Raw genomic sequence first — 72,089 nt, forward strand, 5'->3', positions numbered from 1 at the left:
TAGAAAGAATGTGTAGGTAGGAATGTTTTTTCACTTATGACATAGAGACATATTTATTTTTAAATTTTTGTTCTTTGCAAGTATAGTTGTTTTATAATTCTATGTAAGTTTCAGTTATACAGTTAACGAGTCACACATTTTAGAAGTTATAGTCCACTTATAGTTATAATAAAATACTGGGTATATTACCTGTGCTGTAAAATATGTCCTTTAGCTTATTTATTTTGTCCATAGAAGTTTGTATCTCCTAATTCTCTTCCATATTTCCCCTCCTCTATTCCCTCTCCTCACTGGTAACCACTAGTTTGTTCTCTATGTTGGTTGGTCTATTGCCAGGGTCCAGCCCCAGCAGGATCCAGGGGGTTCCCTTAGGATGAACGGCGTCAGCGAGTGATAGAAGACACGTGAGACCAGCCTTGATAGGGCCAAGTCTGTCTTTATTTTTTGACAACAGTTTTTATACCCTCACTCAGAGTGTATCCAGGATATAAGATGCTCACTCATGTCTATACAGGGTTAGTTTACATTACGTCAGTTTGTCCTTAAGGAAGAACAAGATGCTTTCTGCATTTCGTTTCTATAATAAATCTTTACACATTATCTTTTGGCCTTAGGGATTATTAACATTTTATGTAAGTCAGGTGAATGTAGGCCTGTTTTCTGTTTCTGTGGTGACCTTAACAGAAAAGTTACAGTCTCATAGGGTAACAGGACAGCATGTCACAACATAATAAAAATATGACCCTGTTAATGCCAACATCAATTCTTCTGCAAAAGTTGTCAGTTAAATTTATCTAAAAGTTTTACCCCATACAGATTCTGTGGCTCTAATAAGACGGCCTCTGCCTAGCACTCCTGGCTAATAATTAACAACTATTTCATTGTTACAATACTAGGGCTAAGCTCTTATTTTTCTAGATCTATAACTATATTAACAATGGTTACCATAGCACAGCTTTAACACACTAAAAGCAAAAACACAGCAAGCAAACATTAACCCAATAACCACTTTTATAATAATTTTTCTTATTTTTTTAATAAAACTCCTTCATCCCTCAAAAATGCTCTATATCTATTAGGGCTTTTATATAATCAGGTTCTTTATGCTATTCTATGATTAAAATATCATAAGCAATCATGCATATTAGTACCAAGGGCATAAATGCATTTGACTAACAAACTACCAGCAAAGGAGCTCAAATTAAAACACTCCTTTCACCCTAAATAATCTCATAAAATACCACCACTCTAAAAACTTATAGATTAAAGTTCTAAATTAATTCTTATTTGGAAAGAGATCGGGGAAGGCCTTCCTGCCTGTGTCAGAGAAATTAGGGAGTAGTCCATTGAGGCAGGCATCAGAAAGACAGATATCATCTTTAAGGTGAGAGCCAGGGGCAGCTTTGGGGCAGCTTTTCGGAATCCCTGAAAGCCTGATCCGCCTTGCCCGTCAGACTTTCTCCCCATGACATTGTCATGGGTGGGATCTCGTGAGCTAGCCTTTTTGGAATCCTTGAAAACCTGATCCGCCTTGCCCGTCAGGTTTTCTCCCTCATGACCTTGTCATGGGTAGGATCTCGTGTGCTGGCTCCTGGCAGTCTGTTTCCTTTTTGTTATAATCACCAGTTCCTTTTAGTTTTTAGCTTTCATATATAAGTGATATTATACAGTGCTTTTCTTCTTTCTCTGACTTATTTCACCAAGCATAATAATACCCTCTAAGTCGATGTATGTTGCTGCAAATGATAAAATTTCATTCTTTTTTAATAGTGAATAATATTACATTTGTACATACATCTTTATTTAATTAAGGTATCATGATGTACAGTGCATTTCCCATGGGTGTACAATATAGTGACTTAGAATTTTTAATTTTTATACTTTATAGTTATTATAAAATAGTGACTATATTTTATGTGTTGTACAATGCATCCTTGTAGCTTATATATTTTATATATAGTAGATTGTACCTTTTAATCCCCTACTCCTATGTTGCTCCTCCCCACTGGCAACGAGTAGTTAGTTCTCTATATCAGCGAGTCTGTTTCTTTGTGATATTCAATAGTTTGCTATATTTTTTACATTCCATATAGAAGTGATATCATATAGCATTTTTCTTTCTCTAACTTATCTCACTAAACATAATATCGTCCAAATGCACTCATGTTGCTTCAAATTAGAAAATTTCACTCTTTTTTATAGCTGAGTAGTATGCCTAGGTACATATAGATATAGATATTGATATGGTGAAGGACAGGGTGGCCTGGTGTGCTGCAGTCCATGGGGTTGCAAAGAGTCAGACATGACTTAGTGAATGAACAACAACTATATATATGTATATCTATATATATAGATAGATAGATAGAGATAGAGAGATAGATATAGGGCTTCCTTGGCAGCCCAGCTGGTAAAGAATCTGCAATGCAGGAGACCACTGTTTGATTCCTGGGTTGGGAAGATCCCCCAGAGAAGGCATAGGCTACCCACTCCAGATACTCCAGTATTCTTGGGCAACACCTATATATATATATATGGCACACACACACTCACATATATGTATATCTTTCCAGGTTGTACGAGTAGTAAAGATTCTGCCTGCAATGCAGGAGCTGCAAAAAACCTTATCTTGATCCTTGGGTCAGGAAGATCCCCTGGTGGAGGACATGGCAGCGTACTCCAGTATTCTTCCAGGAGAATCCCATGGACAGAGGAGCCTAGTGGGCTACTGTCCATGGGGTCGCAAAGAGTTGGACATGACTAAAGTGACTTAGCATAGCACAGCACACACACACACACACACACACATCTTCTTTATGCATTTATCTGTTGAAGAACACTTGGGTGTGCAGCATCTTCTTTATTCATTTTCTGTTGATGGACCCTTGGATTGCTTCCATATCTTAGCTATTGTGAATAGTGCTGCTGTGAACATTGGGGTGCATGTAGCATCTTGAATTAGTGTTTTCCTTTTTTCCCCCAGACATACACCTGGGAGTGGAATTGCTTGATCATATAGTAGTTCTGTTCTTTTAGTGTTCCAGACACCTCCATTCTATTTTCCAATGTGACTTCACACATTTACATTCCCTCCAACAGGGTACATGGATTCCTTTTCTCCACATCTTTGCCAACATTTGTAATTTGTGTTCTTCTTGATGATAGTCATTTTGGGAGGTGTGAAGCAATATTTCCTCACTGTGGTTTATGATTTCCATTTCCCCTATGATAGCCATGTGAAGCATCTTTTCATGTTCTTGTTGACCATTTGCATTTCCTCTTTGGAAAATTGTCTACTCAGTTCTTCTGTCCATTTTTTAAAGTTCAGTTTTCTTTTCTTTTGATGTTGAGTTATATGAGTTGTTTATATATATCAGATATTAATTCCTTTTTTATCATACCATTTCAAATATTTTCTCCCATTCAGGGTGTTGACTTTTAATTTTATTGATGGTTTCTTTTGTTGTTCAAAAGTATATTTTGTTTATCTTTGATTTTATTTCTTTACTTTAGGAGACAAATCCAAAAAACTATTGCTGTGATTTATGTCAGAGTGGTCTGACTATGTTTTCCCCTGGGAATTCTATAGTATCCAGTCTTATATTTAGAAACTTTGTATTTCGAAAGTGCACATTTAGTGCTATGTATAGTGCTATGTATATCTCTCCAAGTATGACTTTAGTGGCATTTCAAAGATTTTGATATGTTGTATTTTAAATTTTTTGGTTAAAAATCATTTCATTTTACACTTTGATTTCTTCATCTCATGAAGTAAGAGTGTATTGTTTAGCTTTCATATATTTTGTTATTTGTTCAGATATCACTTTGTCATCAGTATTAATTTAATTTCATTGTGATCAGTGAACATACTTTGTATAGCCTGAATTCTTTTAATTATATGGGACTCATTTTATGGCCTAGAATATGGTTAACTGTCATAAATGTTCAGTGTACATTTGAAATGATGTGTATTCTGTTGTTGTTTTTGGCTTTGAAACTATATTTTTTGGGTATTAATATAACCATTCAATTTTTCTTTTGATTAGGGTTGATATAGAATATATTTCCATTTCTTTACTTTTTCCTATTTGTGATTACATTTGAAGTGTATTTAATGTAAGCAGCATTTAATTGGGTCTTCCTTTTTGTAATCCAATCTGATAAACTGAATTTTAATTGGGTGTTTGATCTACTTATTTATGATTAATGTCATTATGGCTATGGTTGGGCTTTTTTGTTTGGTTGGGCTTAACTCTATCATTTTGAAATTTTCTCTGCTCCTTCTTCCCAATTGAATATTCAAAAAAAAGTGTATTCTATCTTTTTTGTTTCCAAGTGAGTTATTGCAATTTCATTTTGGGGGTTAGTTTAGAGATTATCCTACCCATTTCTAACTAATGGAAGTCTGCCTTTGGGTGTTAGTATATCATTTTGAATATAACAGAAGAACCTTATAATACTATGCTTTCATTTCTCCTGTTTTTAAAAATTTTTTTCGTCTATTTTTATTAGTAGGAGGCTGATTACTTTACAGTATTGTAGTGTTTTTTTTGCCATACATTGACATGAATCAGCCATGGATTTACATGTGTTCCCCATCTCGATCCCCCTCCCGCCTCTCTCTCCATCCCATCCCTCTGGGTCTTCCCAGTGCACCAGGCCCGAGCACTTGTCTCATGCACCCAACCTGGGCTGGTGATCTGTTTCACCCTTGATAGTGTACTTGTTTCAATGTTATTCTCTCAGAGCATCCCACCCTTGCCTTCTCCCACAGAGTCTAAAATTCTGTTCTGTACATCTGTGTCTCTTTTTCTGTTTTGCATATAGGGTTATCGTTACCATCTTTCTAAATTCCATATATGTGCGTTAGGATACTGTGTTGGTCTTTATCTTTCTGGCTTACTTCACTCTGTATAATGGGCTCCAGTTTCATCCATCTCATTAGAACTGATTCAAGTGAATTCTTTTTAATGGCTGAGTAATATTCCATGGTGTATATGTACCACAGCTTCCTTATCCATTCATCTGCTGATGGGCATCTAGGTTGCTTCCATGTCCTGGCTATTATAAACAGTGCTGTGATGAACATTGAGGTACACGTGTCTCTTTCAATTCTGGTTTCCTCAGTGTGTATGCCCAGAAGTGGGATTGCTGGGTCATATGGCAGTTCTATTTCCAGTTTTTTAAGGAATCTCCACACTGTTCTCCATAGTGGCTGTACTAGTTTGCATTCCCACCAACAGTGTAAGAGGGTTCCCTTTTCTCCACACCCTCTCCAGCATTTATTGCTTGTAGACTTTTGGATAGCAGCCATTCTGACTGGCATGAGATGGTACCTGATTGTGGTTTTGATTTGCATTTCTCTGATAATGAGTGATGTTGAGCATCTTTCATGTGTTTGTTAGCCATCTGTATGTCTTCTTTGGAGAAATATCTGTTTAGTTCTTTGGCCCATTTTTTGATTGGGTCACTTATTTTTCTGGAATTGAGCTGCAGGAGTTGCTTGTATATTTTTGAGATTAATTAAGGAAAGTTCTTTTACAAAATAAACTTTGGTGAATGTAGACTCATAAAACAAATAAATTGGCAAAATTTGTGGTCACTAGATAGTGATAAACACTATGCAGAATAGAGATAAATGTTTAGTGATAAATGCTAAACAGAAAGGGATTAGAAAATTGTTTGTGTTTGGGGGGAATTTTGTTGGATACTGTTTCAAATATCGTGGTCAAGGAGACTGAATGGACCCGAGGGAAAGACCTATGTGGACAGAGCAACAAAAAGTAAGAAGTCCCAAAGGTAGGATGTAGTTTATGTTTTTGAGAAAGTGCTTGGGAGGCAATTTAGATGGTGTGGATTAAAAGAGGAGATCAGGGAGGTAAATGAATTCCACCTAGAGAAATATATGTCTCCCTCTTCTGGGCTACCAAAGTGCCTTATTCATGTGTTTCAGTCAAACTGTTGTGACGTTGCGATACAATTAATTTTATAATATTTTTATGCTTTTCAGTAGGTCATGTGCTTTCAAAAAACAGGACGAGATTTAGTTAGTTAGTTTTCCATTTTCTAATACTATCTTGAATATAAAATAACTTTTATTAATATTTTTGAATGCCTAAAGAAAAATGTTAAAACGTAAGAGCTATTTTAAACACTTTTAAGCAGTTGATTTTTAATCTTATATTTACTCTTCCAAAGTCAAAGCACAGTCTTTAAGAGCTATTTTGCCTTGGCCACACATTTTTAAGTGAGCATCAGTTCAGTTCAGTTCAGTTCAGTCGCTCAGTCGTTTCTGACTCTTTGCCACCCCATGAATCGCAGCACGCCAGGCCTCCCTGTCCATCACAAACTCCCGGAGTTTACCCAAACTCATGTTCTTTGAGTCGGTGATGCCATCCAACCATCTCAACTTCTGTCATCCCCTTTTCCTCCTGCCCCTAATCCTTCCCAGCATCAAGGTCTTTTCCAATGAGTCAACTCTTTCCATGAGGTGGCCAAAGTACTGGAGTTTCAGCTTCAGCATCAGTCCTTCCAATGAACACCCAGGACTGATCTCCTTTAGGGTGGACTGGTTGGATCTCCTTGCAGTCCAAGGGACTCTCAAGAGTCTTCTCCAACACCACAGTTCAAAAGCATCAATTTTTGGGTGCTCAGCTTTCTTCACAGTCCAACTCTCACATCCATACATGACCACTGGAGGAACCATAGCCTTGACTAGATGGACCTTTGTTGGCAAAGTAATGTCTCTGCATTTTAATATGCTATCTAGGTTGGTCATAACTTTCCTTCCAAGGAGTAAGCGTCTTTTAATTCATGGCTGCAATCACTATCTGCAGTGATCTTGGAGCCCCCAAAAATAAAGTCTGACACTGTTTCCACTGTCTCCCCATCTATTTCCCATGAGGTGATGAGACTGGATGCCATGTTCTTTGTTTTCTGAACGTTGAGCTTTAAGCCAACTTTTTCATTCTCCTCTTTCACTTTCATCAAGAGGCTCTTTAGTTCTTCTTCACTTTCTGCCATAAGGGTGATATCATCTGCATATCTGAGGTTATTGATATTTCTCCCGGCAATCTTGATTCCAGCTTGTGCTTCTTGAAGCCCAACGTTCTTTCATGATGTACTCTGCATATAAGTTAAATAAGCGGGGTGACAATATACAGCCTTGACATACTCCTTTTCCTATTTGGAACCAGTCTGTTGGTACATGTCCAGTTCTAACTGTTGCTTCCTGACCTGCATATAGGTTTCTCAAGAGGCATGTCAGGTGGTCTGGTATTCCCATCGCTTTCAGAATTTTCCACAGTTTATTGTGATCCACACAGTGAAAGGCATTGGAATAGTCAATAAAGCAGAAATAGATGTTCTTCTGGAACTCTCTTGCTTTTTCAATGATCCATAATTTTTTTTCATCTACACTAGTTCTACTTGGGTGAAAATTAGAAACAGAATATTAGGTCTGATGATTGACTCATCAAAATTCATGACCCCAGGTCTGGCTAGCACGATGAGAGATTATACATATTTATTCTTTGTCTCTGCCAGGATACAATGGAATGTTAATAACTAGGATGTGACTCTGAGTAAGAGGAAACCACACAGTTCATATCATTAGGCAAGAACAGGAAGAAGATTAGAACTGTATTTCTACATCCCAATCCTTGCTTTTCAGTTGTGATTTTGAGTGTTCTTCATGGAGAGCAGCAAGAACATAATTACTTTCTGCTATCACTACCCTTCCTCAATAATTTCTGAATCCCCTGCTTAATTTCCTGAGTTTGAACACCAGAGACAATGGGGTTGAGAGCTGGAATGACATGGTGGAGGACATTAAGTAAGACAGGAATATCAGGTGAAACCTTTTTCTTGGCCAAATGGGTAAAAACAAAAACCAGCAGGATGGTGCTGAAGAAGAGGATAGGATAAAGTGAGAGCCACAGGTGCTCAGAGCTTTAGTAGCTGCCCCTTTTGTATGGAGTCGAAGGACAGCTCGGAGGATGAAGATGTAGGAGAGGAAGATGAGGATGAGGTCAGAGCCCAGCAGGGTCCAGGCTAAACTTAATTGGTAGATTTTGTTAAGAGTGATGTTACCACAAGAGAGCTTGGACACAGAGAGGTTGGCACAGATACTGTTCTCAATTATGATTTTTCCACAATAATGGAGCTGTGCAGAGAGGATGGGAATAGGTGCGGTAAGAAATGTGTTTCAGGCCAAGATGAAGACAAGAGCTCTTGCCACAGATTGGTACATCATGACGGATGGGTAGTGCAGAGGCTTGCAGATGGCCATATAGCAGTCATAGGCCATAACTAAGAAGGTGCATGATTCCATGGGCAGGAAGCTATTCATGATGAACATTTGGAGGAAGCAGGCAGAGAAGCTGATGGGCCTGAGATCAAACCAGAAGATGGCCAGGACCTTGGGGATGACAGTGAGGCAGAGCGCCATGTCCAGCAGGGAGAGCAGGCTGAGCAGGTAGTACATGGGCTCATGCAGAGAGGCCTCCAGCCGGATGGTGAGCAGGAGGGTGGCGTTGGCCCCCATGGCCAGGAGGAAGAGGAGACTGAGGGGCAGGGACAGCCAGAGCTGCCAGGTGGGTGACCTGACAAAACAGTTCAGGAGGAACTCAGAGACTTCAGTAGAGAGGGAGCTGTTGTTATAAGGCAGCATTGGCAGTGACTTCAGGGAGGAAGATGTCTTTAGGGAGCTGAAGATGAGAGAAGGTGTCAATTCTACCACAGACTGTCATGAGTGTGGATTTAGCCTATAATATCCTTGAAGATATGGACACAAGCCACCTTTTCCACTCTCATTCTTTGTGTCTAGCACATTTTTGACACACAGAAGTGGCTAAGAATTTTTCATTGAATTTATAAATAAATGTTTCCTATGGTTCTTTCATCTATGTGTCATCTTCCATTGTCTCTTGTGTGAATGTTGGAGGGCACTCACACAAGTCTGTTTGCTCCGTTGATATTCAATGGTTCAGAAGTTAGTTAAGTATCAGAGAAAATCAAAGGCTGAGAAAACATTATAGTTTAAAGTTTAAATGTGTATAAATGCATTATAAAGTGTAGATGGCATCCACAACAAGCTTTTAAGGGAGTCAAAGATGAGAGTATGCAGAGTTATGATTGACTGGGTACATAGAGCGGCTCCCTGATACAAATTAATTAAAACATTTTTAATATTATGTCTAAGTCAAATCTCTATCTTTGCCATCATCCATACCCACATGATCTCCTGAAGGAGGGCATAGCAACCCACTCCAGTGTTCTTGCCTGGAGAATCCCCATGGACAGAGGAGTCTGGCAGGCTACAGTCCATGGGGTTGGACACGACTGTGTGACTGAGCACAGCGGAGCACAGGGGAGTGCTGACCGCCAGGCATGGGGAGTGGGCTGGAGAAGGAGGATTGTGAGTAAAGTGATGTGCTGCCTTCATGGCACTGATGATAAAGATCCCACCTGCCAATGGAGGAGATATAAGTAACATGGGTTTGATCCCTGGGTTGGGAAGACCTCCTGGAGGAGGGCACAGAAAGCCACTCCAGACAGAGGAGCATGGTGGACCACAGTCCATGGGGTCTCCAAGAACTGGATAAAACTGAAACAGTTCAGCACCCATCCTCATTTACATTACAGATGAAGAATTCTAAGGTTCTCCTCCACCTGAATTGTGACAGAGAATCAAAAGAAGTCTGTAACTTGGCAAAATGTATAGGTCAGGACTTTCTGGTGGCCTTCAAATCATGCAGTCCATTGTAGTCAAATCTGTCTTCATAAACAGAGTCTCATATAAAGAGTTATCACGTGGGTTTACAAACTTTTTGCCAGGAGTTTTAAAAGTTCTCTCTTGATTTCTCACTAGTCTTACGAACATAATATAAATTTTCATACTGTTTAACTGTTAAACTCTTGTCACTTGCTGAGAATGGAGCTCCAATATCTAGGACTTCATCTCATTTTATCTTTCACTCTCTTGTGAAATATGTTTTTTTTTTTTTTTAAACAGTACAATGCCTTTATTAAGTATATGCTTGATTTGGAACCAATAGTATCCACTTCCAAATTGCAAAAAATATTAAAGCATGTTTTTATTCCCATTTATTTTTATTATTTGGAGGCTAATTACTTTACAATATTGTAGTGGTTTTTGCCATACATTGACATGAGTCAGCCATGGATTTACATGTATTCCCCATCCCGATCCCCCCTCCCACCTCCCTCTCCACCCGATCCCCCTGGGTCTTCCCAGTGCATTTGCCCGGAGCACTTGTCTCATGCACCCAACCTGGGCTGGTGATCTGTTTCACCCTTGATAGTGTACTTGTTTCAATGTTATTCTCTCAGAGCATCCCACCCTTGCCTTCTCCCACAGAGTCTAAAATTCTGTTCTGTACATCTGTGTCTCTTTTTCTGTTTTGCATATAGGGTTATCGTTACCATCTTTCTAAATTCCATATATATGCGTTAGTATACTGTATTGGTCTTTATCTTTCTGGCTTACTTCACTCTGTATAATGGGCTCCAGTTTCATCCGTCTCATTAGAACTGATTCAAGTGAATTCTTTTTAATGGCTGAGTAATATTCCATGGTGTATATGTACCACAGCTTCCTTATCCATTCATCTGCTGATGGGCATCTAGGTTGCTTCCATGTCCTGGCTATTATAAACAGTGCTGCGATGAACATTGGGGTGCACGTGTCTTCTCTTTCAGATCTGGTTTCCTCAGTGTGTATGCCCAGAAGTGGGATTGCTGGGTCATATGGCAGTTCTATTTCCAGTTTTTTAAGGAATCTCCACACTGTTCTCCATAGTGGCTGTACTAGTTTGCATTCCCACCAACAGTGTAAGAGGGTTCCCTTTTCTCCACACCCTCTCCAGCATTTATTGCTTGTAGACTTTTGGATAGCAGCCATCCTGACTGGCGTGTAATGGTACCTCATTGTGGTTTTGATTTGCATTTCTCTGATAATGAGTGATGTTGAGCATCTTTTCATGTGTTTGTTAGCCGTCTGTATGTCTTCTTTGGAGAAATGTCTGTTTAGTTCTTTGGCCCATTTTTTGATTGGGTCACTTATTTTTCTGGAATTGAGCTGCAGGAGTTGCTTGTATATTTTTGATATTAATCCTTTGTCTGTTGCTTTGCTTGCTATTATTTTCTCCCAATCTGAGGGCTGTCTTTTTACCTTGCTTATAGTTTCCTTTGTTGTGCAAAAGCTTTGAAGTTTCATTAGGTCTCATTTGTTTATTCTTGCTTTCATTTCCAATATCCTGGGACGTGGGTCATAGAGGATCCTGCTGTGATTTATGTGAAAGAGTGTTTTGCCTATGTTCTCCTCTAGGAGTTTTATGGTTTCTGGTCTTACATTTAGATCTTTAATCCATTTTGAGTTTATTTTTGTGTATGGTGTTATGAAATATGTTTTATTATCATCACATTACAAAGAAAGGAAATGATTCTCAAAATCTTAACCATCTACCCAGTATTAGGCTAATCCTCTTCCTATCTAATCCTAGTCAAGTGTGTTACATTCAAACAACTTCCAGTTTCTCTCTGACCCTAAAATACAATTCTATGATAATGTACTTAGCTCATCAATACTATAAAAGAGTAATCAAAAACCACCAATGATACAATTAGTAGTTCTGAAAACAGAACTGATAGACGAGAAATAGCTTTGGGATTGGGGGCAAAGTAGCAAGGGAAAGGAAGCTTTAATGAAACTGTGAACCCAGAACGAAACAGCATTTTCATATCAATAGAAACCAACTTTTGATTCTCATTGGAGAAGGAAATGGCCACCCAGCCCAGTGTTCTTGCCTGGAGAATCCAAGGGATGGAGGAGCCTGGTGGGCTGCCGTCTATGAGGTCGTACAGAGCCGGACAGGACTGAAGCGACTTAGCAGCAGCAGCAGCAGCAGGTTGGTCATAGCTTTTCTCCAAGGAGTAAGCGTCTTTTAATTTCATGGGTGCAGGCACCATCTGCAGTGATTTTGGAGTCCCCCAAAATAAAGTCTCTCATGGTTTCCATTGCTTCTCATCTATTTGCCATGAAGTGATGGGACCAGATGCCATGATCTTAGTTTTGTGAATGTTGAGTTTTAAGCCAGCGTTTTCACTCTCCTCTTTCACTTTCATCAACAGGCTTTTTAGTTCCTCTTCACTTTCTGCCATAAGGGTGGTGTCATCTGCATATCTGAGGTATTGGTATTTCTCATAGCAATCTTGATTTCAGCTTGTGCTGCATCCAGCCTGGCATTTCACATGATGTACTCTGCACGTAAGTTAAACAAGCAGGGTGACAATATACAGCCTTGACGGACTCCTTTCCCAATTTGGAACCTGTCCGTTGTTCCCTGTTCAGTTCCAACTGTTGCTTCTTGACCTGCATACGGATTTCTCAGGAGGCAGGTAAGGTGGTCTGGTAATCCCACCTCTTGAAGAATTTTCCAGTTTGTTGATATCCACACAGTCATAGGATTTAGTGTTCTCCATGAATCAGAAGTAGATATTGTTCTGGAATCCCCTAGGTTTTTCTATGAACCAATGGATGTTGGCAATTTAATCTCTGGTTTTCTGCCTTTTCTAAACCCAGTTTGAACATCTGGAAGTTCTTGGTCATGTACTGTTGAAGACTAGCTAGGTGCATTCGAGCATTTCTTTTTAGCATGTGAAATGAGTGCAATTGTGTGGTAGTTTGAGCATTCTCTGGCATTGCCTTTCTTTGGGATTGGGTTGAAAACTGACCTTTTCCTGTCCTGTGGCCACTGTTGAGTTTTCCAAATTTGATGGCATATTGAGTGCAGCACTTTAGCTGCAACATCTTTTAGGATATATAATAGCTCAGCTGGAATTCCATCACCTCCACTGGCTTTGTTTGTAGTGATGCTTCCTAAGGCCCACATAACTTCACATTCCATGATGTCTGGCTCTAGGTGAACGATCATGGTTATCTGGGTCATGAAGATCTTTTTTGTCTAGTTCTTCTGTGTATTTTGGCTACCTCTTCCTAATATCTTCTGCTTCTGTTGGTCCACACAATTTCTGTCCTTTATTGGGCCCATGTGTGCATGAAATATTCTCTTGGTATCTCTAATTTTCTTGAAGAGATCTCCAGTCTTTCCCATTCTATTGTTTTCCTCTATTTCTTTGCATTGATCACTGAGGAAGGCTTTCTTATCTCTCCTTGCTATTCTTTGGAACTCTGTATTCAGATGGGTATATCTTTCCTTTCTTCCTTTGCCTTTAGCTTCTCTTCTTTTCTCGGTTATTTGTAAGGTCTCTTCAGGCAACCATTATCCTTTTGCATTTCTTTTTCTTGGGGATGGTCTTGAGTACTGCCTCCTGTAGAATGTCATGAACCTCCATCCATAGTTCTTCAGGCACTGTGTCTATCAGATATAATCCCTTGAATCTATTTGTCACTTCCACTGTATAATCATAAGGGATTTGATTCAGATCATACTTGAATGGTCTAATGGTTTTTCCTACTTTCTTCAAAATAAGTCTGAATTTTTCAATAAGAAGTTCATGATCTGTGCTACAGTCAGCTCCTGGTTTTGCTTTTGCTGACTATATAGAACTTCTCCATCTTTGGTTGCAATCAATATAAACAATCTGATATCGATATTGACTGTCTGTTGATGTCCCTGTGTAGAGTCTTCACTTGTGTTGTTGGAAGAAGGAGTTTGCTATGACTGGTGCATTCTCTTGGCAAAACTCTGTTAGCCTTTGCCCTGCTTCATTTTGTACTCAAAGGGCAAACTTGCCTGTTACTCCAGCTATCTCTTGACTTCCTATTTTGGCATTCTAGTCTCCTATAATGAAAAGGACATCTTTTTCTGGTGTTAGTTCTAGAAGTTGTTGTAGGTCTTCTTAGAATGGTTCCACTTCAGCTTCTTTGGCAATAATTGTACCAACTAGTAACATAATCTGCCTGCCAATGCAAGAGACTCAGATAGGAGATATGGGTTCGATCCCTTGTTCAGGAGATCTGCAGGAGGAGGATAGGTAAAACAGCTCTGATATTCTTGTCTGGAAAACCCCATGAATAGAGGATCCTGGTGGGCTACAGTCCATGGGCTTGCAAAGAGGTGGACACAAAATAGTGCCTGAACACTCACACACAAATACTACTACTGTTTATATCCTTGTACACATTTCTTTTCTTCAAGGCTTCCCTTGTGGCTCAGCAGGTAAAGAATCTGCCTGCAATATTGGAGACCTTGGTTTGATCCCTGGGTTGGGAAGATAACCTGGAGAAGGGAAAGGCTACTCATTCCAGAATTCTGGTGTAGAGAATTCCATGGACTGTGTAGTCCAGGGGGTTGCAAAGAGTTGGACACAACTGAGTGACTTCCACTTTCACACATTTCTTTGAGAGTCTGGAAAAATAGAGCAAGAATTTTTTTTTAGTTATGGCTTAAAAGCTTATTTTAAAAATTTTCATGGTTATGGTAGGTTTAGGTGATTCACATAGCATTTCTCAATTTTTAAAATAAAAATTTTACTCTATAGTTTGTTATCTATAAATATGAGTTTGTTAATTGCTTGTTATATTTACTAGCTTATTTTATTTTTGAGATTTCACATAGACTTGATAGCCACAATATTTATCTTGCTCGGTCTGACTCTTTTCTCCAAGCATAATGCCCTACAAGTCCATCCAATCTTGTTGCCATATATAAATATACACATATATATACATACAGACACATGCAGACACACACACTCACACACATATACATCACATGTTCTTTATACATTCGTCTGTTGTAGGTTAACTTAATTATAAAATATAAATTGACCTTGTTATTTATATCAACAATAAAAAGTGAAAAATATATAACTATCTCAATCAAGTCAGAAATATACTTACCAAAATTCAGTATCATTCATAGTAATACTAAAGAAAAAAGGATAAGAAGGAAATTTTTCTAATTGATGCTGAAGAGCTGAGATAGTCCTTGATGATATTTTTCTCAGTGTAAGAAAAAAGATAAGGATGTCCACTCTCACTCAGCATTTCCAGTTAACATTGCACTGTATTTCCTAAGCAGTGCAATAAATTAAAGGAATAAAAAAACATAGTTTGGGATGAATGAAGGAGAAAAATTGTCTTTATTTAAAGAAAACCATATCAAGTATGTGGAATGTCTTACAAATTTAATTTTTAAAACTGCACCAACTAATTTGTCAATATCTCAGAATAGAAGATCAACAGATAAAAATCAATATTTTTATATATTAGAAATAAGCCACTAAAAAATGAAGTTGAAAAATGTTGAAAATAGTATTAAAGTATGTAGGAATACTTTTTAAAAATATGTGAAGGATCTACACATGGGAATGAGAAGTATTGCTGAGATAAATTAAGAAAATGTAAAAAATGTAAATATGAGCTATTTGCACATGTCTGAAGGGGTAATATTATCAGGACGTTGGTGGTGATAGTTTAGCTGCTAAGTCATGTCTGACACTTGTAATCCCATGGACTGTAGCCTTCCAGGTTCCTGTATCCATGGGATTCTCCAGGCAAGAATACTAGAGTGGGTTGCCATTTCCTTCTCCAGGGGATCTTCCCAATCCAGGGATAGAGCCCATGTGTCTCGCATTAGCAGGCAGATCCACCAGGGAAGCCTTTCAGGACATTAATTCTCATCGAAATGATCTGTAGATTCAATCTGGAGAGACCCATTGTTTAATTCCTCAGCTTCTTCATATGAGAATATTATATTTTTGAAATTATCACTGAAAGGTTGTTCGTATGAGCCACAAACAACGACAGGATTCTTGGCCTCCGGAGGAGAGAAATTCGATCCAGGGCCATGACGAGGCTTGATTGTTTAGAGTTTTTGTGTAGTAAAGTTTTATTAAAGTATAAAAGAGAGAAAGCTTCTGACATAGACATCAGAAAGGGGCAGAAAGAGTGCCTCCTTATTAGTTTATAGCAAGAAGCTATACACCTATTAGCAAGCTGCTAATTAGAGAAAGGGAATGTCTCAAAATGGGAGAGTTGCACCAGGCCCCTCACCCACAACGTGCATTTTGAGATAGCATTTGCACAAGGTGAGTCATCCCAGACCATAAAACAATTGACATGAATCTTGAAGAAAGGCAGGTTTCCAAGCAAATACATAGTTTCTTTAACACAGCTTAAGAGAACATTTCCATGAGTAAAACATACTGATTTGTTGAGCCATTATCGGTCCTCAGTCTTAGGTGGAACCAATTTGAAGAAAGGCAGATTCTAAAGTAAATACACAGTTCATTAAAATAGCTTAAGAAAAACATTTCCATACAAAAACACATTGGTTACCTCGAGGGTTGAGGAAAGTTCAGTTCAGGCAGAATTAGATGTTGTCATGGTAACACAAAGTTTTAAAAGAAACCTCCTTTTTATTTTGTACAGAGAAGGAAAAAAATGTGACTTTTGCAGTTTGTTTCCTTCTGCCTCTTAAGAGAGAGAAAAAAAGTCTGACACTTGCAGTCTATTTCCTCCACTTGGGGACCCCAGCCTTCCTGCCTGTTACCGTCTCATTATTTATATTCTTCCTAATCCAACTTTTGGAAAAGAGAATGGCAACCCACTCCAGTATTCTTGCCTGGAGAATCCCATGGGCAGAGGAGCCTGGTGGCCTACAGTCCATGGGGTTGCAAAGACTTGGACATGACTGAATGACTAACACACACACTTTCTAAACCAACTTTGAGCTCCTGAAAGCAGTAGTGGCAGTATTTTAGTGGCTCAGTTGTGTCCAACTCTTGTAACCCCAAGGACTGCAGCCCGCCAGGCTCCTCTGTCCATGGATTTCCCAGGCAAGAATACTGGGGTGGGTTGCCATTTCCTTCTCGAGACAGTCTTCCTGACCCAGGGATTGAACCTACATCTCCTGCATTGCAGGCAGTTTCTTTACCGACTGAACCACCAGGGAAGCCTGAAAGCAATTCTAATGTCCTATTTATTTTTGTACCTTAATAACTAATGGAATCTGCAGAACCCAAGTGTGCTTAGAAACTAAAATTAATAACAAATAACGTTCATACAGTCTATTGTATCTTTGAGGATTATTACTGAATCGTATATTACATTGCTTAACTTCTTTAACTCATTAGCATACCATGTGTTTGCATATCATTCACCATGGAGCCCTGGATCCAAAAGATATGTGTCCAATGCACAGACGCTTTGGGTCATAAAGTCGATAATCCCTTAAATCTACTGAAACTTCATGATAATTGTTACACACGTGAGCATTCAGGGAAAAAACCTGCCCCTTTCTAATGCACATTGATAGAGAAGTGAAGAAAAGAGAGACGGAGAGACAGTGAGTTGAATAATGCCTGTGGTATCATTGAAAGTTGAGAGAAAAAGACAATTCCAGACTATTAGGAACTTTCCAGCATTCAGAATTAAAGTTTCAACTCCTATTATCTTTGGGCTTCCCTGGTGGGTCAAGCTAGTAAAGTATCTGCCTGCAATGCAGGAGAAGCAGTTTCAATCTGTGGGTGGGAAGATTCCCCTAAAGAAGGGAATGGCAACCCACTCCAAGAGATTCTTGCCTGGAGAATCCCATGGACAGAGGAGCCTGGTAGGCTAGAGTCCATAGGGTCACAAAGAGTCAGACACGACTCTGCGCCTGACACTACTACTACTATCTTAGTCTCCAATATACTCCCTTCAGTGGAAATAAGAATAAGAACACATTACAAATTACACAACACAGCCCACCAAATAGACACAGCTGTATCCCCAAGATAAGAAATGTATGGTATAATAACAGTTGTTTGTTCAGGAACATAAATCTCTCACTTTAGAACTTGCTTAAGGAATTTTAGTATTTTGGACAAAATAGGATAAGAAGAGTGGGAAAAGGGGACAAATGGATCAAGGAGATTCCCTTTTTTTAGGTTTAATATTTTTAAAGGAGATTCCTTTTGAAGTGTGAGAGAAAGAGGAACTCTAGATGAGACTGAAGCTTTATTAAAGGGAACACAAAAACGTTTACACAGTTTGAGATTAAAATTAATAAATATGAACTTCAGTCCACTCATTGACTCAATAATTGATTGAATAATCCATTCAAATGCCATCCAATTTTACGAAAGAGGAGATCCAGTTGTTCTAGCTACCATCCTTTCTTCAGTAGCCTCTGGATGCCTTGCTTGATCTCCTGAGTTCGCACCCCATAGACAATGGGGTTGAGGGCTGGAGGGATGACATGGTGGAGGATATTGAGCAAGACGGGCACGTCAGAGGACATTTTCTTTTCTACTACAAGTGTGAAGACAAAAACCAGAAGGACAGTGCTGAAGAAGAGGATCAGGATGAAGTGGGAGCCACATGTGCTTAGGGCCTTGGCCGCAGCTCCCTGTGCCTTGAGCCTCAGCACAGCCCTCAGTATGAAGGTGTAGGAGAGGAAGATGAGGAAGAGGTCAGATCCCAGCAGAGTCCAGCCTCCAGCAAATTGGTAGAGACGATTGATGGTAATATCACTACAGGAGAGGCTGGAGACTGACATATTGGCACAGATGCAGTTCTCAATGACGTTTCTCCCACAATAATGCAGACGTCCTGAGAGAATGGGGATGGGCAGTGTCAAAAAGACACTTCTGGCCAAAATGAAAATGGCTGCCTTGGCTATAAATTGGTTAGTGACGATGGATGGGTACCTCAATGGATGGCAGATGGCCACATAGCGGTCATAGGCCATGACCATGAACGTGCAGGACTCCATGGCAAAGAAACTATTCATGATGAACATCTGCAGGAAGCAGGCAAAGAAGCTGATGGACCTGAGGTCAAACCAAAAGATGGCCAGCACCTTGGGGATGACAGTGAGACAGATCACTGTGTCCAGTGAGGAGAGCAGGCTGAGCAGGTAGTACATGGGCTCGTGCAGAGAGGCCTCCAGCCAGATGGTGATCAGGAGGGTGATGTTGGCCGCAAGGGCCAGGAGCAAGAGGAAGCTAAGGGGCAGGGACAGCCAGTGCTGCCAGCTGGGGGACCTGACAAAACAGTTCAGAAGGAAGTCTGAAAGCTCAGTGGAGATGCTGCCGTTTTGGTGTGCTGTCATATTTTGTCATATAGTTCCACAGCTTCCTTGTGGTGATCTGTAATTTGAGGATAAAATTAGTTACTAATTCGAGATATATAGCGACAGAGGAAACTGCTTTACTTAAGGGACTTGTGGATCCTGGCAATTTATCCAAGCCTAACGAATTTACATGTGCATCTTTTGTGCCCTGCTGGGAATAGTCACATTACTTTAAACAATACAGAAGAGTGAGATGATATGATTTCTTTGTAAATGTTTGATTTGTTCAAAGCTTATTTTTAATTTTTTTGGGGGTACTGTTGTTTCACAATATTGTGTTAGTTTCTACTGTACAACAGAATTAATCATCCCTATGTAAACATATATACCATGGCTTTTGAGCCCTCCTTTGACTCTACCCACCCCACCCCCCCCATATCCCTCCTCCAAATCATTACAGAGCACTGTGCTGAGATCCCTGTGTGATATTGCAGGTTCCCACTAGCTATCTATTTCACACATGGTAGTGTATATATGTCAGTCCCAAACTACTATTTCCTCTCCCCCACACCACTCTTATTTCAAAGTCTGTTCTCTACATCTTGTCTCTATTCCTGTCCTGGAAATGGTTCATCTGTACCATTTCCCCATATTCCACAGGTATGAATTAATATATGATAATTGTTTTTCACTTTCTGACTTACTTCACTCGTTTTAAAACTATTTTCTTTTTTTTTTGGCTGTGCTGGTTCTTGTTGCTGCATGGGCTTATCTCTGGTTGCAGAAAGCAGGGACTACTCCAGTTGCGGGCCATGGGCTTCTTATCATGGTGGCTTCTCTTATTGTGGAGCACGGCTTTAGGGAACGTCAGCTTCACTAGTAGAGGCACGTGGTCTCATAGTTTTGGTTCCCGGGCTCTAGAGCACAAGCTTGGTAGGTGTGGCCCACAGGCTGAGTTGTTTCATGGCATGTAGGATCTTCCTGTATCAAGGATCAACTCCACGTCTCCTGCATTGGCAGGCAGATTTTTTTACCACTAAATCACCAGGGAAACCCCTTTGCTCTCTGTTTTCAATAGAACTGCTATATTTTTACAGAAACTAAAGAGAAGCGGAAAATTACTTAGAAAGCTACTTTATAACAAGCATCTAAATTCACATTCATATTACTTCTTCATTATTTAAAAATGATTACTTATACTCTGGGTTTCACTGGTGGCTCACACAGTAAAGAATCTGCTGCAATGAGGGAGAACCAGGTTTGAATCCTGGGTCCAGAAGACCCCTGATGAAGGGAATGGCTACACACTCCAGTATTCTTGCCTGGAGAATTCCATGGACAAGGAGCTTTGTGGGCTACAGACCAGGCATCTCAAAGAATCAGATACAACTGAGAAATTAGCATTCACTTTTTCACTTTTCACATAGACTATGATATCTGCAATTTAGCTGGAACAACACATGGAAATAAGTAGCAGAACACAAACTAGGGACTCAGATAAATGACTGTAGACCTCCAGCCACCAATATCTGACCTTTCAGATGTATTTATTTAAAAAAGTAAACTGAAAATAATGTTACTGAATTTACATTTTTCTAAAGTCATTTTAACTTGGTACCTAGGGATTATTCCCAAAAATTGCCGTTTGTTCACTCTGTTTCTTAGGTCTTCATATTAGTTGGAGTCCTAACTCCTTAATGAAACAACTTTAAAAGGAGAATGAGCAATTCTACCCAGTTCTGCAGGACTGATACTTAATAGTAAACAGGATGAAACTAGGTTTTTCTGATTGCATTAATGTGAGGGTGGTGAGATTCACCTTTATTCTTTCCATCTCTGTTTTCCCTTTCTTCGATACAATAATCCAGATATACATTCCCTCTTTCCTCCAGGCTAGTTCAGAGTTGCCATTGTCGTCTCATCATTTAAAGTTCCTCCTTGTCCTGGAAATACTAGGGTCACTAGTGTGATACTAGGATCACAGAATTGAATTAGAAACCATCCCTGCTCTGAAGCAGGGAAAACTAAAGCCATTCTGGGGACAACAGATAATAAGTGCTATAAGCAATGACAGAGTCTTGTGCAAACTATCAGAAGAGAGTAGGGGAGGGCTGACTAATGGGCATGGGGAATAGGCTGGAGAAAGAGAATTGTGAATAAAGTGATGTGATACCCTCATTTACATTACAGACAAATGATTTTAAGATTCTGCTCTCCTTGAATTGTGAAAGTGAAAGTCGCTCTGTCATATCCGACTCTTTGCGAGTCCGTGGACTATACAGTCCACGGAATTCTCCAGACCAGAATATGGAGTGAGTAGCCTTTCCTTTCTTCAGGGTATCTTCCCAACCCAGGCATTGAACCCAGGTGTCCTACACTGCAAGTGGATTCTTTACCAGCTGAGCCACAAGGGAAGCCCAAGAATCCTGGAGTGGGTAGCCTATCCCTTCTCCAGCAGATCTTCCCAACCCAGGAATAGAATCAGGGAGTAAAAAGAAGTCTGTAACTTGGAAAAATGTGTAGGTCAGGACTTTCTGGCGACCTTCAAAGCAGTGCATTTAAAGCTGTCTATACAGTCTCATATAGAGTGTTATCATGTGGGTTTAGAAAATTATCAGGAGTTTGAAATTTCCTCTGTATTTCTCATGAGGTTCATTAAGATAATATAAAATTACATATTGTTTAGCTGTTGAACTCTTACCACTTGCTGGGAACTGTTCTCAAATATTTAGGGATTCATCTCATTTAATTCTTCACCTCCTGTGAGATATGTTTTATTATCACCACATTACCAAGGAGTGGCTGATTCTCATAATCTTAACCATTCTCACAGTATTAGGCTAATCCTATTCCTGTCTAATCCTAATCCAGTGCTTTAGATTCAAATACTTTCTAGATTCCTCTGGCCCTAATAAATAATCCTATGATAATGTAGAGGCCTCATCAACATTGCGGAAATGTAAGCAAACTTCACTGATGATACAATGAATAGTTCTGAAAACAGAACTGATACAGCAGGACATTTGGAGTGGGGGCAGGGTAGCAAGGGAAAGAGCATTTTAATCAAACTGTGAAGTCAGAAGTGAAAAGTATTTTCATACTATTAGAAACCTACTTTTGCTTCTATAGTGGTTCAAATACTGTTTTTGTTTCCAGTTATGAATTCTAGTCTCCAAATGCAGTTCCAATCCTCCTCAGCTGGCTCCTCCCAGGTTCTCCTCACCAGGGAGTCCCTATTCGTGACCAGGGCTGGTTTCCAGAGGAGGGAGGAGGGGTGTCCCTTCCCATGACTCCTCTCTTGGCTCTTCCTTGTTCTCTGCTTCCCCTTACAAAAGGTCCTGTCCAGCCGGTGTTTGCCAGGCATGGCCTTCCCACCTGATACATAGAAGAAATTAAATGATCTTCCAATTCTTTTTCTCTTGCTAATAACAAAATACATTAGTAGTGACATTAACAATTTGGGGAAGAACTGTACACATATCATGTCATATAATAGTAACCATACTCTGAAGTAAGTGTGTCAAGTTGACTATCTTAGTAATTTACCTTTTCCAATGGACAAAGTTTTCAGCAGTATTATGTGTCTTTTCTGCAGCTTAACTGCTAGGGTTTAGATATAGATGAAACAAAAGTCAGATCCAAAGCTGTCGAATATATGCCTACAGCTGGGTCCTGTGTCATTACAGTGATGTAGAAATGAGGATCTCATTGGCTCTATCACTTTCATATTCTCATCTCTCTCCCTGATCTTAAGGGCACTTTTCCAGCTGTCTGGCATCTTCTTTTTCCTTTCAGTTGCAACTCTGATTCCCGCTTCCCACTGCTCATGGAGTCCTGTTTCGTTCTTAATTAGTATCATACTGTGACTCTTGTTATTGCTTTCCTGAGTCTGTCCTCTAAGTGGCAGATACCTAAGGACTCAATAAAGATTCTAAAACAATTTCCATAGCCATATTCTCTTTTTTGAAAAACTTTCATAACCACACACTCTTCACTTCTACTCAGTTCATCTTGTCTGGTACTCAAGGCTTTGCCTGATGGAGTTGCTCACAGGGAGAGAGAGATACTGAAAGTATAGGATGTCCTAAAGAGGAACGTCCTTATGAATGTTATGTTATCATCCAGTGTTGTTGTTGTTCAATAGCTCAGCTGTGTCTGACTCTTTGTGACCCCATGGACTGTTGCATGCTAGCCTGGCCTTCACTACCTCTGATTTGCTCAAACTTATGTTCATTGTCAATGATGCCATCAAACCATCTCATTCTCTGTTGCCCCCTCCTCCTCCTGCCCTCAACCCTTCCCTGCATCAGAGTCTTTTCCAATGAGTTGGCGCTTTGCTTCAAGTGGCCAAAGTATTGGAGCTTCAGTTTTAGCATCAGTTTTCTCAACGAATATTCAGGGTTGATTTCCTTTAGTATCGACTGGTATAATCACCTTGTTGTCTAAGGGACTCTCAAGAGTCTTCTCCAGCAACAGTTCAAAAGCATCAATTCTTTGGCACTCAGCCTTCTTTATGGTTCAAGTCTCACATTTGTACATGGTGAGTTGTAACCAAAGGACCTTCTACATATTCTGGGCACTACATTCAATCAACTCTACCTTTCTCTGCCTCTTTCTCTTAGAATACACTCACTCACTAATAAGTGTGAGGCAAAAAGGAAAATCTAACAAGCATACCACTGTCACAATGACTGAGCTCCTATTAACTCTGCTTGTACCACACAATCTAGAACTCCAGGCTGCCCAGTTCCAAATGTCCCCTCTAAATACCACCTCCATCCTTCAGATTTTGTCAACTGATCCTTTCTCCTTTCTTCCTCTGAAGCAGTTTTACAGTTAAGTTTTACAAGTCACAGCCCCAAATCTCACTATCTTCAGGATGATTTTGTTAGGTAGGAATTTCAAAATTCTTCCTTAAAGAATCAAGAAATCCATGCATGGAAGCAGAAAAAATGTTGAAATATCCTTAAGAGGGTACAGCTAACTGGAACAACTGGTGATTCAGACATGAGTGTCCATGGGTACCTGAAGAAAGATGCATGGTTTATATTTTTTCTCAAGAGATTTGGAGTTATTATTTCTAGAAGTAGGATGAAATTTCTAAGAAAAAAGCAAGATTAATTTGTCTCTTTACTCCACTCTCTGACCTTTATTTTCTCCGGAATATTTGTTCCTATGTGTTCTTCAATGCATATGTCACTCAAGAAACATTAAAAAACCCACTGAGCCTTAAGTATAAAGATGCATTAATTTCTGCTTTTGTTCTCTTTCAGACTTTGCCATTAGAACTTGCCAATAAGAGCACCAGGGCTGAGAACCAGGAGCTAATGGTTACTGGTTCCAGCGAGGGGTAGGAAGAAGCAGGGAAAGTAGAGTGTCCAAGTCTAAAGTGGATATGAAGCTACCCAGGCTTTTTCCCAAGCTGTAGGAGAGGCCACAGATAACACTATGGAAGCCCTGTTTCATGAAGTGTTAAGGTTGTTAGCATTCACATAACTCCACAGAACTCAGACAGACCTGTAAGACGTGTCTCTGAAATATAGTTACAGACATTATTGACGATATCCAGAGGCAGATACCTCTTTGATCTCTGAGCATCATTTTCTTGTTTTGGCAGCTGTAGTTTTAGATACTATTTAGATGGAACTGACATCTGAGGAGCTACTTTCTGACGCACCCCTGATGCCCAATTGTGATCTCTGTTTTCACCTTCCTAAGTTATATAGAATAAGTTTAATTCCTCCCCCATGATTCCAGTACTTTTGCATGAATACTTTGTGCCCAGTGTCCATACTCCCAATTTTCATAAGTGGGGTCCAGATGATGTACTGTCAAGCTCCCCACCACCCGTTAGTCTCCCATGGACAAACTTCACCTCCTCTGCATCTCTATAATCACCAAGAAAAAAAAGATCATAGAAGCGAAGGGCAAAGGAGAGAAGAAGGTCCCAGAGCAGAGCTTTCCCCTGCACCTACTCGCCTGACACAGGAAGCTGTGACTACTACCTGCTTCCAGATTGCTTCAGCAGTACCATCCCAGGGATGGACAGGAGCAGAGACCTCCAGTGAAGAGATAGGTCTTTCCTATCTTCTGGTTAATGCTAGTATATCTTTCTTCATGCAGACTCACTGAAGATGTAAGTACAGGGTCTGACTCCACTGATATTGGAGCCTGTATAGTTCCCAAGTGCCTGGGGTAGGTACACCTCTTGGGACTCAGAGATTCTGCCCTGTGGGAACCCCTCCATAGCTGCTCCCTTTGGGGCTTTTGGTCATTTTGAGACAGGAAGGCAGGGAGATGGCAGAAGAAATTATTTGCTTTCTCTGTTGAAGAAAAGACCTCTGGGAATCAAGCCGCACATTGACATGTGCTCCTTTGGCAGTTAGTCTGTCTCCTGCAAATATCCTTATCTGTTTATATGTATTTGCATATTCACATTTGACATATTCCATTGATCCTATAAACTCACTCAGAAGTTCTCATGGGAATCCTACACATGCTTAATAGATACGGACATCCAAAATTATGCTTCTAAACGGATAGGTGTTACCTTATGGTGATGTTTATCATGTTATTTATAAAATTGCAAGACAAATTTGAAGAACATGTTGCTGAGAAAATACCATGTGTTTTTCAGAGGGTTAATATGACAGTAACATTTCCTTCTGAGTTCTGTAATAAGCTAAATAGAAGGGAATTTGAAAAAGAATAGATCCATGTGTATGCATAACTGAATCACTTTGCTGTACACGTGAAACTAACAGGACATTGTCAATCAACTCTGCTCCAATGTAAAATTTTAAAAATCTGTTGCTCTGTGTGAGTTGACTTCATTATTTTTCACTGTGGCTCAATTTCCATTGTACTCATTATCCTTTTTGATGTAAATAAACAACACTCACATGACATGCAATTAATTTACCAAATATCTTGCTACTGTCTACATCCTTGTACACCTCTCTTTCTGGACCTAGAAAGAATGTGTAGGTAGGAATGTTTTTTCACTTATGACATAGAGAAATATTTATTTTTAAATTTTTGTTCTTTCCAGGTATAGTTGATTTATAATTCTATGTAAGTTTCAGTTATACAGTTAACGATTCACACATTTTAGAAGTTATAGTCCACTTATAATAAAATATTGGGTATATTACCTGTGCTGTAAAATGTATCCTTGTAGCTTATTTATTTTGTACATAGAAGTTTGTATCTCTTAATTCTCTTCCATATTTCCCCTCCTCTTTTCTCTCTCCTCACTGGTAACCACTAGTTTGTTCTCTAGTTGGTTGGTCTGTTTCCTTTTTGTTATAATCACCAGTTCCTTTTAGTTTTTAGTTTTCATATATAAGTGATATTATACAGTGCTTTTCTTCTTTCTCTGACTTATTTCACCAAGCATAATACCCTCTAAGTCGATGTATGTTGCTGCAAATGATAAAATTTCATTCTTTTTTAATAGTGAGTAATATTACATTTGTATACGCATCTTTATTTAATTAAGGTATCAATGATGTACAGTGCATTTCCCACAATATAGTGACTCAGAATTTTTAATTTTTATACTTTATAGTTATTATACAATAATGACTATATTTTATGTGTTGTACAATACATCCTTGTAGCTTATTTTCTTTATATTTAGTAGATTGTACCTTTTAATCCCCTACTCCTATCCTGCTCCTCCCCACTGGCAACGAGTAGTTAGTTCTCTACATCAGCGAGTCTGTTTCTTTGTGATATTCAATAGTTTGCTGTATTTTTTACATTCCGTATAGAAGTGATATCATATAGCATTTTTCTTTCTCTAACTTATCTCACTTAACATAATATCCTCCAAATGCACTCATGTTGCCTCAGATTAGAAATTTTCATTCTTTTTTACAGCTGAGTAGTATGCCAAGTTCGGAGAAGGCAATGGCACCCCACTCCAGTACTCTTGCCTGGAGAATCCCGTGAACGGAGGAGCCTGGTAGGTTGCAGACCATGGGGTCGCTAAGAGTTGGACACGACTGAGCGACTTCACTTTCACTTTTAACTTTCATGCATTGGAGAAGGAAATGGCAACCCACTCCAGTGTTCTTGCCTGGAGAATCCCAGGGGCGGCGGAGCCTGTTGGGCTGCCGTCTATGGGGTCGCACAGAGTTGGACACGACTAAAGTGACTTAGCATACCACAGCGCGCGCGCGCGCGCACACACACACACACACACACACACACATTTTCTTTATGCATTTATCTGTTGAAGCACACTTGGGTGTGCAGCATCTTCTTTATTCATTTTCTGTTGATGGACCCTTGGATTGCTTCCATATCTTAGCTATTGTGAATAATGCTGCTGTGAACACTGGGGTGCATGTATCTTCTTGAATTAGTGTCTTCCTTTTATTTCTCCCAGATGTATACCTGGGGGTGGAGTTGCTGGATCATATAGTAGTTCTGTTTTTTAGTGTTTCAGACACCTCCATAATGTTTTCCACTGTGACTTCATGCATTTACATTCCCTCCAACAGGGTACATGGATTCCTTTTCTCCACATCTTTGCCAACATTTGTAATTTGTGTTCTTTTTGATGATAGTCATTTTGGGAGGTGTGAAGCGATATTTCCTCACTGTGGTTTATGATTTGCATTTCCCCTATGATAGCCGTATGAAGCATCTTTTCACGTTCTTGTTGACCGTTTGCATTTCCTCTTTGGAAAATTGCCTACTCAGTTCTTCTGTCCATTTTTAAAATTCAGTTTTTTTTTGATGCTGTGTTGTATGAGTTGTTTATATATATTAGATATTAATTCCTTTTTTATCATATCATTTCAAATATTTTCTCCCATTCAGGGTGTTGTCTTTTAATTTTATTGGTGGTTTCTTTTGCTGTGCAAAAGTATATTTGTTTATCTTTGCTTTTATTTCTTTTACTTTCGGAGACAAATCCAAAAAACTATTGCTGTGATTTATATCAGAGTGTTCTAACTATGTTTTCCCCTGGGAATTCTATAGTATCCAGTCTTATTTTTATAAATTTTATATTTCTAAAGTACACATTTAATGCTATGTATAGTGAGAAGGCAATGGCACCCCATTCCAGTACTCTTGCCTGGAGAATCCCAGGGACGGGGGAGCCTGTTGGGCTGCTGTCTATGGGGTCGCACAGAGTCAGACATGACTGACGTGACTTAGCAGCAGCAGCAGCAGCATGGTGCTATGTATATATCTCCCACTATGACTTTAGTGGCATTTCAAAGATTTTGATATGTTGTATTTTAAATTTTTTGGTTAAAAATCAATTCTTTTTTCCACTTTGATTTCTTCTCCTCATGAATTAAGAGTGTATTGTTTAGTTTTCATATATTTTGTTATTTTTTCAGATATCACTTTGTTATTGGTATTAATTTAATTTCATTGTGATCAGAGAACATACTTTGTACAGTCTGAATTCTTTTAATCATATGGTACTCATTTTATGGCCTAGAATATGGTTAACTGTCATAAATGTTCAGTGTACACTTGAAATGATGTGTATTCTGTTGTTGTTTTTGGCTTTGAAACTATGTTTTCTGGGTATTAATATAACCATTCAATTTTTGTTTGGATTAGGGTTGATATAGAATATATTTCCATTTCTATACTTATAGCCTATTTGTGTTTACATTTCAAGTGTATTTCATGTAAGCAACATTTAATTGGGTCTTCCTTTTTTTAATCCAGTCTGATAAACTCTGAATTTTAATTGGATGTTTGGTCTGCTTATTTATAATTAATGTGACTATGGCTATGGTTGGGCTTTTTTGTTTGGTTGGGCTTAAATCTATCATTTTCAATTTGTTCTCTGCTCCTTCTTCCCAACTGAACATTCAAAAAGGTTTATTCTATCTTTTTTGTGTTCAAGTGAGTTAATGCAATTTCATTTTGGGGGTTAGTTTAGAGATTATCCTACCCATTTCTTTTTTTTTTTTTTTCATTTATTTTTATTAGTTGGAGGCTAATTACTTTACAATATTGTAGTGGGTTTTGTCATACATTGACATGAATCAGTCATGGAGGTACATCCTACCCATTTCTAACTAATGGCAGCTTGCCTTCAGGTGATAGTATATCATTTTGAATGTAACAGAAGAACATTACAATAATATGCTTTCATTTCTCCCTTTCTTATTTGCACTATTACTTGTATACATTTTACAAAACTCCATTGTTATTATTTCTGTTTAAAATCACAATTATTTAAAAATACATCTATATAATAAAAAATATATTTACACATGTAGGAACAAATTTTGATGCTCTTTGTTCACTTGTGTAGATCCATGTTTACATTTGACATCATTTTCTTCCGACTAAAGAAACTGTTTTTTTTAATTTATTTATTTTAATTGGAGGCTAATTACTTTACAATATTGTAGTGGGTTTTGCAATACATTGACATGAATCAGCCATGGGTGTGCATATGTTCCCCATCCTGAACCCCCCCTCACCTCCCTCCCCATCCCATCCCTCAGGTTCATCCCAGTGCACCAGACCTGAGCACCTTGTCTCATGCATTGAACCTGGACTGGTGATCTGTTTCACATATGATAATATACATGTTTCAGTGCTAGTCTCTCAAATCAACCCACCCATGCCTTCCTTCACAGAGTCTAAAAGACTGTTCTATATATCTGTGTCTCTCTTGCTGTCTTGCATATAGGCTCCTTGTTACCATCTTTCTAAATTCCATATAGATGCGTTAGTATACTATATTGGTGTTTTTTGTTCTGACTTACTTCACTCTGTATAATAGGCTACAGTCTGATTCAAATGCATTCTTTTTAATGGCTGAGTAATATTCCATGGTGTATAAGTACCACAGCTTCCTTATCCATTCGTCTGCTGATGGACATCTAGGTTGCTTCCATGTCCTGGCTATTATAAACAGTGCTGCGATGAACATTGAGGTACACGTGTCTCTTTCAATTCTGGTTTCCTCGGTGTGTATGCCCAGAAGTGGGATTACTGGGTCGTATGGCAGTTCTATTTCCAGTTTTTTAAGGAATCTCCACACTGTTCTCCATAGTGGCTGTACTAGTTTGCATTCCCACCAACAGTGTAAGAGGGTTCCCTTTTCTCCACACCCTCTCCAGCATTTATTGTTTGTAGACTTTTGGATAGCAGCCATTCTGACCGGCGTAAGATGGTACCTGATTGTGGTTTTGATTTGCATTTCTCTGATAATGAGTGATGTTGAGCATCTTTTCATGTGTTTGTTAGCCATCTGTATGTCTTCTTTGGAGAAATGTCTGTTTAGTTCTTTGGCCCATTTTTTGATTGGGTCATTTGTTTTTCTGGTATTGAACTGCAGGAGTTGCTTGTATATTTTTGAGATTAATTAAGGAAAGTTCTTTTACAAAATAAACTTTGGTGAATGTAGACTCATAAAACAAATAAACTGGCAAAATTTGTGGTCACTAGATAGTAATAAATGCTATGCAGAACAGTGATAACTTCTAAACAGAAAGGAATTAGAAAATTGTTTATGTTTGGGGGGAATTTTGTTGGATACTGTTTTAAATATCGTGGTCAAGGAGACTGAATGGACCAGAGGGAAAGACCTATGTGGACAGAGCAACAAAAAGTAAGAAATCCCAAAGGCAGGATGTAGTTTATGTTTTTAAGAAAGTGCTTGGGAGGCAATTTAGATGGTGTGGATTAAAAGAGGAGTTCAGGGAGGTGAATGAATTCCATCTAGAGGAATAAATGTCTCTCTCTTCTGGGCTACCAAAGTGTCTTAATCATGTATTTCAATCAAACTGTTGTGACAATTCAGTACAATTAACTTTACATATTTTTGTGTTTTTCAGTAGGTCATGTGCTTTCAAAAAAACAGGCTGATTTTTTTTAGTTAGTTTTCTAGTTTCTAATACTATGGTGAATATAAAATAACTTTTATAAATATTTTTGAATGCTTAAGAAAAGATGTTAAAATGTAACAGCTATTTTAAACACTTTTAAGCAGTTGCTTTTTAATCTTATATTTACTCTTCCAAAGTCAAAGCTCAGTCTTTAAAAGCTATTTTGCTTTGGCCACACATTTTTTTTTAATCTTATTTTATTTATTTATTTATTAGTTGGAGGCTAATTACTTTACAGTATTGTGTGGGTTTTGCCTTACATTGACATGAATGAGCCGTGGATTTACATGTGTTCCCCATCCTGAACCCCACTTCCACCTCCCTCCCCATCCCATCCCTCTGGGTCATCCCAGTGCACCAGCCCTGAGCACTTGTCTCATGCATCCAACCTGGACTGGTGATCTGTTTCACACTTGATAATATACATGTTTCGATGCTGTTCTCTCAGATCATCCCACCCTCGCCTTCTCCCATAGAGTCCAAAAGTCTGTTCTATACATCTGTGTCTCTTTTTCTGTCTTGCATATAGGGTTATCATTACCATCTTTCTAAATTCCATATATATGCGTTAGTATACTCTATTGGTGTTTATCTTTCTGGCTTACTTCACTCTGTATAATGTGGCCACACATTTTTAAGTGAGCATAGATTTTTTTCATCTCCACTAGTTCTACTTGGGTGAAAATTAGAAACAGAATATTAGGTCTGATGTTTGACTCATCAAAATTCATGACCCCTGGTCTGGCTAGCATGATGAGAGATGATACATCTTTATCCTTTGTGTCTGCCAGGATACCATGGAATGATAAGAACTAGGATGTGACTCTGTGTAAGAGGAAACCACACAGTTCATATCATTAGGCAAGAACAGGAAGAAGATTAGAACTGCATTTCTACATCCCAATCCTTGCTTTTCAGTTGTGATTTTGAGTGTTCTTCATGGAGAGCAGCAAGAACATAATTACTTTCTGCTGTCACTACCCTTTCTCAATAATTTCCAAATCCCCTGCTTAATTTCCTGAGTTCGAACACCATAGACAATTGGGTTGAGAGCTGCAGGAATGACATGGTGGAGGACATTAAGTAAGACAGGAATATCAGGTGAAACCTTTTTCTTGGCCAAATGGGTAAAAACAAAAACCAGCAGGATGGTGCTGAAGAAGAGGATAAGGATGAAGTGAGAGCCACAGGTGCTCAGAGCTTTAGCAGCTGCTCCTTTTGTATGGAGTCGAAGGACAGCTCGGAGGATGAAGATGTAGGAGAGGAAGATGAGGATGAGGTCAGAGCCCAGCAGGGTCCAGGCTAAAATTAATTGGTAGATTTTGTTAAGAGTGATGTTACCACAAGAGAGCTTGGACACGGAGAGGTTGGCACAGATACAGTTTTCAATTATATTTTTTCCACAATAATGGAGCTGTGCAGAGAGGATGGGAATAGGTGCAGTAAGAAATGTGTTTCGGGCCAAGATGAAGACAAGAGCTCTTGCCACAAATTGGTCCGTGATGATAGATGGGTAGTGCAGAGGCTTGCAGATGGCCACATAGCGGTCATAGGCCATAACTAAGAAGGTGCATGATTCCATGGGCAGGAAGCTATTCATGATGAACATTTGGAGGAAGCAGGCAGAGAAGCTGATGGGCCTGAGATCAAACCAGAAGATGGCCAGGACCTTGGGGATGACAGTGAGGCAGAGCGCCATGTCCAACAGGGGGAGCAGGCTGAGCAGGTAGTACATGGGCTCATGCAGAGAGGCCTCCAGCCGGATGGTGAGCAGGAGGGTGGCGTTGGCCCCCATGGCCAGGAGGAAGAGGAGACTGAGGGGCAGGGACAGCCAGTGCTGCCAGGTGGGTGACCTGACAAAACAGTTCAGGAGGAACTCAGAGACTTCAGTAGAGAGGGAGCTGTTGTTATAAGGCAGCATTGGCAGTGACTTCAGGGAGGAAGACGTCTTTTGGGAGCTGAAGATGAGAGAAGGTGTCAATTCTACCACAGACTGTCATGAGTGTGGATTTAGCCTATAATATCCTTGAAGATATGGACACAAGCCACCTTTTCCACTCTTATTCCTTGTGTCTAGCACATTTTTGACACACAGAAGTGGCTAATAAATTTTCATTGAATATATAAATAAATGTTTCCGATGGTTCTTTCATCTATGTGTCATCTTCCATTGTCTCTTGTGTGAATGTTGGAGGGCACTCACACAAGTCTGTTTGCTCCGTTGATGTTTAATGGTTCAGAAATTAGTTAAGTATCAAAGAAAATCAAAGGCTGAGAAAACATTATAGTTTAAAGTTTAAATGTGTATAAATGCATTATAAAGTGTAGATGGCATCCACAATCAAGTTTTTAAGGGTGTAAAAGATGAGAGTATGCAGAGGTATGATTGATTGTGTACATAGCGCAGCTCCCTGATAAAAATTAATAAAAGCATTTTTAATATTATGTCTAAGTCAAATCTCTATCAATGCCCATCATCCATCCCCACACCCATATCCTTACCAATACCTATGCCCATAAATACCTGTGTCCATATGTGTATTTAAATGCCTTGAATGGATTCTGGAACAGACAGAAAATAAAGATTTGTCAGATTAAGGACCAAGTGAAATTCAGACATTGAAATAAAACATCATTGTTGGCTTTCAACTGGGGGACACTGGTGGCATTTCATGAAGATCACAACCAGTTTTCTTACTTAATGGAGTTCAGGGACAGAAGATAAAATCCAGGTTCAAGCAGGGTGTGAATCTATTATGTGATCTCCCATATGGTAGGACTTTACAACACTACATCCTGAATGGTGTTGTGCACTAGAAATAAATCCCCACCTTCATCTCCACTCCTCATCTGCACTGGGAAATTCTAAGGAAATAAACTACTTCAAATCTTATTACTTGGGAAAAATTTTCCCTGTAAATTCTGATGTACAAGCTGGTCCTATGTGACTGTGCATCCTGAATTCACACCAGCTCTTTGGCTCAAAAGATATTTACAGTTATTCTGGATTATGAGCAGTGGCATCAGAAAACAACAGGATCAAATTCAAATCCTTTTTGAGGAACAAATTTTTATCTCAGGCCTCAAAGAATTTCAATATAGATGTCTGAAGAAATTCTTTGCAGTAAAAATATTAATTTGAAAAGAAAAAAGATTAGGATAAAAGCCCAGAAACAATAGATCATAGAATTTGACCTACAAAATCTTGAGATATTCATTATTTGATGTGAATATTGAAACATTTTTTCCAATGACTTTTTAAAAAAAGAAATGAGAGATAATCTTGAAAATATAAACAAAAATAATATTTAAAAGAAGAATCAGTTATACCTCCTAGAAATAAAAATATAATAATTAAAATAAAAAATTTAAGAGACAAGCTTAATAGCATACAAGCCATAATTTGAAGCATAATTAGTGAACTAGAAGATGGGGCTTCCTTTGTAGCTCAGTTAGTAAAGAATCTGCCTGCAATGCAGGAATCTGCCTGCAATGCAGGAGATCTGGGTTTGATTCCTGGGTCCGGAAGATCCACTGGAGAAGGAAATGGCAACCCACTTCAGGATTCTTGCCTAGAAAATCCCATGGACAGAGGAACCTGGTGGGCTACAGTCCATGGGGTTGCAAGAGTCAGACACGATTTAACAACCAAACCCCAGAAGATAGAGCTGGATAAACTTTTTAAAGTGAAGCTTCAGTGGTACATAGAGAATGTAAAAGTGTAGTTAAAAGTAAGGACATGGGATTCTGATAGATGTAGTCATTTTATGTTTATTGTCTTACTTTAATTAAGAAGATCAAATCTGGGAACTTCCCTGGCTGTCCAGTGGTTAAGAATTTGCCTTTCAATGCAAGGGATGCAGGTTCAATCCCTGGTTAGGGAACTAAAATCACACAAACTTGTGCGGCAACTAACTTTGTGCACTGCAACTCTGGGGTCCATGCTCCACAACAGGAGAAGTCCCCAAGAGCTGCAATGAAGACACAGTGCAGCCAAAATTAAAAAAGAAGAAGAAGAAGGTCAAATCCAGGGTTAATATTTTGTTCAGAGGTATAAAAAGTAACAAGGCTTATTTGAAAAATAATCAGACATATTTGAGAAAAACAATATCAAAAATAAGAACTCAATTAATGCCTTTAACACTAGATTAGAGACTGCTAAGGAGGGTCAGCAAATTGTCAGAAGGGAATCAGAAGAATCAACTTAGACTGAAGATGAAGAGAAAATAAAAACAGATGGAAAATGCTGAAGAAAGTGTAAGAGGAATTGAGGCTAGAGTAAGAAGGTCTAACAAATAAAATCCAAGTTCCAGATTGAAGAAAAGAGAGAAAGGTGTAGAGGCTTTGAGCCTTTCAGAAATGATGATATATATCAATAACCAGAGCCAAGAGGTCCACTAAATCAAATGGGATTAAAAAAAAAAAAAGTATACCCAGATACATCAAGATATAACTAAAGGTAGAAACCTAGATAACATGGTCTAACTTCTAACACCAGAGATGAAAGGATGATCATAATGGTATGACTATTTTAATCAGAAGAAGCCATGAGTGCCAGGCCCCTAGAACTAGAAGTCCATCTTCCGAGTTGCACATTAACTCGAAGCTTCTTAGCCTATATTTTGAAGAGTATCTCTTCTCTACAGTGCCCTCATGCCTCTCCTCCTTAACTCTCTGTATTCATATCATTTATCCCTGTTTTCCCCAATTGTTAGGTTACATTGCATAGGTTAATAAGACTTCACTGCTCATTTTGTTGTTCCAACAAGCCTGTAGACAGCTTCCTTGGAGCAACAACTGTGATCTCTTAGGCCATTACACCAGGGACACTTCTTAATGATTTGCCCTGTAAGATTATTGTTCTTGGTCTAGAGAGCCGCACCTGTGGCTCTGACCTGTGCAGAGACTTTTATCAATATTATTTTGGGGTGCTAAATTAAAGTATATATAGAAAGTATAGGAATTTTCATTAATATTAAAAAAGTATTGAATCTGTTGTCACATTTTTTTTTCAAAGGGACCTGAGTGAAGCAAGAAAGAGGGATAAGGAGTAATAAATAATAACGATGAGAGTGAGAAGAGCATTGAGTGGAAATGGTACTCTAAGCTTGCCTCCCCTGGGGATCTATGTGGGTCTGGAGAAAGCTGTGCATGGTGAAGTGACTCTAATGCAAATGAATGGAAGAGAGAGAGAGAGAGTAGAAGTGAGGGAGAACAGAAGCATTATGTGCCCAAAAATATGGACGGTGGAGAGAAGCTACAGAAAGAGAATTCTAAAATTACTACAAAATAGGTAGGATTGAGAAGAAAGAAGACAAAGGGAGTCAGAGAAATAAAGGAGAGAGCAGCAGTGGATCAGGTAATTTTATGAAATGAGAAAGGCAGTAAAAGGCAAACTAGTGAAGATTCCTAAGTAATGATAATCAAGGGAGTGTGATAGGAAATGCTTTTTCTCTTTCAAATCTGCATTCTCCCTCATGTTCTCAAAAGAGTTCAACCAAGGATTGTCAAGCTCTCTCCAACATGATACTCTGGTGCAAATTTATGAACTCCCACAAGGACCAAACCTCTCCCCAGCACACACAGACTCTGGGCTCAGCTTTGGCATCATCGTCTTCATCTGGCTCAATGCCACTTCTCTTTCTCAGGTCCCTTCAAGTCCTGTCCCCACACTCCTTTCCTAAAACTTACAGTTCTTCCAACTGCAAACCCAGTTTTATTCCCAGTGCAGTCCCTGCTTTAGCGAGGGGTCCGCTATCACAGTGGTGACTTGGTGCCTTCATTTTCTGCTGGAGCAGACTTACTGGATGGAGACAGTGATCTCTGCCAGGGAGGGAGAGTTCTGTCTCTGTCTGGCTCTTCTACACTCTGGCTTTAAGAAAGGAGAGTTTGTACTTGAGTTTCTACTTCCCCAGGGAAAGACTGCCTTGTTGGCCCTTCAGAAAATCAAGAGCCCAGAATCTTCTTATCCCACTGGGAGAAAGATTTACTCTCAGTTCTACAAGATCTGTTTTCCCTAAGCAGTCAATAATGCCCCAAAGACATAGCTGGAGTCTCAGAGTTAATTTTCCTGGACCAGTTAAATGGATAAAATGGGATACTTAGGAAATAAAGGCATGATTAATTTTAGAACACCAAACTCTAGGGTTAGAAGGGTCAAGACAAATAGCTTTGATATCAATGAGTATCAAGTTCTGATTTTTCAGAAATGTATTGATAAAAATATCTATTTTTTATCAGAAATATATATTTTTTAATCAAAAAAGTATTTTTCTTTTTCAGAAATGTATATTCCAATGATACAAGAGAAGACTCACACATGGACATAACCAGATGGTCAATATCAAAATCAGATTGATTACATTCCTTGCAGCCAAAGATGGAGATATCTTCTGTCTATACAGTCAGCAAAAACAAGACAGGGAGCTGTCTGTAGTGCAGATCATGAACTCCTTATTGAAAAACTCAGACTTATATTGAAGAAAGTAGGGAAAAACAAAGAACATTCAAGTGTGGCTTAAATCAGATCCCTTATGATTATGCAGTAGAAGTGAAAAATAGATTCAAGGGATTAGATCTGATAGACAGAGTGCCTGAAGAACTATGGATGGAGGTTCATGACACTGTACAGGAGTCAGTGATCAAGACCATCCCCAAGAAAAAGAAATGCAAAAAGGCAAAATGGTTGTCTGAGGAGACCTCACAAATAGCTGAGAAAAGAAGTGAAAAGCAAAGGAGAAAAGGAAAGATATACCCATTTGAATGCAGAGTTCCAAAGAATAGCAAGGAGAGAAAAGAAAGCCTTCCTAAGTGATCAATACTGTTCATACTGTTCATGGGGTTCTCAAGGCAAGAATACTGAAGTGGTTTGCCATTCCCTTCTCCAGTGGACCACATTCTGTCAGACCTCTCCACCATGACCCAGCCATCTTGGGTGGCCCCACACAGCATGGCATAGTTTCACTGAGTTAGAAAAGGCTGTGGTCCATGTGATCAGATTGGCTAGTTGTCTGTGATTGTAGCTTCAGTCTGTCTACCCTCTGATCCCCTCTCTCAGTGCCTACCATCTTACTTGGGTTTCTCTTACCCTGGACGTGGGGTCTCTCTTCATGGCTGCTCCAGCAATGCGCAGCCACTGCTCCTTACCTCTGATGCCCATGAACAGTATGAAAAGGCAAAAAGATAGGACACTGAAAGATGAAATCCCCAGGTCGGTAGGTGCCCAATATGCTACTGGAGATCATACGGAGAAATAACTCCAGAAAGAAAGAGGGGATGGAGCCAAAGCAAAAACAACACCCAGTTGTGAATGGGACTGGTGATGAATGGGACAGCAGGTTTCGATGCTGTAAAGAGCAATATTGCATAGGAACCTGGAATGTTATGTCCCTGAATCAAGGCTAATTGGAAGTGGTCAAACAGGAGATGACAAGAGTGAACATCGACATTCTAGGAATCAGCGAACTAAGATGGACTGGAATGGGTGAATTTAACTCAGATGATCATTATATCTACTACTGTGGCCAGGAATCCCTTAGAAGAAATGGAGTAGCCATCATGGTCAACAAAAGAGTCTGAAATGCAGTACTTGGATGCAATCTCAAAAACAACAGAATGATCTCTATTCATTTCCAAGGCAAACCACTCCATATCATGGTAATCCAAGTCTTTGCCCTGACCAGTAATGCTGAAGAAGCTGAACAGTTTATGAAGATCTACAAGACTTTCTAGAACTAATACCCCCAAAAGATGTCCTTTTCATCATAGGGGATGGGAATGCAAAAGTAAGAAGTCAAGAAACACTGGGAGTAATAGGCAAATTTGGCGGGGCAAAGGCTAATAGAGTTTTGCCAACAGAACGCACTGGTCATAGCAAACACCCTCTTCCAACAACACAAGAGAAGACTCTACACATGGACATCACCAGATTGTCAGCACCGAAATCAGATTGATTATAATATTTGCAGCCAAAGATGGAGGAGCTCTATACAGTCAGCAAAAACAAGACTGGGAGCTAACTGTGGCTCGGATCATGAACTCGATATTGCCAAATTCAGACTGAAATTGAAGAAAGTGGAGAAAACCACTAAACCATTCTGGTATGACCTAAATCAAATCCCTTATGACTATACAGTGGAAGTGACAAATAGATTTAAGGGACTAGATCTGATAGACAGAGTGCCTGGTGAACTATGGATGGAGGTTCGTGACATTGTACAGGAGACAGGAATCAAGATCATCCCCAAGAAAAAGAAAGGCAAGAAAGCAAAATGGCTGTCTGATGAGGCCTTACAAATAGCTGTGAAAGGAAGGGAAGTGAAAAGCAAAGGAGAAAAGGAAAGAAATACCTATTTGAATGCAGAATTCGAAAGAATAGCTAGGATAGATAAGAAAGCCTTCCTCAGCGATCAATGCAAAGAGATAGAGGAAAACAACAGAATGGGAAAGACTAGAGGTCTCTTCAAGAAAATTAGAGATACCAAGAGAACATTTCATGCAAAGATGGGTTCAATAAAGGACAGAAATTGTAGGGACCTAACAGAAGCAGAAGATATTAAGAAGAGGTGGCAAGAATACACAGAAAAACTATACAAAAAAGATCTTCATGACACAGATAACCATGATAGTGTGATCACTCACTTAGGGCCAGACATCCTGGAATGTGAAGTCAAGTGGGCCTTAGGAAGCATCACTATGAACAAAGCTAGTGGAGGTGATGGAATTCCAATTTCTCTATTTCAAATCCTAAAAGATGATACTGTGAAAGTGCTACACTCAATATGCCAGCAAATATGGAAAACTCAGTAGTGGCCACAGGACTGGAAAAGGTCAGTTTTCATCCCAATCCCAAATAAGGGCAATTCCAAAGAATATTCAAACTACCGCACAATTGCACTCATCTCACATGTTAGCAAAGTAATGCTTAAAATTTTCCAAGCCAGGCTTCAGGAGTAAGTGAACTGTGAATTTCCATATGTTCAAGCTGGTTTTAGAAAAGACAGAGGAACCAGAGATCAAGTTGCCAACATCCGCTGGATCATCAAAAATGCAAGAGAATTCCAGAAAAACATCTATTTCTGCTTTATTGACTACACCAAAGCCTTTGTGTTTATTACAACAAACTGTGGAAAATTCTTAAAGAGATGAGAATTCCAGGCCACCTTACTTGTCTCCTGGGAAATCTGTATGCAGGTCAAGAAACAACAGCTAGAACCAAACATGGAAAAATGAACTGGTTCCAAATCGGGAAAGGAGTACATTAAGGCTGTATATTATCACCCTGCTTATTTAGCTCATATGCAGGGTACATCATGTGAAATGCCAGGCTGGATGAAGCTCAAGCTGGAATCAAGATTGCCAAGAGAAATATCAATAACCTCATAAATGTAGATGACATTACCCTTATGACAGAAAGTGAAGAAGAACTAAAGAGCCTCTTGATGAAAGTGAAAGAGGAAAGTGAGAAGTTGGCTTAACTAAGATCACGGCATCTGGTCCTGTCACTTCATGGCAAATAGATGGGGAAACATTGGAAACAGTGAGAAATTTTATTTTGGGGGGCTCCAAAATTATTACAGATGGTGATTGCAGCCCTGAAATTAAAAGATGCTTGCTCCTTGGAAGAAAAGCTATGACCAACCTAGACAACATATTACAAAACAGAGAGATTACTTTGCCAACAAAGGTACGTCTAGTCAAAGCTATGGTTTTTCCAGTAGTCATGTATGGATGTGAGAGTTGGACTATAAAGAAAGGTGAGCACTGAAGAATTGATGTTTTTGAACTGTGGTGTTGGAGAAGACTCTTGAGAGTCCCTTGGACTGCAAGGAGATCCAATCAGTTAATTCTAAAGGAAATCAGTCCTGAATATTCATTGGAAGGACTGATGCTGAAGCTGAAACTCCAATACTTTGGCTACCTGATGCGAAGAACTGACTCATTGGAAAAGACCCTGATGCTGGGAAAGATTGAAGGTGGGAGGAGAAGGGGATGACAGAAGACGAGATGTTTGAATGGCATCACCGACTCAATGGACATAAGTTTGAGTAGGCTCTGGGAGTGAGTGATGAACAGGGAAGCCTGGCGTGTTGCAGTCCATGGGGTCACAAAGAGTCAGACACAACTTAGTGACTGAACTGACTTTCAATAAAAATATGCCTTGTGCTTAAATTTAATCCTGTGCACTTCTATGTTGACAGTTTCTAGTGACTGTAAAACACTCAAATCCATTCTTTAATCTTTTCATGTGTGTGACCAATAGTTCTACTTGAGTGAAGTTTTCAAGAAGCCCTACTCTTGTGACACTTTTAATGTAAAAAAGATAATTTCTTTATCTAATTGCTTATTTAGCAATACACTACAATTAGTGTGTGACTGTTCAAAAGGGTGGTTCATCTTCTCTTACTGAATTTTTCTAACTATCCCCTGTTCCTGTGACCAAGTGTCCTGGCTCAAGGTTAGATAGAAGAAAATTCAGCTTCCAGCTCTTTCATGTGACAAGTTCCTTAAATCATCTGCCTCATATTCCTAATTTGCATACTTGTTGTGAGGAATAAATGTGAGCATGTTAGAAGCACCTGACTGTTATTACATTGTCATTGTTATCTATAAAATTTGGCTCTCTAGTATCTTTTGTATTGGAAAGCTATTAGTCAACATAAAACTTGAAAGAACTACTGCTTCTCACCTTGGAGCCTCTTTCACAGAATTGCCTATATCAGATGCAGTTTGATCTCAGATTTGTGCCTACCATTTGAAGCACTTTCACTTACACTTGTTGCTTTGTGCTTATTTTCTTTTTTGTAGTTGTATTTGCTCATAGCATCTTAATAAACAGTGGTCTCACCAGAAGTTACATGTGCTTCTGACTGTAAGGCAGGGTCATCACTTTTGAATTACCACCTATCTCTTGGACTTTACCCTTTCATGCACCACCTCTTCCAGTCAATTTTTACAAGCCATACAGGTAGCTTTTAAAGTTGGACATTCCCAAATCTGTCCAGATCTTTTCATTTGATTGATAACCAAGATATAATTAATTTAATAATATTTAAGTGACATAGGGCTCCTTTTTATCCTGTTGGATTGTTAGAAGTGAGAGGACTTTTCATGCCAATAACTCTCTATCAAAGTCAGTTCCGGGAAAACAAATGACCACTTGCATTTCCAAAACTGTTTTGTAATCATCATGTCTTTCACTTAAGACTCTTTCTTACATAAATTGCAGTTTATGTGATTTTAAAACATTTATCACTGACACTCATAAAAGCAAGGTTAATTTAGTATTTTTTGAGAGTTTTTGGATATCATTACCTGACATCTGGAAATTGCAAGATGTCAAGCCAGTCTTGCTAAGGACCAGTGAGTGAAAAAGCTAACAGAGGGTGTCCCTTTAAAGAAATGCCTTGTATAATTGGCAAGCTGTTCCTTTTTAGACCCTTTCCACTGGAGATTCTTACTTGCTATATAACATCAGAAAAACACTAAGAGGCTCAGTTTTATTATTTAAAATTTTCCAAGCCAGGCTTCAGGAGTAAGTGAACTGTGAATTTCCATATGTTCAAGCTGGTTTTAGAAAAGACAGAGGAACCAGAGATCAAGTTGCCAACATCCGCTGGATCATCAAAAATGCAAGAGGGGTAAGGAGGGGGCATAAATAATGGCTCCTTCTACCAACATTGTTGTTCAGTTGCTAAATCGTGTCCAACCATGGGACAGCATGAATTGCAGCACACCAGGCTTCTCTGTCCTTCACTGTCTCTTGGAGTTTGCTACCAACATTACTTGAATACTTTTAAAACTTAACTAGCATGCTCTTCTCTCTTTTTTTTTATCTTCATACCAACACTATGAAATAGGTTATATGACCTGACCTATTAAATACTAATAGTCAAAAAGGCTAAGTAAATTGTTAAACATTGAAAAACTAATAGTCAAAGAGGCTAAGTAAATTGTTCAACATTGAAAAACTCTTCATTTGAGAAGAATATATTCCTTGAATTAATATTTATATTCCTGCAAATCAAACTTTGAGATCCTGAAAGCAATAATAAAATTCTATTTACTTTTGTAGCTTAATAGTTAACAGAATTCCCAGACACAGGAGATGTGTGCTCAGAAGATATCCAAATCATAGGAAATAATAATCATATAATCTGTTTTATATTTCATCATTATTGAATAATGCTTATAAATCTTTAACTTATTAGCAAAGCTATATTTGCATACCTTACACTGTGACACTCTGAATCACAAAGATAAGTGGTCAAGTGTAGATTCATGGGGATAAAAAATTAGGCATCTCTTAATATAAGAAAGTGGTTAAGTCACTTAGTTGTGTCTGACTCTTTGCAATCCCATGGACTGTAGTCTGCCAGACTCCTCTGTCCGTGGGATTCTCCAGGCAAAAATACTGGAGTGGATTGCCATTCCCTTCTCCAGAGGATCTTACTGACTTAGGGACTGAACCTTGGTCTCCTGCATTGCAGGCAGATTTTTTACCATTTGAACTACAGGGAAGTTCTATGAGAAATATAAGAAAACTCTGATAATTGTCATGCACATGAACAATAGAGGCATAAATCTTGTCCTTTTGTAATGTGATTTGGTTTAGTCTCTTTGCAATCCCATGGACTGTAGTCTGCCGGGTGTCTCTGTCCATGGAATTCTCCAGGCAAGAATACTGGAGTGGATTGCCATTCCCTTCTCCAGAGAATCTTCCTGATTCAGGGACTGAACTCTGCTCTCCTGCATTGCAGGCAGATTCTTTATCATTTGAGCTACAGGGAAGTCCTTTTTGCAATACACTTTGCAAAGAAAACCTTATCGACTAAAAGAGAAGAGACAGAATGACAAAGGAAGCCAACAATGTGCTTGCAGGTTGAGAGAGAACACTCAATTACAGAAAAGCCAATAATGAGGTTGAACATTCAGAGAAAATACTCAATCGCAGACTAGCAATAACCTTCTAACATTAAGGCCTGAAATTCATGTCTTTGTCTCCAATATGCTTACTTCTGTGGATAAGAATAAGAACACATTACACATTATACGTCACAGCTCACAAAGTACCCACAGTTTTATTCTCAAGAATATAAAATTTATGTCATGTTAACAGTTATATGCTTATGAACATAAATTTCTCACTTTAGAACCTGCCTAAGAAAACTCAATATTTTGGGCAAAATAAGATAAGTGTGGGACAAAAGGAGAAGGGCTAAGGAGATTTCTGATGAGGAGTGAGAGAAAGAGAAACTCTAAATGCAACTTCAGCTTTATTAAAGGGGACACAGTCAGTTCATCCAGTTTGAGATTAAAATTTAAAGATATGAACTTCAGTCCACTCATTTATTACTGATTTGAAAACCATCCTACCTAGTTGTCTTAATTACCATCCTTTCTTCAGTAACCTCTGGATTCCTTGCTTAATCTCCTGGGTTCGCACCCCATAGACAATGGGGTTGAGGGCTGCAGGAATGACATGGTGGAGGACATTGAGCAAGACTGGCACGTCAGGGGACACCTTCTTCTTTGCCACGTGAGTGAGGACAAAGACCAGGAGGATGGTGCTGAAGAAGAGGATCAGGATGAAGTGGGAGCCACACGTGCTTAGGGCCTTGGCCACAGCTCCTTCTGACTTGAGTTTTAGCACAGCCCTTAGTATGAGGGTGTAGGAGAGGAAGATGAGGATTAGGTCAGATCCCAGCAGTGCCCAGCCAAATGCAAACTGATAGAGACGATTGATGGTAATATCATCACAGGAGAGCCTGGAGACTGACATATTGGCACAGATGCAGTTCTCAATGACATTTCTCCCACAATAATGGAGTCGTCCTGAGAGAATAGGAATGGGCAGAATAGTAAGGGAATTTCTTGCCAAAATAAAAATGGCTGCCTTGACAACAAATTGGTCAGTGATGATGGATGGGTACCTCAGAGGATGGCAGATGGCCACATAGCGGTCATAGGCCATGACCATGAATGTGCAGGACTCCATGGCAAGGAAGCAATTCATGATGAACATCTGAAGGAAGCAGGCAAAGAAGCTGATTGACCTGAGGTCAAACCAGAAAATGGCCAGGACCTTGGGGATGACAGTGAGGCAGAGTACCATGTCCAGCAGAGATAGGAGGCTAAGCAGGTAGTACATGGGCTCATGTAGAGAGGCCTCCAGCCGGATGGTGGTCAAGAGGGTGGTGTTGGCCCCCATGGCCAGGAGGAAGAGGAGGCTAAGGGGCAGGGACAACCAGAGTTGCCAGCTTGGGGACCTAGCAAAACAATTGAGGAGGAAATCTGAAGCCTCAGTGGAGATATTGCCATTTTGGTGTACTGTCATATTTTGTCATTTATTTCTATAGCTTTCTTTTAGTGATCTGTAAAATTAAGATAAAAAATCAGCTATTTATTTGAGGTATATGAAAATAGAACTTGCTTTATCTAGTGATTTGTGGATCCTAGCAGGCTATCTTGAATTATTATCCTTTTTGATGTTCTACTTGATTATTCCTATTACTTTAGAGAATGTAAGGGGATGAAGTTATATGATTTGTTTATGCATGTTTGATTTGTTCAAGGTTATTTTTTAATTAATTAAGTCGTTACAGAAACTAAAAGACATAGAAAATTATTTAGAAAACTATTAAATTTTGTGACAAATTATTGTCCAAGTTTGTACCTGCAAGTTTCTTCCTGTTTTTTAAAAGACCATACAGAATGTGTCACACCCACAGTTTAACTATAACAATGCATGCAAAAAAATAGCAGAGACTGTCACAAACTAGGGACTCACATAAATAGCTGAAAACTTCCATCCACCCCCATCTGACCTTTCAGCCACTTTTATTTTGAGTTATATATTTAAAAATATTATACTGCAAAAATAGAGTTTGGATTCTCCCTTAAAAATCATCTTAATTTGTTTCCTATGGATTCTTCCTAAAATTGCTTTTTTTCTATTTCTTAACCTTCCTATCGGTAGAATTCCTAACTTATTGAAGAAACAACCTTAACATGAGATTGAGTAATTCCTCCAAGCTATGCTGGACTGATTGTTGCTGTTGTTGTTTAATCTCCAAGCCATCTTCAAGTCTTTCCAAACCCAGTGACTGTAGCCTGTCAGGACCCTCTGCCCATGGGATTTACCAGGCAGGAATACTGGAGTGGGTTGCCATTCCTTTCTCCAGGAGATCTTCCAAACCCAGATATTGAATCCAAGTCTTTACTCGGATTCTTTACTGCTGAGTCACCATGGAAACCCCAATGCTGGACTGATGAAAAATGATTCTTCTGACTGCAATAATGTGAGGGTGATGATGTCCACCTTTAAAGCTCTTCCATCTCCTTCGGATTTCCTCTTTCCATCTTCAATATAGTAATCCACATACAAGTCCCCATCCTCCCTGCCCCATCCCCATACACTTCTAGGCACTTGTTCAATGTTGATATTGTTTTCTTGTTATTTAAACATTCCCTCATCATGCTGTTAAGGACTAGTGTCACAAAACTTAATTAGGAAATGTCCTTAAGTTTGAAAGAGGGAAAACAAAAGCCATTCTAAGGACAATGGATAATACAAGAAAACAGTGCTATAAGCAATGACAGAGTCTTGCATAAACTATTATGGTTGTATAGGGGAGGGCTGACTAACGTACATGGGGAATAGGCTGGAGAAAAAAATCATGAAAAAAGATATCCTCTTTTACATTAGTGATAAAGATTCTAAGATTCTCCTTCTCCTGAATTGTGACTGAGAGTGCAGAGAAGACTGTAGCTGGGCTAAATGTACAGGTCTGTTCTTTCTAGGATCCTTCAAATAATGTAGTCCATTGTATTTATTTTTTTTTTATTTTTAAAAATTTAATTTGCTTTCTTCCAGCCTTTTTTTAACACCAAAAAAGAGTTCAGCATGTAGAAAAGCAATATGTATGAATATATTTCTTAAAACAATGTTTATAAGGAAACATTGGGAAAGAATTTAAATGTCTCATAGGTGAATAGTTAAAAAAATTATGAGATTCAACTCAATGGCCATTTGAAATAGTTTAGCTCATTGCATTTAAATCTGTCAACACAGATAGATGTCTCTGTTAAAGTGTTATCTTGTGGGTTCAGAAACTTTATAACAGGAATTCAAGAACGCCCCTCTTCATTTCTCACTAGGCTCACTAACATAAAACCACATATTGTTTAGTTTTTGAGCTCATACCACTACTGGGAACTGTGATCAAATATCTAGGGTTTTGTCTCATTGAATCATTCACCCTCCTGTGAGATATACTTTACTATCACCACATTACAAACAAGGAAACTGATTCTCAAAATCTTAATCATTCTCACAGTATTAAGCTAATCCTACTCCTGTCTAATCCTAGTCCAATGTGTTAGATTTTAATAATTTCTAGGTTACCCTTGGTCCTAATGAATAATTATGTGATAATGTACTTATCTCCTCAATATTGTTTAAAAAAATTCACCTGTGATAAAATTAATAGTTTTGAAACTAGAAATGATAGAGGAGAAATAGCTTTGGAGTAGGGGCAGGGTGGCAAGGGAAAGAAACATTTAACCAAACTGTGAACCTGTAACAGAACAATATTTTCATGAAGATAGAAACATACTTTGTTTTTTAGTGGTTCACATAGTGGTTTTGCTTCCAGCTATGAATTCTAGTCTTCAAATGCAGTTCCAGTCCTCCTCAGCTGTCTCCTCCCAGATTCTCCTCATCAGAGAGTCCTTGTTAGTGACCAGGGCTGGCTCTCAGAAGAAGAAGGAGGAGCTTCGTCTTTCAGAGTTCCTGTCTTCACTCCTCCTGGTCCTCTGCTTCCCCAGACAAAAGGTCCTGTCCAGCTAGTGTCTGCCAGGCATGGCCTTCCCACTTGATATGTAGATGAGATTAAGTGATCTTCCAATTCTTCTTCTCTTGCTGATAACAGAATACACTAGTAGCGACTCAGACAATTTTGGAATTAATTTTAAGCATATTATATCATTTACTAAATTAAAGTACATACATGATGACTAGGAATTAGTATTAATCTTGGAAAAGTATTGGTCTGTTGTCAATATTGTTCAACAAGATCTGGAGACAAGAAAGGGAGATAAGGAGAGACAAATAATAATGATAGGAGTGAGAAAAGCATTGAGTGGAAATGGTATTCTAAGCTTGCTTTCCCTGGGGGTCTCTGTTGGTCTGGAGGAAGTTGCACATGGTGGAGTGACTTGGCCAAATGAATGGAAGAGGAAGAGCAGAAGTGGGGAGGACACAAGCATATGTGCCCAGAAAATAGATGGTGGAGAGAAGATGCAAAAAGAGAATCCTGAAATTACAACAGAATAGATTGGATTGAGAAGAGAGAAGACAAAGGGAGTCAGAGAAATAAAGGAGAGAGCAGAAAGTGGATCAGATACTTTTATGAAATGGGAATGGCAATAAAGCACAAACTAGGGAAGATTTCTAAGTAATGATAACCAAAAGAGTGTGATAGGGAATCTTCTTTCTCTTCTAAATCTGTGTTGTTCCTCATGTTCCCAGAAGGGTTCAATGAAAGATGTTTAAGATCTCTTCAACATGATATTCTGCTGCAGATTCATGAACTCCCACATAGACCAAACCTTTCCCCAGCACACACAGAATCTGGACCCAACTTTGGCATGCTCATCTTCATCTGGCCCTATGCCATTTTTTGCTCTCACATCCCTTCAACTCCTATTCTCAAACTTCAACCCTGCAGGTCTTCCATCTGCAAGCCCAGTTTTATTCCCAGTGCAGTCCCTGCTCTAGCAAGGAGTCCACTATCACAGTGGTGACTTGGTGCCTTGATTTTCTGCTGGAGCAGACTTACTGGATGGAGACAGTGATCTCTGCCAGGGAGGGAGAGTTCTGCCTCTGTCTGGCTCTTCTACACTCTGGCTTTCAAGACGGAGAGTTTATGCTTGAGTTTCTACTTCCCCAGAGAAAGACTGCCTTGCTGGCCCCTCAGGGACCAGAGACTCAAGAGCCCAATATCTTTTTATCCCACTGGGAGAAAGACCTCCCATCAGTTCTTCAAAATCTGTTTTCCCTAAAGAGAGTCGATATTGCCCCAAAGGAGTCTCACAATCAATTGTTGGACCAGTTAAATGGGTAAAATGCAATGTGTACTGTGCTTAGTCATGTTTGACTCTTTGTGACCCCATGGACTGCAGCCTGCCAGGCTCCTCTGTCCATGGGGATTCTCCAGAATACTGGAGTGGGTTGCCATGCCCTCCTTCAGGATATCTTCCCAACCCAGGGATTGAACCCAAGGCTCCTGCATTGCGTGCAGATTCTTTACCAGCTGAGCTTCTAGGGTGTCAGGGAATGTTTAACAGTAGGATTCCTGTGTGCTGTTTGCTGTCTCTCTTGAACCCTCTGTTCCTTAACAGTTCCTGACAGGAGTGAGCAGAGCGGCAAGCCGCTCCCTGGACTGAGATCAAAAAGATGGGATGCTTGAGTAGGATTTCCTTCATTAGCTTTTCCATTTGGTGAAAGGGATTATTTACGGCCCTCTTTTGATATGGATTGCCTTTTGGCTTTATGACCTCTATTGCTCCTTGTTTCCTCGGTAACTTGTAAATTCTGGTCTCCTGATCTTTATCTGAAGAAGCTACCTTCTAATATGGTATGTATATATACTCACACAGAGTTCAATAAAGCATCCTGTTCCACCAGAGACTTGGATCCCCGTGTCCTTCTTTCTCTCTCTCTCTCTTTCTGGCTGATTCCCTGGAGCGCGGAAGCCTGCCAAGCTTTTTTCCTGCCCGGGCTTTCGAGACCTCTCAAGACTTCTTGAGAGGGTGCCCTGCGCCTATGTGAGCAGTACAAGCCCTGTCCAAGGGTTTTATTGGCTTTCTGCGTAATCCAGGGAATGTTAGCCTCTTTCCTTCTTTCACTTTCTTATTGTTGACTCAGGACCACCAGGTTCCGGTCCATTAAAGGACCCCAGCACTAGGGAAAATGTAATACTTAAGAAATAAAAACATGATTAAATCTAGGCTTCCCTTTCACTTTCACTTTCATGCATTGGAGAAGGAAATGGCAACCCACTCCAGTGTTCTTGCCTGGAGAATCCAAGACAGGGGAGCCTGGTGGGCTGCCGTCTATGGGGTTGCACAGAGTCGGACACGGCTGAAGTGACTTAGTAGCAGCAGAAGAGCAAGAAGGTTGAAGGCTAAAAGCTTTGATACCATTGAGTATCAAGTTCTGATTTTCCTTGATAAGACCTATGCCTTGTGCATAAATTCAATCTTGTTCGCTTCTGTGCTGACAGCTTATAGTAACTGTAAAACACACAGATCCACTCCCTAATCTTTTCAGGTAGAACCAGTAGTTCTACTTGAGTGAAGTTTTCAAGAAGCCCTATTCTTGTGATACTTTTGATGTAAAATTTCAAGATAACAGCTTATAGCCAATTGCTTACTTTGTAATATACAGCATTACTGCCTGGAAGGTCAAAAGTATGGTCGATCCTCTGTGATTCAATTTTTCTAACTATTCCCCATTCCTGTGACCAAGTGTCCTAAGCTAAAGTTTAGATACTAATAGAACAAAATTCACCTCTTGGCTCTGCCACTTGACAAGATGCTTAAATTATCTGCCTCTTATTCCTAATTTGTATATTTGCTATGAGGAGTAAGTGTGAGCATGTTAGGAACATTTGACTGTTATTACATGGTTATTATTATTACTATTATTAATATTATAAAGTTTGGCTTCCTAGTTTTTGGTTTTTTTTTTTAAACCATTCACTAACACAAACATTGAAATAAGTGCTGGTTCTCACCCAGCATCTTAATAAACATGGTTGTCTCACTGGAAGTCATGCACGCCTGGACTGTTACTCAGGGCCCTCTCTGGTAGATTACTACCTATCTCCTGGAAATTACCCTCTCACTCACCACTTTTCCCAGTCAATTTTTACATGCCGTATACCTAGATTTTAAAGCCAGACATTCCAAAATTTGTTCAGATCTTTTCATTTGGTTCATAACCATAGCTTAATTTAACAATATTTAAGCCACATAGGCCTCCTTTTATCCTGTTGTATTGATTGATGTTGGTTGTTATGAGATAGAGTGCTTTTAGGCCAATAACCCCCAGTAAAGGCCAGACTCAGGTAAACAATGACTACCTGCACTTAAATCATTTTATAATCAGCATGTTCTTCATTTAATACTCTTTCTTACATATTTAGTTTCAAAGTTTATGTGATTTTAAAATATTTATCATTGATACTCACTTTAAAGCAAGGTCAATTGAGTATCTTTTGAGAGTTTTTGAATGGAGAAAGGCATTACCTGGCATCTGGAAATTGCAAGATGTCAAGCCAATCTTGTTACAAACCAGTGAGTTATAAAGGTAGCAGAGGATTTCTTCTTATGGAAATACCTCTTATAATCTGTAAACTGTTCCTTTTAGACCCTTTCCACTGTAGATTCTCATTTGCTTATAACATCAGAAAAACATTCAGAAGCTCAGTTTTACTATTTGTTAAGGAGGGGTAAAAGAGAGTTAGCAAAAAGAATGTTTCTTTATGCCAACATTTATTGAATAATTTTAATGTGACTTGCATTTTTTCTCTTTTAATTTTCATAAAACACTATGAAATAGGTTATATTGCATGACCCATTTTATAGATTTGGATACTAATGCTCAAAGGAGTTAAGCAAATTTTTAACATCAGAAAGCTACAGTTGGAAAAGACAGGGTTAGAAAGCAGATCAATGAGATTCCAGAGCAGAGCTCTTTGCAGTAACATTATATCATCTTAGTATTAGTTTTTTTTTGCTGTTGTTGAGTCACTAAGTTGTATCCGACTCTTGCAACCCCATGGACTGCAGACGGTCAGGGTCCTCTGTCATGGGATTTCCCAGGCAAGAATACTGGAGTGGGTTGCCGATTTCCTCACCAGGGAATCTTCCGAACTCAGGGATCAAACCTATGTCTCCTGACCATCTCCTGCATTACAGGCAGGTTCTTCATGGCTTCATAGAGTTACCGGTGAAGCACAAATTGCCTTATATATGGTCCTTTGTAAACACTATTATCTGTCACTATTATTAAGGAGTCCTATTGTGTAAAGGAAATCATAGGCACTATATTCAGGTGTGGTTATTCTCGAAGAAAGGTACTTTGAGGGTTATAAAAGCCAGTAAAAGTGGAGCTCAACTATTAGTTAGTCTAATAGTTTTGAAGGTCAGGTAAAGGCAACTTAAGTAAACCTAGAGATTGAACAAGAAAGAGAAGTAGGAACCAGCTCAGCAAAGAGGATGAAAGAGTATCTCAGAAAGTGACAGCTGCACATAGAGAGGCTGTGTGTCAGGTCCTAGACATCCAGGAAAGGAAAATAAAGCTCAGTAAAAACTGAGATATATTGCATTATTTAATTGAAATCTCAATTGGAACCCTCATCCATCAGAATAGAGGTTTATTAAAATGTATTGTTCTTGATTAGAATATTGATATATGCTTTTACTTATTGTTTTTATGTGAGTGCATACTTACTTTTCATATAGTAGCTCACAGTGCTATGCAGGAGCAGAGAAATCAATGATCAATTTATTGTTCTTTAGTGTGAGAGGAAGAAGAAAAAGAAGTGCAGGACAGAAGGACAGAACTTTGCAGGGTGAAAGCTTAAGTAGATCATGGGATGTATCCTTGGTACTTTCAGTGAAGACTGAAAGAACCAGACTTTGGGGGAAGTGGTGAACTTTTGGAAGATTTTCTGTCCATGGTCAAAACAACATAGATACATCTGTAACTTGTCATTGAGGCACACAAGCTTACATCTAGAAAGGATCTTCTAAAAGAAATTGTTCGCTCATCTCAAGTAATGGAGTAACATGAAACACAGTGAGAATACCTCATTTGTTCCCAGAATTTTTTTTTTTTTTGATGGTTGCGCAAGGCTTACAGCTCAGAACTTTTTTTTTATTTTTTAAATTTTTTATTTTATTTATTTATTTATTTTTATTAGTTGGAGGCTAATTACTTCACAACATTTCAGTGGGTTTTGTCATACATTGATATGAATCAGCCATAGATTTACACGTATTCCCCATCCTGATCCCCCCTCCCAGCTCAGAACTTCTGACTCTACGCAGTGCTTTCTTATGTTGCTAAGTACTTTAATGCCATTACATGTACATTATTCCATCCCTAACCCTCTTCATTTAAGAAGAATATATTCCTGGAATTAATACTTGTATTGTTTCTAATCAAACTTTAAGCTCCTGAAAGCAATAGTAATGTTCTGTTTCTTTTGTACCTTAATATCCAACAGAAGAGTCCCAGGACACCAAATGTGTTTACAAATTGTCCAATCAATTGGAAGCCATGTCCAAATAGTCTATTTTGTATTTCACTCTTATTGTGGTGTTGTTTAGTCACTAAGTCTTGTCCAACTCCTTTGCGACCCCATGGATTGTAGCCCAGCAGTCTCCACTGTCCATAGTATTTCCCAGGGAAGAATTCTGGAGTGGGTTGTCATTTCCTTATCCAGGGGATCTTCCCGACCCAGGGACTGAACCCACGTCTACTGCTTGGCAGGTGGATTCTTTACCACTGGGCCACCAGGGAAGCCCAGTGGAATACTATTTACCCATGAAATGTGAACTACTGGAGAACACAGCCCTGTAGATGAAACTGCAAAACATTATATTAACAAAAGGAGCTGCTGACCTTAAAAATAAAAGAGTCAGAAACAAATTAACAAGCAGAATAAAATAGAGACAGACATAAATACAGAGAACAACTTTTGATTCCTGAACAGGAGCGGGGTTAGGGCTTTGGATGAAAGAGGTGAAGATTAAGGGGGATAGCCTTCTAGTTATAAAATAAATATCAGTGGGATGTAATGCACAGCATAGGGAATAGAATCAATAATATTGTGATAACTTTGTATAATGACAGATGATTACTAGACTTATTGTGATGATCAATTCCTAAAGTATATAAATGTCAGATAGCTCTATTGTTTAGCTGAACCAATATAATATTGCATATAAACTATACTTCAATAAAAACAAACAGAAAGGAAATGCATATAAAGGCCAGTCAGTATAATTCATCAGCAAAATATGGGTTTATTTAGATATAGCTGAGAAACTGCAATTCATGACAAGCAAGCTATATATAGGAAAAGCTGCAGGCAAGACCAACAAACCAAAGTTAATTTGGAGAAAGAGAAGAAAATTAGGAGGGATTTGTGTTGAATGAAAGTCAGTTGGAGAAAAGTGAAAGTTCAGGGCCATGATGGTTTCTCACTGATTGAGTAGCTGGGGGTAGTGGATTTCTTGTAGGAGATGAAATGTACATCTTTTACTGTTGAGCCTATGTTGTTGTTCAGTCACTTCAGTTGTGTCCGGCTCTTTGCAACCCCATGGACTGCTGCAGGCCAGGCTTCCCTGTCCTTTATCATCTCCTGGAGTTTGCTCAAACTCATGTCCACTGAGTCAGTGTTGCCATCCATTCTGTCATCCCCTTCTCCTCCTGCCTTCAATCTTTCCCAACATCAGGGTCTTTTCCAATGAGTTGGCTATTTGCATCAGGTGGCCAGAGTATTGGAGCTTCAGCTTCAGCATCAGTCCTTCCAATGAATATTCAGGGTTGATTTCCTTTAGGATTGACTGGTTTGATCTCCTTGCAGTCCAAGGGACTCTCAAGAGCCTTCTCTAGTACCACAGTGTGAAGGTATCAGTTCCTTGGCACTCAGTCTTTTTTATTGTACGGATCTCACATCTGTACATGATGGTTTTCCAGTAGTCGTGTTTCTGCCCATAGTTGATGGATATTTCCTATTGACGACTCTTCTGTTGAGGTCTATAATGTATGATTCTTCCTGTAAATTGACTTCCAGTGGTACTGTATGAGAGTTCCTCCTTCTGGCATCTTGACTCCATTTCAGTGAGGTCTCCCTTTGATAATTGTCACAAAATCAAGCCCAGAATACATCTTGCCTGATTCTATTATATGAAATTGCAAAATATGGAAAGTTAACACAGAGATGCATTAAATAACCACTGCTTGACTAAGGCCAGGGGTAGAGGAAAAGTTCAACTGCAAGAAAACTGAGGCAACTTTTCTTCAGTGATGGAAATAGTCTTTTTCTTGATTTTGGTGGTTGTTAAAATGGTGCACACTGTATAAAAACTATTTCAGATGCATCTTATTATGTATAAACACTATCTTAATAAAAAAGATAGAAAAAATACAAACTCAAAAAACCAATGAGGAAATAAGGATGTCAATTTATATTTAACCAAGTTTAAACATTAAAATATTATAATTTGCTATAATTAGTTGTGCCTGTGGGAGGAGATGAGCTCAAGGCCCTCCTACTCTGCCATCTTGGCCACTTCTCTAGCACTGTTCACTGACGGCCTCTCTGGTTTTGTAGTTAAAATAAACTTATTGTAGATAGTGTATGAGATGAGACTCATTTTGTGCTTTTCCAATCTCATATGCCTGTTTTTGCCTTTTATTTTGATTATTTAGACTAGAGTTTCTCAAATAGCATTGGCATTTTTGTCAGACAGCTCTTGTTGTATGTGTGGATCCATTGTGTGCACTGCATTCTTGGCCTCCTCTCACTATTTGTTGTTAGCACCACTCCTTTCTTCACTTCTGGTCTCCACAATTGTAACATACAAAAATATTTCTGGACAACAAATGTTGTCAAATTTGTTCTGGGTGTCAAAATGGACATCTTTTCCTTCATCAATAAGACTTATTTAAACAACACACAGTTACACTATGGATATGATCAGTCTACCTACACCCAGACTTGGTTTCTTTTATTATACATGGAAGAGTATTTGGATCAGAGACCACATGCCTTTAAAACCTCAATCTTAAAAATCTGGGCTGTTTAAAGACCATGTTGGCTATGTTCTGCTCTATGGTTTTAAATATGCATCTTTTGGTTTTCACAGTTAATGTTCAAATAATAGTATGCTACTTCACATATAAAATAAAAAATCATAAACATCTATTTCTAGTTTACCTCTCCATATATTTCTTCTATTTTACCATGCAGTTTATTTCAAAATATTTTATAAATCCCTGTATATTGTCACTATACTTTTCTTCCCTACTTCCTTTTTTTTTCTATTTTCATAACATTTTATATAACTCATAAAACAGTGCTTGTATAAAAAATTCACACAAAATTGCTGGAGAGCATACAATTATCTCCAACTGACAGGAAGAGCCTCTCCATTTCACACCTTCCTGATTCCCACTCCTTTTTTGGGAAGGTGCACAGCATGTGGGATCTTGGTTCCCTGACCAAGGAACAAACCCGTGCACCTGCAGTGGAAGCAGAGTCTTAGCCACTGGACCACCAGGGAATTGCCTCTACTACATATCATCTATCTACTCAGCACAAGCTGGAATCAAGATCACTGGGAGAAATATCAAGAACCTCAGATATGCAGATGATACCACCCTTATGGCAGAATGTGAAGAGGAAGTGCCTCTTGATGAATGTGAAAGAGGAGAGTGAAAAAGCTGGCTTAAAACTCAACATTCAAAACACAAAGATCATGGCACCTGATCCCATCACTTCATGGCAAATAGATGGGAAAAAACGGACAATGGAAACAGTGAAGACTTTATTTTCTTCGGCTCCAAAATCACTGCAGATGGTGACTACAGCCGTGAAATTAAAAGACGCTTGCTCCTTGTAAGAAAAGCTGTGACAAACCTAGACAACATATTAAAAGACAGAGACATTACTTTGCTGACAAAGGTCCTATAGTCAAAACTATGGTTTTTCCAGTAGTCGTGTATGGATGTGAGATTTGGACCATAAAGAAAGCTGAGTGCCGAAGAATTGATGCTTTTGAACTGTGGTGTTGGAGAAGATTCTTGAGAGTCCCTTGGATTGCAAGGAGATCTGAAGATCTGCTGCTGAAGCTCCAATACTTTGGCCACCTGATGTGAAGAACAGGACTCATTGGAAAAGACCCTGATGATGGGAAAGATTGAGGACAGAAGGAGAAGGGGACGACAGAGGATGAGATGCTTGGATGACATCACCGACTCAATGGACATGAGTTTGAGCAAGCTCCAGGAGTTGGTGATGGACAGGGAAACCTGGAGTGCTGTAGTCCATGGGTTTGCAAAGAGTCAGATACGACTGAGTGACTGAACTGAAATGAGCTGATCTACAAAGTGAGGCAGAATAAGAGCTCAGTGATCTCCAATTCAGGGTCTTAAAATCCTCCTCTTCAATCAGGCAAGAAATAACCATGTGGGGGCAAAGGTGGAAACTGAGGCCATCTCTGCAGGAACCTGAGTGGCCATGTTGTGGTGTGGTCAAGACAGTGATTCAGCATTTAAACAGCTAATCCATTTACCTCTAAGTAGATCCCATTGGTGGGGCTTCCCTAGTGGCTCAGCAGGTAAAGAATTGGCCTGCAATGCAGGAAACTCAGGTCCAGTCCCTGGGTTGGGAAGATCCTTTGAAGAAGGGAATGCCTCCCACACAGTATTCTTGCCTGAAGAATTCCATGGACAGAAAAGCCTGGTGGACCTCAGTCCATGGGGTCACAAAGAGTTGGACACGACTAACACTTTCACTTTTTTCAGATCCCATTGGTTGGTAGATGATTGCTGTTGATGTGGTGCTTCCTCCCCTTAAACGTAAAAAGGAAAGGAAGCTTTGGGGCCAACACTGAAAAGGGAGAGGCAAAATAACATTCATGACACTGGACACAACTTTGTTCCCTGTCAACCATGTATTGTCATGTAGACATAGCCAAAGTGGACTGAAGCAGGTGTTGAACACAGTACATTCATGACTATCTTCATACATTCCTTTAAAACTTTGCTGTTGTTATTTAGTCACTCAGTCATGTCTGACTCTTTTGCCACTTCATGGACTGTAGCCCATCAGGCTCCTCTGTCCGTGAGATTTCCCAGGCAAGAATACTGGAGTGGGTTGTCATTTCCTTCTCCAAGGAATCTTCTCAATCCAGAGATCAAATCCATGTTTCCTGCATTGTCAGGTGGATTCTTTACCCCTGAGCCAGCAGGAAAGCCCTCTTTTAAAACTCACTAACAGAGAAAAATGAGGAACACTACCACCTATTGTGACTTGCTATTTTACTCAACATCAGAATGTGTCTGTGCTGCTTCTTTAGTCCTCTGGATATGAGAGGGGAAATAATTCCAAAAAACCCACAAACAAGTAAAAATTAAAAAATTAGATGGGGAGGGAGAAGAGGTTTTGCCATCAGATTTTATGGAAAATATTAAATTTTGAAAAAAAAATGTGTTTTGTATTTCTATTACTTCATGTAAAAAAACAAAAAAAAAAACCCAAAAGCCAAAACTTACCCTGGAGCCCACCTTTATGGCAGGAGCTCTGAGGACACCACCCAGACAGATACAGGACTTGCAGGTGGTTCTGCTAAGTCAGTCCAGAGAGACAAGAAACAGCTCACAGAGTGCATCCACCTCTCTTCACTGGACCCTTTGTCCATTTTTTTGTCTATAGCTTCTGTTACCAAGTTTAGAACATGAATACCAGACTGGTTAATATTGTCTCATATTTTTTCTTTGTACATTTTGTCTCTATTATCTCTTCTGCATTATTTCTCTCATTCTTTAATTTAAATAAGCTGCATTTCTATATCATTATCTACATAAGTTTTTTTTTTTTCCCCTGCAGTGGCAAATCTGCTATAAACCCATTCAGTGACTTTTAATTTTTATTCAGATATTATTTATTTTTGCTCTAGAAATCCACTAATTTCTTTTTTTAACCTTCCTTTTCTTTGTTTTTTCTCTCTCCTTTAACATATTTATAATATTGTTTCAATATTTTTAGCTTTATAATTACATCATCTCTGTAAATTTCTGAGTCTGCTTGTGCTAACTAGCTTTTCTCCTGGTTGTGGGTCACATTTTCCAGCATCTAAGTATGGGTATTGGTTTTTTGTTAGATGTTGAGAATCTTACAATGTTGGAAATCTAGGTTTTTTGATAGTTGTTTTGGTTTAAAGAGTGTTTTTGTTCATTTGGGCTGCTGAAACAAAATATTACAGGCTGAGTAGCTTATAAACAATGGAAATTTCTTTCTCACAATTCTGGAGACTGAAATTCCAAGATCAAGGCACTAGCAGAGTTGCTTTCTGGAGAGGCCCTTCCTCCAGGTTCATTACTAGTGACTTCTAGCTCTGTCCTGACATAATGGAAAGGTGAGAGGTTTTGTGGGGTCTCTTTTATAAGAACCGTAAACCCGTTCACGAGGGCTCTGCTCTCATTTGACCTTCAGTTCCGTTCAGTTCAGTCACTCAGTCGTGTCCGACTCTTTGCGACCCCATCAATCACAGCGCGCCAGGCCTCCCTGTCCATCACCAACTCCCGGAGTTTACTCAAACTCATGTCCATCGAGTCGGTGATGCCATCCAGCCATCTTATCCTCTGTCGTCCCCTTCTCCTCCTGCCCCCAGTCCCTCCCAGCATCAGGGTCTTTTCCAATGAGTCAGTTCTTCACATCAGGTGGCCAAAGTATTGGAGTTTCAGCTTCAGCATCAGTCCTTCCAATGAACACACAGGACTGATCTCCTTTAGCATTTGACCTTAGCACCTCCCAAAGGTCCTACTTCCTAATAGCATCATCAGTGAGGGTTGGGATTTCAACAGATCAGTGAGGGAGGGGCACAAAAGTTCACACCAAAGAGAGGAGTATGTGAGTTTGTTTTGGCAAGCCAGTAAGGTATGTTTTGATCAGGCTGTCCCTCTCAAGATTTGTTTTCAGTTTCTTAAGGTAGATCTCAAGTAACCTTATCTCCAGGGCTAGTTTGGTATCACTAATTATATATGGCTATCCTGGAGATCCTCCTGAATACCAGATACTGAATATAGTCTCTCCATTCTGGCTGGCTATGAAACTGTTAGTCACCCAATTGTGTTCTACTCTGTGTGATCTCATGGACTGTAGCCTGCCGGGCTCCTATGTCCATGGGATTTTTCAGGCAAGTATAATGGAGTGAGTTGCCATTTCCTCCTCCAGAGGATCTTCCCAATCCAGGAATTGAACACATCTCCTGAATTGGCAGTTGGGTTTTTTACCACTGAGCTACCTGGGAAACCCCTGTTTCAACTACATGAGCTTTCAAACCCACATTTACCTGTCTTCACCTGTCTCTCTTACTGTACTGTGAGCTCATTTTGACCAGGGACAGTGTATAATTCATCTGTTTTCTTGGAATCATGGTACAGGGCCTGGCACATAGGAAAGAAAAACAAAAATTATTGAGCTTTTTTTTGTTTTTTTAATTTCCAGTAACCAACATCTAGGTTATGGAGTTCTAATATAAAAGTAAATACAAATTTAACAACAATAAAAACATCCACTAAAGTAAAACATCACAAGTAATCTTATCTTCATATACACAAAATAGGGCATACAACCATACATAAGATTTACAATTATGCAAAAAGAAAATTATAAATAAATACTTCATTAGTCACTAGCATTAGAAAGTCCTCATTGACAAAAGACAAAGTGTCCCTGGTCTTGGAATTAGATTCTCACTCTTATCTTAGATTCTATTGTAAGCAGCTAGATCTGAGGATTTTCTGCTAGTTTTCTTAGCTTTTACCCACAAAACACTTCATCTAGAAGGGCTGGAGTAAAAATATAAATATTTAATTACTGTTTTGGAGAACAGAGGTCTTGCTGTTGAGCTATTATCTCTGCAAGACTAGACTGTGGTGTGTTTTCTCTGGTTTGTGCCTGATTCTGATAATGGGTCTCCTTTTTCAGTCTTAATTTCATCTGTATGTTTACAGTTTAGAGGATTATGTTTCCGTTTTGGCTCAAACTCAAGTTTCTGTTATAATAGTCTGCTTAGACCTTCAAATCCTGTCTTAGATTTAGGTCTGGACTTTCTGCCAAGTGGCCATGGCCTTGGATCCCTACTTTAGGTTCTTCTTGGCTATATCCTTCCTATCTATTGATGTTTCACACCGCGTCTTGAACTACTGCTTCTTCCAGGTTCAGAGACTGCACTTATACACATGGACCTTGCCTGTTTACTCATTTTTGCAACCTTAGCACCATATCAAGGATTTGTTTCCATTAGGGATAATGGATAGATGGATAATGGATAGATTTGCTTCCATTAGGGATAAATAGATAGGCATATTTGATAGATGATTGTTGTTAAATGTTGACCCTGAAGGGCCATCACCATTTTCTGTATGTGCTCTGCATTGTTCTCTCAGCTCAATAGCCTATGTCTGCTGGGTCTGCTCTCAGATATGTCTCAGTCTTTCTGGATAGAGGAGGAAGGATGTAACCATGGGTAAAGTGTGACCAAACTGCAAGGTCTCACCAACAAAATCTGAGCTTTAACATTTTGTTAATAATGGCTATGAGGTTTGAAGAGACAGGTTTCCTGCTAATATGGTTGAATGGATAGTAAATTATAATAATCTCACTATTAAATGTCTCATAGAAAATGTATTATATTAAAATAATTCAGTTAATTTAAAATACATACACCTGTGTGTACATAGTGTAAAAAGAAATGTGAAGAATTATAAATTATGGTTATTATCATCTACCTTCTGGTAAACCTTTGATAATAACATTTATTTACTCTAGCACTAAGCACTAATATTCCCTACTTGTGAAGAGTAAAATCTTTATTTACATTTTTCCTTAGGCTCTATAACTTCGAAGATTTGTACAGGGCTCGTTTCCAACTTCGTCATTGCAGGATTTGAAGACTATATGTTGTAAAAAGCCAGTATATAAGCCATTTCTTATTTTAATCTTTACACATGCTAGGAATTAGCATTCATAATATGCACCTTTTAATACAAGAAATCATCATTTAACGTCTAAAACCTTGGCTTCCTTTTCTCCATGTGGCAAAGCAAAGAAAAAGAAAAATTACAACAAAGAAGAAAGAAGATAGCTGTACCTCTTTTCCAAAAAAGATTCATTTATCCCCAATTCATTTGGTCTCCTTCCCATTTGGAGTCTAGTGCTGCATTAATTAATATAGTAGCCACAAGGCACATGTGACTATTGAGCACTTGAAATGTACATAGTTCCAACTGAAAAATGCTGTAAATATAAAATACACACTGGATTTCAAAGCTGTTATTGTTGCTTAGTCACTCAGTTGTATTCAAGTGTTCTGTGCCCCACGGACTGTAGCCTGCTAGACTCCTCTGTGCAGGTGATTTCCCAGGCAAGCATATTGGAGCAGGTTGCCATTTCCTCCTCCAGGGAATCTTTCTGACCCAGAGATTGAACTTGGGTTTCCTGTGTCTCTTGTGTTGCAGGCAGATTCTTTACTGTTGAGACACCAGGGATTTCAAAGATGTAGCACATAAAAAGAATGTACACTATTTCACTATTAAATTATTTTATATTCATTATGTACTGTAATGATAATGTTTAGATTATATTGGAGTAAATAAAATACACTATTATAATTAACTTTTTAATTTTTGATTTGGCTACCAAAACCCCAAAATTAAATATGTGGTTCAAATGGAGAGAAATATTCTAGAAGACATCTCCCTTTGTATCACCCATTTTAGAGAAATAAAGCCATTGCTAAATCTGTTTACCTTGTTTATCAAATGAGTCTGTCAATACTGCTTTGATATGGGCCACAAACGTATAAATGTATATAAACAAAACAACATAAAGCTTTCAGACATATATTTTAAAAATGTGAACATTGTACTGATCTATTTTGGGAGACAAAGTTATGTAAAATTTCCTTAGTCCTGGAAAAGTATGTGCTCTAAATCTCGCAATGTAACTCAATTAAAAATTTTTTTTACATTCATGTTTTTTCTACTGGAGAGATTTGGGCTTGATATGCAAACACTATTACCCTAATACAGATCTGTCCACAAAGTTTTAAGTTAGTACATTAATACAATATTGTTAAAACTTGAAGACTTTAATATTTTCTAAGATTTAGTGGCTTAAATTTAATTTAGAGGAATATTATATCTGTATTTGTAAGACCTTCCCACTGGCATCCAGTTATGCACATTTTAGACTAGATAGGATTTTTGTCATGCTAAAATCTTTGGGAAAATGAAATTTGGGGGAGATCTTTCATTTGAGCCTTGTGTATTCCTGGAATTAATGTTTGTATTCCTCCAAATGAAACTTTGAGCCACTGAAAACAGCAATAATGTTTTAATATCTTTGTACTTTAATAGCTAACAGAATTCCCAGAGATACAAGAAACTCTGGGAATGAAACTGTCCAATGAAAAGAAAACAATGTCCATCTAGTCTGTTTTATATTTCAGAATTATTACTAGATCATATTTAAAATGCTTGCAGTTCTTTAACTCATTAGCAAAGCTCTATTTGCATACCAGAAATGGTGACACTCTGGATTCAAATGATAGGTGGTAATGAAAATTCAGAAGTCTCTTAAATCTAATAAAATTCATTGATAACACATGAGCAATTCAGGCGAACACCCTGCCTTTTTGCAATGTACATTGCCAGAAATCACCTTGCTTTCTAGAAGAGAAGATAGAGACAAAGGCCCAGACAAGAACAGAGCAGGGACCAGAAACAGAAGCAGTGACAAAGAGAGACAATCATGTGGTTGAAGGATAACAGAAAAAGACCCAGTTAAAGACCGGTAGCAACTCTTCACCATTCAGAACTGAAATGTCAACTCTTATTTTTATTTTCCAGTATGTTCCTTACTGTGGAAATAATAAGACGTTACACATTATACAACACAATCCACCAAATATCCACAGTTGTATACTTCACATTATAAATTTTATGTCATATTAACAGTTGGCTATTCAGGAAAGTAAATCTCTCACTTTAGAGCCTGCCCTCAGGAAGCATAGTATTTTATACAAAATAGGATAATAGGTGTGAGAAAAAAGGAGAAAGGGCCAAGAAAATTCCTGATTGAGGAGTGAGAGAAAGAGAAACTCTAAATGAAACTTCAGCATTATTAAAGGGAGACACATAGACAGTTTATCCAGTTTGAGAGTAAAACTTATGAACTTCAGTCCACTCATCCATTATTGATTAAAAAATCATCCTACTTTACGAATGCAGAGATTCAGTTGTCTTAATTACCATCCTTTCTTCAGTAACCTCTGGATTCCTTGCTTAATCTCCTGGGTTCGCACCCCATAGACAATGGGGTTGAGGGCTGCAGGAATGACATGGTGGAGGACATTGAGCAAGACTGGCACGTCAGGGGACACCTTCTTCTTTGCCACATGAGTGAGGACAAAGACCAGGAGGATGGTGCTGAAGAAGAGGATCAGGATGAAGTGGGAGCCACATGTGCTTAGGGCCTTGGCCACAGCTCCTTCTGACTTGAGTCTCAGCACAGCCCTTAGTATGAGGGTATAGGAGAGGAAGATGAGGATTAGGTCAGATTCCAGCAGGGTCCAGCCTCCAGCAAACTGGTAGACACGATTGATGGTGACATCATCACAGGATAGCCTGGACACAGACATATTGGCACAGATGCAGTTCTCAATGACATTTCTCCCACAATAATGGAGTCGTATAGAGAGGATGGGGATGGGCACTGTGAAAAGGACATTTCTGGCTAAAATAAAGATGGTTGCCTTTGCAACAAATTGGTCTGTGATGATGGATGGGTACCTCAGTGGTTGGCAGACAGCCACATAGCAGTCATAGGCCATGACCATGAATGTGCAGGACTCCATGGCAAGGAAGCAATTCATGATGTACATCTGAAGGAAACAGGTAAAGAAGCTGATGGATCTGAGATCAAACCAAAAGATGGCCAGGACCTTGGGGATGACGGTGAGGCAGAGCACCATGTCCAACAGGGAGAGCAGGCTGAGCAGGTAGTACATGGGCTCGTGCAGAGAGGCCTCCAGCCGGATGGTGATGAGGAGGGTGGCGTTGGCCCCCATGGCCAGGAGGAAGAGGAGACTGAGGGGCAGGGACAGCCAGTGCTGCCAGGTGGGTGACCTGACGAAACAGTTCAGGAGGAAGTCTGAAATCTCAGCGGAGATGCTGCCATTTTGGTGTGCTGTCATATTTTGTCATATATTTCTACAGCTTTCTTTTAGTGATCTGTAAAATTAGGATAAAATTTAGCTACTGATTCAAAGTGCATGAAGATACTGTAGAATAAGTTGCTTTAGTTAAGTGAAACTGTTGCATCCTAGCAGATTTTCCAGAGCCAAGAAAATTTATTTGTATAACCTTTGTGCCATACTACTGGTATATTCCTTTTATGTTAAAAAAACAGAAGTGGAGTGATATGACTTGTCTATATATGCTGGATTTATTCAAGATTTATTAGAGCTTTTAAATCTTTATAGAAACTAAAAGAAGGAGAAAAGAACTTAGAAAACTACTTTGTGAAAGGTGAATCTCCAAATTTGTACTCCTAAGTTTCTTCCTCTTTTTTGCTTTTATGGACTACACAAACTACTATACATATGATTAAACTATAGCAGTACAACCAAATAAGCAGCAGATCCTGGCACAGACTAAGGACAGAAGAAAATGGCTCTAACTCCTCAGCTACTCCAATCTGACAATTCACTTATACTTGTTTTTCTTTAATTAGGTAATTTTAAAACTATACACTGAAAATAAAGTTAGTTAATCTGCTTTTTGCTTAAAAATTCATTTTGATTTGATAGGTACAGAATTGAAAATAATTGCTTTTTTTCTCTTTGTCAGATTTTCATATTAGCAGGATTCCTAACTTTTGGAAGAAACAACCTTAAAAGGATAGTGAGAAAAATCTCATAGCTATGTGGGAGCAATACCTGTCATTAAAGATGAAAAGCTGATTCTTCTGATTACAATAGTGTGAGGAAGTTGAAGTCCACCTCTAGAGTCCTTCCATCTCCAATCTGTTTCCCTTTGCCGTCTTAAAAATTACAACCCCAAATCTCACCATCTCCAGGATACTTTTCTTATCTGAGGATTTTAAAGTAATTCCTGAAAGAACTCATAATTCCCTGCATAGAGGCAGGGAAAATCTTGAAATGACCTTCAGAGGGTACTAGAATAATTAGCAATTCAGACAAGAATATCCACGGGGAAACCTAGAGGAAGAAACATGATTTTCATCTCCTGAAGTGCTTTGGGATAATTATTTCTAGTAATAAGATGACATTTCTGAGAACAATGCAAAAAGATGATTTTGCCTCTTTTCCTACTAACTGACCATTCTTTTCTCCTCTTTTTTTCTGGAAGGTTTGTTCCTACATGTTCTTCAATCCATGTCATTCAAAAAGCACTGAACAACCTGCTCAACCTTAGAAGTAAAGAAGCATCAGTTTCTCACCCTCTCCTTTTCCATTTTTGCTTGCAATCAAAACTTGCCAGTTACAGTGCTAGGGCTGAGGACCTGGGGCTAATGGTTACTGGTTCTAGACAGGAGTAGGAAAAAGACAGGAAAGTTGAAGATTCAAGACTAACGTGGAGACATAGACACCCAAGCTTTTTCCTAAGGTGCAGGTTAAGCCACAGCATAGCACTATGGAAGCCCTGTTTCATGAAGTGGAAAGGTTGTTAGGGATCACCTAACTCCACAAAGGGCTTTCCTGGTGGCTCAGTGGTAAAGAATCCACCTGCCAGTGCAGGAGACATGGGTTGGATCCCTGGGTCAGGAAAATCCCCTGGAAAAAGAAATGGCAACCCACTCCACTATCCTTGCCTGGGAAATCCTATGGACAGAAGAGCCTGGGAGGCTACAGCTCATCAGGTCATGAAAAGTCAGACATGACTTACTGACTAAACAACAAAACTGCACCAAACTCAGCTAGACCTGTAAGGCATCTCTCCAAAATTAGAGACATTATTGAGGGTATCCAGTGCCAGATACCTCACTGATCTTTGAGCATTATTCTCTCATTTTGGCAGCCATAGCTTTTTGAAACTCTTTAATCTGAAAATCAATCTGATTTGAAAACTGAGGAACTATTTTCAGATCCCCACTGACCCCTAGTTGTGGTCTCTGTCCTCAATCTGTGAAGTTATATAGACTAAGTTAAATTTCTACTCCATGACTGAAGCATTTGTGGGCAGAAGGTTTGCCTTAGGGCACCTAAATGTCCATATTTATAGTTGTAAATACCCAATTTTTACAAATGGGCTCTAAATGATGCACTTTCCAACTCTTCCACTATTTATTAATCTCCTACGGGCAAACTCCAGCTTCTCTGCATCTCTATTGCCACCAAGAGATGCCACCAAAGAAGAGAAGGACAAAGGAGAGAAGGAGGTCCCAGAGCAGAGGATCTCACCTGTGCTTACTCACCTGAGACAGGAGGCAGTACCTACCACATGGTTTTCTGACTACTTCAGCAGTACTGACTCAGGAATAGTGGGGAACACAGATCGCCAATGAAGGTGTAGGTCTTTCCTGAATTCTGGTTAATCTTGGTACAGCTGCCTCTCAGGCACCCTTCACTCAGACTCGCTTGCCAAAGATGTGAAGATGGGGTCTGGCCCCATGGATACTGGAGCCTTGGATAGTTCCTGAAGTACCTGGGGTAGTTATACCTCTGGAGCCTAAGGGACTCTGCCCCTTGGGAACTTCTCCAATGTTGCTCCCATTGGAACAAAAAGCCATTCTGGAATAGGAAGGCAGGCAGATGGGAGAAGAAATTATCTTTCTTTTCAAAAGAAAGTACTTCTAATGATGGAGTCATACATACACTGGGTGCTCTGTAGGCAGTTAGTTCATTTCCTGGGTTTGAGTGTCTTACATACATCCCTACATGTTCATACTAATTTGTACATGCACACTTGGTACTTCCATAGATTCAGTAACTTCCTTCAGAAGTTCTCTTGGATTTCCCGTACCTGCTGTTAGATAGGTACATCCTGAATCATGCTATTGAATAGGTCAAGGTTATCATGAATTTATCATGACATTGTAATGATAAAAATGTAAGAGAAAACTGAACAAAATATTATTGAGAAAGTGCAATGTGTTTTTCAGAAAGAAAATTCTGCATTAATTTCTGCTTTTTAAAGGATTCTTAAATGGGATTTGATTACAACTGATTTTTAGGAAATATAGTTTATTTTTTTATTTTAATTTTGAAATTTATAGGAATTAAACATCTATCTCAAGTTATGGGGACAGACATTATCAGTTTCTCTAAGGCTCTTTGTTTTATTTTTATTTCTCTTCTGCATGCTTCAACATTCCTCCTTGTTGTCTCCCTTTCAGAAAAGTAAAAACTCAAGTGCACTTAAAATGTATTTCTAATTAGTTACTAGTATGCTTATGGCAACCCACTCCAGTGTTCTTGCCTGGAGAATCCCATGGATAGAGGAGCCTGGTGGGCTACAGTCCACAGGGTTGCAAAGAGTCGGACGCGACTGAGCGACTAGACTTAGACTTATGCTTATTTACTTGTATGCTCATTTATGGGAGGATAGTTTGGATGTTGAATTTATATAAAGGTCATTGGGTTGTAAGTCTGATGCCACTTAATTTTCCACCAACCCTAAATATTAAAAATATATACATGCTCCTATATGCTCATATATGTGATTTCATTATTTTAAACTGTTGTTCAATTTCTGTTACATGCATTTGCCCCTTTTCATACAAGCAGCCAACACCCATGTGACCTATAATTAATAGCATAAATTAATTACAGCTACTATCAATATCATTGTACATCTCTCTTTATGGACTTAGTAACTGTATATATATGATTTTTTTCAGTTATAAAAATATAAACATATTTAAATATAAGTATCAGATTTCCCTGATGGCTCAGACAGTCAAAAATCTTCCTGCAATGCAGGAGACTCAGGTTTGATCCCTGAGTCACGAAGATCCCCTGGAGAAAGGAATGGCTACCCACTCCAGTATTCTTGCCTGAAGAATTCCATGGACAGAGGAGCTAATTTGACTAAGAATTACCAAATTTCTCTCCAAAATATCTGCAAAATCTCAGAAGAAATTCCTGAGTTTTTTTTTTTCACATTCTTTATACCTTTTGATACTTTTTTTGAAAACTCAATGGATATAAAATAATATATCATTATTTTAAATTTATTTTCTTCTGATAATTGAGCTTTCTTTATATACTATTTATCCATTTGTGGGTTTTATAGTGTGAATTACATATTCACATCCTTTGCCTTCTTTTTCTATTAATTTCTGTTTTCCTTGCATATTAAAAATTTTTTCTTGTGAATTATATATTAAAGACCCTGTTGACTAGATGTTGTCAGTATCCTCTCTGGTCTTTCATACAGCTGTCAATTTTAGTGCATGCTGTCCATTACTTAATGAAAATCTTTAAATTTCATCACATCAAGCTATTTTTCTATTAATAGATTTTCTTTGGGGATTGTATTTCCAGAACATTCCACAAAATCACAAAGTTCTGTTTAATGTTTTGGTTTGTCTTAATGTTTAATTTAAACATGGTGTCTTATGTTTCTTACTGATATATTGACATCTACTTGTGGTTTATATTGTCAAGAATTAGAAGTGTTATTTAGTATACACTGCTATAGTCATATGAGGTGTGAAAATACAAATAATACTGCTTGTTATTTTATAACTGTTCTCTACTGTGAGCCACTGAGCATCCTCACTTCAACCATGACCCCTTTTGTGGTATCTAGATCTCCCCATGATCCATCAAATAGTGGCTTAATGCCTGAAAAGCAGGGTCTACCAGTGCCTAGCTTTAGGGTAAGGCCTGAGTGTCTTCTGTTTTGTTGGTGGAAATGCTTTACTAGTTACTAGGTATTTTTGAATACCAATTCTGTTTATAGTGTTAAATATGACTGTTTCCACTGATTTAAGTTCAGTTCAGTCGCTCAGTCATGTCCGACTCGTTGTGACCCCATGAACTGCAGCACGCCAGGCCTCCCTGTCCATCACCAACTGCTGGAGTCTACCTAAACCCATGTCCATTGAGTCGGTGATGCCATCCAACCATATCATCCTCTGACATCCCCTTATCCTCAGCTTTATTACATATCAGGTTCTAATACATACAAGTCTCTGTTTCTGTTCCATCACTGGTATATCTGACTTTACTTAAAAGCAGTGACACAATATTTTTATTACTAATGCTTTGTAAATCACCCTATTATATAGCAAAGTGAGTTCCTATCAGAATTCTATCCAAAAAATTTGAGGGATTTTTAGATTTTATTCTCTACACATCTTTTATAATCAGGATCACTTCTGCCACATTCTATTGATTATGAGTGAATCACTAAAGCCAACCCAGATTCACAAGGAGGGACAGTAAATAACTGCATGGAGAAGTGTAAAACAATTTGTGGTCACCTTCACAGGCAATGTTAATTTTTCTACCTTGTGATTTTTTTTTCTTTATTACTAAAATTGCTACTTTGATTTACTTATGTCTCTCTGTTCTTTTATTTTTAATGTCAACTCTCCCAGATGCCAACAAATATCAAAATCTCCGAGCTTGTTTAGGAATCTATCTAATCACATGCAGCCTTAAGAGTTTATTCTTTCCCTCCGATATCACTGTTAGGGTTCACAAGGGTCTCAAAGCATATAGATAAAATATGGCCTATTGTGGTGACCTGATAAACAAGGGATGAAATCACAGTGGCCACATTGCCCTGGTGGGCATCCTATTTTTCCCTAAGGTGATATCCTATTTTTCCCTGCTGGTGCTGGTTTTTCAAGACTACATGACCACCCGACCCACGAGATCCTGTTAATTACGTGACCACAAGACCCCAGCTGCGGACTAAAGATAAACTGAGGTCACCTACCTCCAGGGCATAATTTCCCATTGATAGGGTATAAGAAGGGTTGGCTGTAAAAAGAGAGCACCAGTTTTACTCTAAAGTCAGTCACTTTCTTTCTTTCTTCCTATGATAAATCTTTGAATGTCTGGCTTCCTCTCTTTTTCTCCTTGCTTGCCTTACACTCACCATAGTATATCTAGTAGCTTTCTTTTTTAGCATATAATTTGTCTCTCTACAACACCTTTCAGTCTTACCTCTTAAAAATATATGAGCAATTCTTCATTTCTATTGAGGTGCTTCCATTCCACTCATTTATTTCCTTATGTAATTTTTTATTAGACCAAATTTACATTTTGGCCCCTTTGCACAAAATCTTTTAATCATTTCCTCTTCCTTCTTTCTGCATCTTCTGACCATTATATACCATGACTGGGAATTTTTTTTGGTTACAGACAGTTCATTAATTCAGCTGTCAGCTCTTCAACTCATCCACTGGATACCTCATATCAACTATTTTGTCTTTTAGTTAATTCTTTATTATAACTGAATTTCCTGAATTTATATTTCCAATGTCTTCCTCTAAGTCTCTGAGGGCATCAATGCTTTTACTTACCAAATAAATGCTTATTTTGTACTTACATGCTAAATATAGCCAACTTGTCTGCAATAGTTATTTTCTCTAACTAGTCATTAATTCTGATGCTTACAATATGTGTTGTTTAGCTCATTGCCTTTATTTCATAGTGCTTGTTATTTTCTTATTTTTAAAAATCTTATTGTCATATTTCCTTAAGATATGAATACTTTGTTTAGTAAAGTGCACCTAGGAGTAAAGGGACTCAGGGATAAAAGATCAAGTTCCAGGCTGTGAATCCTCCAGATGAGCTTTGTGATTGTCAGAGAAATGCTTCCTTGTCTCCTGGACATTAATACTTCTTGTTTTCTACAACTGAGGCAAACAGACCTCTTAGTTAATCACCCATTATATCTGCCCCAACTCTGCTCTTTTCAGGGTCTACTATTAAGTAAGATTATACAGACCTCAGTTGGAACTACAGAGGGCCTGCTCTGTGCTTACATATAGCACAGCCATGGCAAGCACTCCACAGCTTTCTTCCCTCTCAACAACTTCAGAGATGGCACCACAATCTCATGTGAATGCATGGATGAAGTAAAGATTGCCATAAAGTTTATCTCTTTCATCTAGTTTCCTCTGAGGCTGATCTTCTACTGTTCCAAGTGCTAGGGATCAAGATGACTCCAAAATGTTCATAGGTTTTGTATTGTATTCTGTGATTCAAAAACTTCTCTGATATCATTGCCATACTAAGGGTCTGGGATAAGAGGTAGGCTGCATTTTGTTAGACATTTTTCTGTATGTACTGAGGTGATTATAGGGGCTTT

General features: G+C 38.9%; 4 protein-coding genes and 1 pseudogene across 4 annotated transcripts; all 5 read right to left on the bottom strand.

Moving 5' to 3' along the window:
• Positions 1-7,712: 7,712 nt before the first annotated feature.
• On the bottom strand, positions 7,713-8,668 carry LOC122701947 (annotated as a pseudogene).
• A 9,466-nt stretch (positions 8,669-18,134) lies between these two features.
• LOC122695579 (olfactory receptor 56A3-like) lies at positions 18,135-19,082 on the bottom strand. The gene has a single exon (XM_043905675.1). The coding sequence runs from the start codon at positions 19,080-19,082 to the stop codon at positions 18,135-18,137; it is 948 nt and encodes a 315-aa protein (XP_043761610.1).
• A 12,804-nt stretch (positions 19,083-31,886) lies between these two features.
• LOC122701952 (olfactory receptor 56A3-like) lies at positions 31,887-32,846 on the bottom strand. The gene has a single exon (XM_043915440.1). The coding sequence runs from the start codon at positions 32,844-32,846 to the stop codon at positions 31,887-31,889; it is 960 nt and encodes a 319-aa protein (XP_043771375.1).
• An 11,466-nt stretch (positions 32,847-44,312) lies between these two features.
• On the bottom strand, positions 44,313-45,260 carry LOC122695624 (olfactory receptor 56A3). Its single transcript, XM_043905780.1, has one exon. It carries the CDS (start codon positions 45,258-45,260, stop codon positions 44,313-44,315), a length of 948 nt encoding a protein of 315 aa, XP_043761715.1.
• Positions 45,261-64,042: 18,782 nt separating this feature from the next.
• Positions 64,043-64,990, bottom strand: LOC122695747 (olfactory receptor 56A3-like). The gene has a single exon (XM_043905799.1). It carries the CDS (start codon positions 64,988-64,990, stop codon positions 64,043-64,045), a length of 948 nt encoding a protein of 315 aa, XP_043761734.1.
• Positions 64,991-72,089: the final 7,099 nt, after the last annotated feature.

The sequence above is a fragment of the Cervus elaphus genome, chromosome 1, assembly GCF_910594005.1.
Source record: "Cervus elaphus chromosome 1, mCerEla1.1, whole genome shotgun sequence".
NCBI classification, from domain to species: Eukaryota; Metazoa; Chordata; class Mammalia; order Artiodactyla; family Cervidae; genus Cervus; species Cervus elaphus.

What these genes read in the sequence shown, in the direction of transcription:
- LOC122701952 (XM_043915440.1), bottom strand. Translation starts at nt 32,846, where the DNA reads ATGCTGCCTTATAACAACAGCTCCCTCTCTACTGAAGTCTCTGAGTTC.
- LOC122695624 (XM_043905780.1), bottom strand. Translation starts at nt 45,260, where the DNA reads ATGACAGTACACCAAAATGGCAATATCTCCACTGAGGCTTCAGATTTC.
- LOC122695747 (XM_043905799.1), bottom strand. Translation starts at nt 64,990, where the DNA reads ATGACAGCACACCAAAATGGCAGCATCTCCGCTGAGATTTCAGACTTC.
- LOC122695579 (XM_043905675.1), bottom strand. Translation starts at nt 19,082, where the DNA reads ATGACAGCACACCAAAACGGCAGCATCTCCACTGAGCTTTCAGACTTC.